General features: G+C 36.8%; 4 protein-coding genes across 4 annotated transcripts; 2 read left to right on the top strand and 2 right to left on the bottom strand.

Annotated features, from left to right (window-relative positions):
• Positions 1-443: 443 nt before the first annotated feature.
• LOC104116325 (kinesin-like protein NACK2) lies at positions 444-7,311 on the bottom strand. Its single transcript, XM_009627152.4, has 15 exons — positions 7,146-7,311; positions 5,898-6,166; positions 5,712-5,801; positions 5,538-5,638; positions 5,328-5,441; positions 5,155-5,236; positions 4,924-4,991; positions 4,229-4,288; positions 4,023-4,147; positions 3,529-3,727; positions 3,147-3,284; positions 2,440-2,529; positions 1,428-2,336; positions 990-1,294; positions 444-906 (listed from the first exon to the last, which is right to left on the bottom strand). Exons 2-15 carry the CDS (start codon positions 6,145-6,147, stop codon positions 576-578), a joined length of 2,862 nt encoding a protein of 953 aa, XP_009625447.1. The 5' UTR covers positions 6,148-6,166; positions 7,146-7,311; the 3' UTR covers positions 444-575.
• Positions 7,312-25,574: 18,263 nt separating this feature from the next.
• LOC104116324 (sucrose synthase) lies at positions 25,575-31,379 on the top strand. The gene is made up of 14 exons (XM_009627151.4): positions 25,575-25,741; positions 27,095-27,235; positions 27,639-27,765; positions 27,880-28,031; positions 28,115-28,307; positions 28,407-28,742; positions 28,830-28,925; positions 29,025-29,198; positions 29,310-29,426; positions 29,537-29,703; positions 29,798-30,022; positions 30,110-30,673; positions 30,891-31,029; positions 31,161-31,379. Exons 2-14 carry the CDS (start codon positions 27,138-27,140, stop codon positions 31,188-31,190), a joined length of 2,418 nt encoding a protein of 805 aa, XP_009625446.1. The 5' UTR covers positions 25,575-25,741; positions 27,095-27,137; the 3' UTR covers positions 31,191-31,379.
• Positions 31,380-42,890: 11,511 nt separating this feature from the next.
• LOC138895197 (kinesin-like protein KIN-14N) lies at positions 42,891-43,741 on the bottom strand. Its single transcript, XM_070179864.1, has 3 exons — positions 43,541-43,741; positions 43,284-43,454; positions 42,891-43,211 (listed from the first exon to the last, which is right to left on the bottom strand). The coding sequence occupies exons 1-3, from the start codon at positions 43,739-43,741 to the stop codon at positions 42,891-42,893; spliced, it is 693 nt and encodes a 230-aa protein (XP_070035965.1).
• A 12,238-nt stretch (positions 43,742-55,979) lies between these two features.
• Positions 55,980-57,604, top strand: LOC138895196 (uncharacterized). Its single transcript, XM_070179863.1, has 2 exons — positions 55,980-56,210; positions 56,747-57,604. Exons 1-2 carry the CDS (start codon positions 55,980-55,982, stop codon positions 57,602-57,604), a joined length of 1,089 nt encoding a protein of 362 aa, XP_070035964.1.
• Positions 57,605-60,808: the final 3,204 nt, after the last annotated feature.

Genomic DNA, 60,808 nt, shown 5'->3' with positions numbered 1-60,808 from the left:
CAATGTAATACATTATATTTCATGCATTTTTTGAGGTACGAGAGAAAATACTTAATTACATTGTATAAAAACTCTATATTATAATTAGGCGTGTGGACTGTGGTTACCATTTTTTGATCATAGATAATACTTACATAATTTACGCGATAATCTCTGTATGATCTTACACCAAATTCAATTTGCAATAAGATACACCTAAGAAGATTAATACATGTATTATATTATTATGTAAAGTATGACTTATTTAGTTTACCATCTTTTTACTTGTATAAGCGCTCGTTAATGTATACTAATAGTATTTGCAGTTTGCTTCTAAAATTCTACTAAAGATGTCAAATAAAAGTTTTCATGTTTTCAATTATACGATTATCAGTCAGTGTGTAACAACGTAATACATTATTTCATGCATTTTTTTCTGTGAACCAAATAGTAACACCTTAGCATATGCTCAAGTAATCTTCCTCTAGGAGAGCTGAATATTATCATGGAGTAGTATTAGCAAGAAGCTGTACAGGCAAATATGATATCATATTCATTTTTCAGTAATGAAAATATTAGCTTGCTATTTGGAACTACTACAAGTGTAGTAAGTTTGATATCAGATTCCAACCTACCCAAGTTTTTTTGTCACAGGGGGAAACAAAATTGAGTTGAAACATCTCCTTAGAAACATGTTCTCCTGTTTCACAGAATCCAACAAGCTTCGCTACAACTTCTGCACTATCGCGTACATTTTGCATGTTAAGAGGATCCGACCAGAGCTTATTCACGAGCTGTAGTCGCCTTCTCTGTTTTCCATCAGGCGGAATGTCCCATTTCACGTAAAGTATTTCCCTCTCTTCTGCGTTTAGCTTTGAACTCACCCTTTTCGCTAGATATTCCCTCTCCTGCTTCAGTGCCTTAATACTGTATTATTCAAAAGCAAAGCAGTGGTTAGATTTCAAGAGTTGGTAATTTTCAACTGAAGACCCTATGAAGTTCAGATATACCTTGATGAGACATAGCCAGCGGCGTCATCACCCAAGAGTGCAGGGCTTGCGTTACCAAGACCTGCTAAGTGCTCGTCTAACCATGTCAACCTCCGAAGCTCAACTTCCATGTATATCTGATCTGACAGATCCCCTTTAAATAACATGTAAAATTGAGTTCGGTGCACTAAAGACACATGACACAAATGCCACAACATTATAATTTGCTGCCTTTGATCCTCAAACACCAAGTGCCATGACAATGGAGATTGATCGCTTATATCAGCTTCATCACTTGCAGCTTCAGTTGCCTCCAACTCCAGCACCTGGTTTTTACACGTTACACAAAAGTTAATCCAAATGATATTTTTGATTTATTCAAAGAAAAAGAAACCCTGTATTGGAGAGGTTGCATATGTTGTCAAAAAAGCGACAAGGAGAGTGAAAATAAATCCTAACCTGGCAAACAAGCAGCTGCTTTTGGTACTGTAACTTAGCCACTCTTTCTTTCAGCTCAGTGACATAAGCTTTGATACTCCGAATATTATCCTCAGCTGCTTTTTTAAACATCGTTTGCATCTTCTTCATATTAACAGAGTTTGACTGCCTTGATCCAGGAGTACAGTTACTGTCCTTACTTTTAACTGGAGTGCTCAGTTGGCTACAGAATGAGTCACCAGCAGATCCAACATTATTGCAGTCCGGCGGCGCCCTGTTCTCAATCTCACCCTCCACAATGTTGCAGGATGAAGGAGACATAGGAGAACATGGTGATCGAATTATATTTGGAATGTTACTGGTGTTACTCAAGTTAAACGGAAGCACCCTTTTCTTTTTAGATGGGGTGGTCCTTGAATCAGCAGATTCATGACAACTTGGAAGATGCATGACTAATTCGTCAATAGATCTCTGAACATTCTCAAGTTTCTGTTCTAGAGATGCAATGTTGCTTTCCTGCGATCTCAGCCGTGCAATCTCTTCTTTCAAGCTAGCTTTATCTTTTATCTCAATTTGTTCAGGAATACAACTTATTTTCTGCAGTTCTTTAATTTCCGAGAACAATTTTGCAATCGTTTCCGTGGCCCCTTGGCTGCCAATTCTGTGAGATGCAAACTCTTTGTGAAGCAACTGAAGTGCATGATTTGCTTCATCACCAAGCTGCCTCTGTCTCATCTCAAGCTTTCGGATCTCTTGCACTAGCATAGATGGATTGGTTGAGTTGGTTGACCTCCTAATGGCAGCTTGCCTCTCGAGTAGACTTTTTCTTCCCAGATTTGTAGAAAGAGATGCACCAGAAACTTCTTCATCTTCAGGTGTAAATGAAAGACATTTTACTACTTGACGAGAAGGTCCATGATGATCTGAACCCTGAAATGAGCATATGCCAACGGTTATACTTTCCAAGACTGAAATCCACCGACAAAGATGGTAAGAGTTAGGAGTTCTGTCTAAATGCATCGATTTTTTGTACCTTGAGCTCTTTCTTTGATCTTCTTTCTAGCTCGAGCTGGGATTGTGCTAGGTCACGCTGACGTTTCAGCTCACTCATCTCCTCCTCCATCTGTGCCTCACAAAATTTTAGGATAAAGATATATTCAACAATTCATATGTAAAATGGTACATTTGCAGCAAACACCACAATTCCACCTCAACTAGCTATTCCTTTCAACTGAGAAAACATGAACTTAACATTACATGTTTCAGATGTGATGCAAGGAAAGGGGCCTATCTGCATGACTACATCCAAATTTAGCAGATTCTTATACATAGTTTTTTGATAGGATCAGAAAAAGCATCTTATTACCATAACTCACCATTTGTTTAAATAAGTAATTCCCATATCTCACCATCTGTTCAGGTGCATCTAGGCAAATGGAGTATTTGGGTGCATAGCTATAATTTGTAAGGCGAGCATGTAAGCTGTAATGAAATGCTACATTGAGCTTCTGTTAACCTAGACTTTTCAATTGCATCGTACGATAAAACGAGCAACTCTTCACACATGAGAAAATGAGAAGCAGTACATGACAAATAGATGCCAGAGGGTACGACAATGTTATGCTTACTAGAAGTGCTTGCATCACCTTACGCCCCCCGCCCCCGCCCACGCCCCCCTCTTTAGCTATAGCTAAAATAATGCTGGACAAAACCTATACTACTGAAAAGCATTAGTGGTACCTGTTGGATTTTCCTCTCCTTCTGGATTAGTAGAGATCTTAAACATGGGGAGGCAGCAGGGTCAGGACTTCGGAGCTCTGCTTCAAGTCTGGAAACTTCCTTTTGTAAATGCCTCAGCAATTGCTTTTCGGCAACAACCTGAGAAAATAAACGAAAACAAGAAAGAAAAAGAAGTCAAACATGAAGGTCTTTGAATTGCAGAATTACTAAGTAGAATAAGTATAGCTTATTACAAACTCCCTGATTTTTTTGTAATACAGGTGTATTTCATTTGCATAAGAAAAAGGAACCTGTATGTACTACAGAAGTTTAAAATTCACTTCTAGATAACTTCACTTTTACAAATCCAATTCACTTTACGAGATAACCACTGATCTCATACCATGTTTACTTGCGCAGTGGTAGTCACTTCTTTTGCACTTGTTGCAAAGCATAGCGTATTGCGTGATTGCTCCACATGACTTAAAGCAGGACTCAAAGTGCATATGATTGCTGTTCTCGAATTTCCACCAAGTGAAGACTGAAGTATCCTCGTCAATTTTGAATCCCTGTAGGGAATATGGCCACTCCTTTTTCCACCGCTGCAGATGAAATTCAACAATTTATGTCCCAAGGATACTAACTGATTTATCATCAAATGGATTGTTCTTACAAGTAACAAGGATGTCAGATTCATGAAAGGTTTATCACCAATAGCAGTGGAAAGCCACTAAAGTAGTACTACCATTTATGCATATAATGCATATGGAAATAATGCACAATAATGAGAACAAAGATGTGGTTGCATAACAGTGAGAAAGGAAACCGATGTGATCACCTTCTTGTAAGTTGCAAAAACTTTCTTAAGTAACTAAATGTCATGTTTTTACTAATTACCTTAGTTTTCTTATTACATTTGTCAGTGTGAGCAAGCTACGGTTGATATGACTTCCTTCTTTCAACCTTGTACCATCTGCACTTGTTTGTGACGCACGCTCACTCCCAGCCAAATCGACAAGGTTCTACAGATATTCAGAGTATTACTTATTGGCATTTCATGCACGAGATTAGAATTATATAGTATCAGGTACGAGAGGTCTTACCAGAGTTGCCAAGAAAGATTTCACGCATCCCGAGTTTTCCCGTATGCTGCTCTCAATCATCTGAAAAGAAAGTTTCAACAAAAAATAAGCACAGGATATCAGCTGTGTGAATAGGATGCTATAACCCATGTAAAAGCATTATGGATGGAAGGAGATAAGATACATAATAATACATCATAACATTACTAATAAGCATGAAGAATATTCCATTTATATAAATCACCAAAATAAGAACTGTTGTGATTCCACCTCAGAAGTCCCAGGTCTCAGCATATAAAGAGTCGCCATGTAAAAGCATTATGGATGGAAGGAGATAAGATACATAATAATACATCATAACATTACAAAAATAACATTACTAATAAGTATGAAGAATATTCCATTTATATAAATCACCAAAATAAGAACTGTTTGTGATGCCACCTCAGAAGTCCCAGGTCTCAGCATATAAAGAGTCGCCAACTAAATACAACAAATTACTAATGTCTTGTTAAATGGTAAGGAGTTTGTCTTCACAGTTATTGGGTTATATTGGTCCAACCAAGTAAATAGCAAGAATTCTAAATGATGATGTAGTCCAACTTTAATTTTCAGGGCAACATCCTATAATCCTTATCTCATGTCAACGTGCAGAAGAAAACTTTACACGGCCAAATACTCGTAAACTTAGTAGAAAAGGGACCGGCATCTTTTACCAGTCTAATTATCTGGTGAGAACGTGAGCTTTTGTCATTTAAGGTTGTTTCACCGACCTGTCTGTGAGCTGCAACAAGCACAAGTATTTGTAGTCACAAGGTCAGCGAAAATTCTCAACTTAAATATATAGAAGACTGAGGTTTCTAAGGCTATATCTTTTACTCCATATAAGATGACGCAATTATGTATAATTAAAGAATATTTTTTCACACAAAAAGTATGTAACTTACCTTCAACAGTACCAATTAAGGTCTTCAGATGCACTTCATCCTTCACAATCTCTTCAACCTGTTTTTCTACGATAACCCCTTTCTGAATTCAAAGGCCAAAATTTCAGGAAAGATTTATTTATAAGGAATTCTAGTTAAAAAACTTGAACTCATAAATTAAGAGACTTGCTTACCTCGGGATCATCCAACAGGCGGAGTGAGACAGACTCACGATTCAAAAGGTCTACTACTGTCTCATTATATATTTCTAAAGCCGAAAATTTCAGCACAAAGTCCCTCTCAGTAGTCTGTAATGCAGAAAAAAGCAAAGCATCCGAATATTAAAACCACTTCTCAATCATACTGATGAACAACAAAAAGATTCTGGGGACAATATGATTTACCAATTTGATGCGCTCATAAATGTCATTAACAGCACTTTCAGTTATTCCCCTCATTGTGAATGTCTTCCCACTACTTGTCTGCCCATATGCGAATATAGTTGCTGCAAAAGAAAATGAGAGATTACTTCAACGAATTAAATCTAAACTTTGGGACTAAAATAAAATGTACAGTACCATTTATCCCATTTAGAGCTGAGAGAGCAACATCTCTAGCCCCTTGTTCATAAACCTTGCTAGTTGAACATGTCGGATCAAAGACATAATCTGGAACGGGAAAAAAAACCATGTAAGTAGGCAAAATTCTAAAATCTAAACCTACAACCAAAGATTATTCAGGAGATTCACATTAAATTAACCTACCAAATGAATAAGGACCAGTGTGTCTTTCATGATTTAGGTTCTTTGAGACAATTGTTTGTTCATCAGGGAAATCCCAGGCAATAAGATCATAGGCTGCTTGTTCTTTTGGGCTTAGAGGCCGCACACGAATAGTGACAAGTATCTTCTCTTCACGGATCTTTGAAGGGGTCGTCCTTCTACTTCCTGGTACACGTGAAGGTGTCCTTACAATCTTTGATAATGGTGTTGTTACTGGCGTTCCTATCACCATCTTTCTCAATTATACCATCCTATTCAACAACCATAACATCATTATAAATCACTAACCAGACCTAGAAAAAACAATTATTGGCCCAATGATTGACAGCATCAAATGAAACACCCATTCTTGACATGAAATTATCAAACCATATAACAAAATCACCAAATAAATTTTAAGAAAATTCGGAAAGGAACATAATTACTTTAATCATACACTAACTTAAGCTCCTTTCACTACTAAAGCAAAGCATTAAAAACCCCAAAATCCCACCATTTTACTGGTGTTCCGATCACCATCTTTGTTAATTATACCATCCTATTCAACAATCATAAAATGTAACATCATTATACATCACTAAACAGACATAACGAAAACAATTATTGGGCTCAGTATTAACAGCATCAAATTAAACAACTCCTATTCTTGACATGAAACTGTCCAACCATATACCAAAATCACCAGCTAAATTCCAAGAAAATACAGAAAAAGAACATAAGTTACTGTAATCATACGCTAACTTAAGATCCTTTCACTACTAAAGTAAAGTACTAAAATAATCCAAAATCCACCATTTTAAACAAGAAAATGTTTCTCTTGAACATACATAAATCAACTATTTGGCCATGATTGATAGCATCAAATTAAACACACATTCTCGACATGAAATTATCTATCCATATACCAAAATCACCAATTAAATTCCAGGAAATACAGAAAAAGAACGTAATTTACAGTAATCATAAACTAACTTAAGCTCCTTAACCCAAAATTTTAAACAAGAAAATATTAACGTTGAACCCAAAACTTAAAACAACAAAAAAGTTTCTTAAAAATAAGCAATCTTGTGAAAGATAATGTATTATCATCCCTTGCATTTCAAGCAAAACAAATAACAGATAAAAAAAAACTAAACCCAGATAAAGTAAATAGTCTTGAGATAACAAACAGGAAATAGAAATGGAAATGGAAATGGAAATGGAAATAGAAATGGAAAGAAGAAGACTTACCCCCAAGAAATGCGAAGAATGTTGAAGTAAACTGAAATCAAATATGGAAAGAAAGATTATTGATAGACAAGATTTTGCAGGGAGAAAACTTGAGAGAATAACGGCTAGTTGAATCTAATATTTATTTTTAACAAATATATTCTTTTTGTTCCGTTTCCGTACGCTTAGCGCACCTGAAAGACGTTAATTTATATCTGGGTCGGAGCCCCTTCGGTGATGATGGGTTATCCGTGAAAGTGTATTTGAAATTGTTTGGTTTGAACTTTGAATATACAGTTTAGTCCCTCAAATTTATGTTCGTGACAATGTAACCCGAAAAACCTTTTTGGTCCAAACGCTAAACAATTATTCAGTCTTGTCGACCATTAATTAGAGGTCTCGAATTCGAGTTCTAAGAACAGAAAAATCTCTTCTTTGATGAGTTCTACACGTTATCAACTTATTCGGATGGTGGATTATTCATGAAGACTTGTGCATTACTCATCGAAAGCTTTTTATGTAAGTTATAGTCTATTTGGCCAAGCTTCTTCGAAGCCAAAAATTAATATTTTTTTCATAATTCAAGTGTTTGGCTAAGCTTTTAGAAGAAAAAAAATAGTTTTGAGTAGAAGCAAGAGCAGTTTTGGAGAAACAGAAAAAAAAAAATAGCTTCTCCTCAGAAGCACTTTTAAGAAAAATACACTTAGAAACAATTTTTAAAAGCTTGGTCAAACACAAATTAATGCTTAGAAGTGCTTTTCAAATTAATTAGTATAACACAAACTGTTTATCACTAAAAATACCTTTGAAAAAATACTTTTAAAAAAAAAAATAATCTCAAAATAAGCTAATTTTTAAAACTTGGACAAGCATGGATAATTATGGCTTTAATTTGATCATTCAATTTTTTTGGTAAAGGGTCAAAATTTGGAAAAGTCAAAAAATAAAAAGTTGCATCGAATGACCAATACACTGGACGTTGATAGAATTTTGGATTAACATTCTGAGCAAACTGAAAATTATATAAAAAAAAATTAGACCTGAGTCTAACGTAGTTTCGGAAAGGATAATATTTCAAGGGTTTTCTTTGAACAACTTTTTAAAATTGGAACAAAATCTAAGCAGCAGCATACAAAAGGACATTTGTGTAAATCATGAGTCGTCTGGATTTGTAAGATACATTTTCATAATATTATAGAGAACTTCATTCTTTCATACTTTTTCAAATTTTATTTTATTTTAATTTTTTCATCGTAAGAATGTAACTAATTCATTTATGACACTAATCTTCTTTAAATTATATCAATTGAAAAAAAATCAAATTGAGAAAAGGCTCTCTATTCTCTTTTACTTTCGTTGTTTTGCAATTTTCATCTTCATTCGTCTTTTCACTTAACTTCTTAATTAAGCAAAAATATGTGAGAATGGAGAATGATATGATAGATTCATCATTCAATGAATATAAGAATATAATTTAACGACATAAAAAAAAAAAAAAATTCAAGTATGATGGGAAAGTTTTACTTTATAAATTATAGGGAAAGGGTCAGATGTGCCATATAACTTTTCAATATAGTCTAATTTATGCGTTAATTATGGAAGTTGAACCTATCCTTGCCGTTATTAAAATTGATTAAATTTACCCTTATTATTAGAGTGAAAATCACTTACATCCCCCAAGTTTACTCTAAAAATCAGACTCATCCTTCAACTTTGAACAATTATCATTTTCACCATTTCATCCTAAGCAATGTCTATTTTACCATTGACATTTTCGACTCCCCATATATGTAATCCCTTTTTATATTATTTAAATATTTTTTAATGCAAGTATTTATTTTATATGTTAAAAATATTATATTTTATTATATATTTAATCTAAATTCACTAACATTATAAATAAAATAATCATAATATAAATTTATTACAAAATGTATTGCTACTTTATTTTTATTATTTTAATGTTATGTATATTAAAATGCATATAATGTATGTCGGTATGTGTGTGATTTTAAGTTTCACTATTTTTTTTATTCTCTAAGTGTGTATAAATTTTTGAGTTCTGATTGTTATTACTAGATTTTTTCTACATTATAATTAAAGTTCATTAAAGTATAAATAGATAATTTTTGCAAATTTATTATAAAATTTACCTCTATTTTCGCCTATTATATTTTTACTACCTACATTGTATAATTTATAAATTTTTCACTCTCTTTTATTCTCAATTTTGTAAATAGATTGAGTTTTGATTGCTATTAATAAAATTACTGATACAAGTAAATTATTTATTGTAATTTTTTTTTTAATTTCATTATTGAACATCATTAACTTATATGCTTGACTACTACTTCTCACTTTTTTGGTTTCAAAAAAGTTTTTTTTTATTTGTCTATAAACTAGAGATAAGTCGATAATATAAATTAAAAAAAAAATAAATCATAATATTAAAGAATTAAAATAAGAGATAAAAATTATAGAGGGTAAAATAGGCATTTTAAGAAGCCACATTTGATATGTGTAGAAGGATGATAATTGTTCAAAGTTGGAGGATGAGTTTGATTTTTAAAAGCAAACTTCGAGAATATAAATGATTTTCACCCAATGACATAAGATTTTTAATACATAGGCTTTTTTGAGAAAAAATGATCAAATTTGCTCTTATACAATGCAAAGTGGTCAAGATTTTCCACGAATTATGCAAATTGGTCCAGATTATTATCAAAATTTGGATTTCATCATAAACAAAGACATTTATTATCAATTATTATATTTAACTTTCAGCGACCTAATATATATATATATATATATATAAAGGAGGAAATGAAAAAGGTGACTTGACACCTCTCTTTGGCCAAGGAACCTATTTATCTTTTTCCTCCTTTTTTTGATATTTCCCTATTTATGTTGTAAAAATTATAAGTTTAACAATTATTACTCCAAACGTTTCATAGGCACCTATTCATCAACTGATACTAGGAACTAAAGCACCTATTCATGAACGAATTCTATTCATATTCCCCACTAATGGTACCTAACACTCTCATTTATGACCCAAAAAAATAATACTCTAGTAAAGAGAGTCTTATATCTTTGGGACATATGAATATTCCTCACTTTAGTTCCGTTTTTTAGTTCTATATTATGAATATGGCAATACGTTATGTCACACCATCCCCTCTTTGTTCAATTTGCTAACTCTATCGTTTGGATAAGAATTTTCTAGGAATCCATACCGTTAGGCTCTTCAAGTTTTCTGAGTAATTTCTTTAAAACAAATTCAAGTTCATTTCACAAATAAGGTTGAATAACAACTTTACTGTAGTAGTATATACAAGAACCAAATTAACACTTATTTATTTTTGAAAATTTATATCATATAAGTCGTGATATCATTTTATTAATAAAATACTATAAGATATCGTCCAATTTTGATGAATGACATTGTTCATTTAATTACCTAATTTTCTTTCCATACATCATAAGTATCAAGTAATGAAAAACAATTACATGCTGCAAATAAATAATATATAAGTTATTGTGCTTGACATGTATATAAAAATAGAGAAAACTAGCACTCGAACATTTTGGAAAGAACAATTAACGTAACCTCGAGAAGGTATGTATTTCTAATATAAATATTTATATTTGTGGTTTGTCTGTATTTCATATTCTTATACATAACTTTTTTAATCTCTTCTATTTCAACTAAACTAATGAAAAAAATAATTTTGTGTATTCATTATTTATTTTTTTGACCGCGCAAAGCGCGGATATATTCTCTAGTTAACACATAAATGCATATGCAGAAACAGTTGCAACTATGTCATATACCCATACCAAATTCGAGCCAAAGGCAAAAGAAAAGCTAAATCCAAAAACCCAACCCTTTTTATCCCTTTTCTTTTAATTTTAAAGTTATCATAATTTTATCCATCCTAATTCATATCTAATATATTAAAATGTACATATAGCTGGATATGCTTGAAGCAGAAGCGAAGTGCTCTATCAACAAACATATTACCGTCAATATTCTGATAAGCACAGTAGTACTAGTGCATACTACATATAGGCCCTCTTTTTGGTCCCATCAATAATAATAATAATAATAACAACAAAGTGAAAATTAATTATTACAACAACAATAATAAATATAATAAAGCTAATTATTATTATTATTATAAATAAATTAAGGCATGAATGAATGAACGAATGAATTGCCAGAATGACGGGAAAATTTAAAGTCGCAAAAAAAAAAAAAAACACTATTCTCTACAATTGTTATGTTAATATGTAGTAGCAATTAGTTACACTATATAGGAAATTAGACTACTTTACAATTTGGTTGATAGTCTGTAACCTTTTTCCGATGTTCCAGTTTGTAATTTTCTCATTGCAGGTATTAAATTTAATATAATGAGAATTAGTAAAATATTAAAACGTGTTTAAAGAATATTTCAAGTGAAATAATGATCTACATTCATAATATATTAACTTTTGATTGAAAATGAAACTCATATCCAGCACAATAGCGTGATCGTTTATAAAAGGAATTTTTATATTCCTATACACTACTTCAATTTTTATTACCCCCTCCCCCTACTCAAGTTTTAATATAATTATATATTATATACCCAATTATCAATTATGTACATTTTTAGGCATTTAATGATAATAATTAGTGTCCTAAAATCACTCAAACGTATCTTCCACTCCCCCCACATTTCTCGTTCCACAATTCCTCCCACCTCCCCCCCCCCCCTCCCACGTATCTTGCACTCACCCATGTTTCTCTCTCCACAAACTTCAGTATCTCTCCATTAACGCCTATTTCCACTCTTCTTCAAAAATCAGTCTATATTTTTTCACTCTTTTTCAAAAATTTCTCTCCATTTTTATAGATTCAAGCTCTAAATACTCTACCACACACCTCCATTAACGTCTGTTGCTTGCTTAACTTTCAATGAAGAAGAAAACACTTTCGAAGACCAGCCCTAATTCCAGTAAGAGAGCAGCAATTCCACCATTGACAACCATTAAAAAGCTTTGAAGCTTTGAATTCGAATTTGGGTTTTCAAAAACCATTATTTGTTTGGATTGAGTGTTATTGCAAATAATTGAGAATATTGTTTGGAGTTTATATCTCATTTTTAGGGTATTTTGGTGAAGATTAGACTTGATTTTGGCCGAATTTCAGATTGAAACTCGAAGAAGAAGAAGAAGAAGAAGAAGAAGAAGAAGAAGAAGAAGAAGACATGACATACATTATACTTACGAAATTGTAGTAAAGTTGTAGAAAAATTATATTTTGTTGTTTATATATATTTTTTTATTTAAATAGTGTATGAAAGTTGAACAATATTGTATAAAAATTATATTTAAGTTGTATGATATTATAGTTGTATATAAGTGGGTAGATATAACGTATGAAGGTTGTAGATAAGTTGTATAATATATAATTAGTTGCATGAAATTTATTTTTACTACGTATAAATTAGATACAAAATATACAAAAGACATATTGTATAAAATTTGTATAAAAAATATATTTTAGTTGTATGATATTATAGTTGTATTTAACTATGTAAAAATAATGTATGAAAGTTGTAGATAAGTTATAGATTAGTTGTGCTTTTAAGCTCTTTGCCTAAACGTGTTAAAACTGTTTAAAATATTACTTAATTTCATGAAATACCTTGCAACTTAATTCAGATCGACTTCTCATAAACTTACCTATCTTCAGCATTACATGCCAGAAGGATTCCATCTTATTTTGCAGGAAAAAGTATAACCATTGTTGAGTATGATTTGTAGAATAATGCCCTCCAGATATATTCTATCCAACTAGGTTTGTCCTATTAATTATTACTCCTACTTAAAGAAAGTGAAAAGCATATGATATAATTTTTTGGAAATGGGTGCCCTTCTGATTTTGTATTTTGAACAACAACTTCAACAAGTTCTTAATTGGATAATAATTAAATAGACTTGATGGACAGGAAATAGAGTCCGATCCCCTTTTAAGGATTTAAATTAGAATTTTAATTTTATCCTAAATCCTGATAAAAAAACTTGTAAAAAGTTGTCCTCAAATATTAACCTAATCTTCCTTAATTATAGAGGAATTCTTACTAAATTCCAATGTAAAACTGAAGGGTTAAAAAGAAGAAGAAGAAAAAGGATTAGAAGAAATAACACAAAATTGTAAGTACTATTAAGACATGGTTACGTGATCAACCAGATGAAAGAGTTGTCCACTGACCCGATCACTAAATTCCTACAAGGGTGAAAGATCTGAAGAGAAAAGAGGAAAGATGAGAGAAAAAAGGAAAAAGGTATAACTAAATCCCTTGATTGAAGACACTAATATTGGATTGAGAGCCTTTTAAGGTGGAATGTATATATTTTATAAACAAAACTTGTTTAGGTTCGGTAATTAACTAAACATGGATATTTTTTATAATAAAGTTTCAAATAGTGTATATAAAGGTAAAATTCCCTTTATAAAATCAAGTATTAATGTTGGGCTTTCAGAATACTCAGCATCCAGCCCAAAAAAAAAAAGCACGAGACGTGGCCCAATTATTTATATCCTTATAACACTTAGCATTAGTAGCTCTTTGTAATAGTTAGCCCATTCATTTTTTCATTTCATCGTGTATATCTCTAACATGAAAGTTCTAGAACCCCTAATCCTCCATTAACAAACCTTCAATTCTGGTCGATTCTTTCACTGTTAACAAGGTATCAGAGCGTTGAATCCGTTTTGTCCTCATCTTCATCTATCGAGTGTTACCCCCCATCCGATTTCGTCAAGTTTCCACTTTTGCTGAAATTTTGTAGGTTTTTTTTCTGATTTCCGGTCAATGATGCATTTTTTTTGGATTCGTCTGTATTTTCTCATCATTGACAGTGCTACAATTCTGGTTTACTCCGAAATTTCTGGTGTTCATCGAAGTTCTTCTCCTAAATGATGGTTCGACCTAGCGTTTTTTTTCGAAACTGTTCGGAGCTTCATCCGAGATATTATCTACATATCCAGGCCTTTACTTCTTCAGGTCCGAAGAAGGCTGGTATTCCTATCTCTTATCCGTATTCTTACATGAGAATTGTCAGTTCGCATTTTGTGGCTTCATCTACTAATAATTGTTGTCAATCGTTCACTGGGTTAAAGTTTCTTCTTTGAATTGCTGTGTGACTATACTGTGCTTGTTATGACTGGTACTACTGATTCATCTACCAGCGTTGGTAGATCTTCCAAGTATACTCCTGACCCTTCTTCCCCTCTATTCCTTCTTTCGTTTAATGTTCCCGGAGTGTCTTTGGTATATGTCCCTTTTTCAGGGACTGGATTTGGAGGTTGGAGACGTAGTATGATAGTATCCCTGTCTACTAGAAATAAGATAGGGTTTATTGATGGGTCATGTGTCAAACCTGATGCAAATTCACCTGAGTATAAACAATGAGATATATGTAATAACATGGTTATATCGTGGCTGATTAGTTCATTATCTCCTGATATGGCTGAAAGCGTCCAACATTCTAAAACATCTGAAAGTATTTGAAAACAATTAAATAGTAGATATGGGAGTGTAAATGGGACCAAAGTATTTAAATTAAAGAGAGAACTTACTTCTACTTACCAAGGTTCTCTAGACATTGCCTCATATTTTAACAAACTTAAGAAGATATGGGATGAACCGGGGATAATGTGCAGCAGCCATGCAAACTCCTGCATTTGTGCAGCTAAAGAGGATCTTCAAAAGGAGAAAGAAGAGGACAAAGTCCACCAATTTCTTATGGGCCTGAATGAGGTATATGTGGGTGTTAGAAGCAATTTGCTAATGATGCAACCGTTACCATCTCTGGATAATGTCTACAATATCCTTCTCCAAGATGAAAAACAGAGGAAAATTAATCCAACTCTTCTATTTGTCTGTGAATCAACCTCTTTTAATGTCAATTCTGGTGCAAACAAACCTGTTCAGCCTCTTCCACCTGTAATAAAGCTGCTATGAATACAACTGATATTGTCTGGCATTATATACTTGCTCATATTCCTTTTGCTAAAATGAAATGCATTCCTGAAATTTCTTCTGTTATCTCATCTACACAATCATTTCCATGCCTCATTTGCCCAATGACTAGGCAAACTAGGCTACCATTTCCTGATAGTTTTATTCATAGTTCTAAACCTTTTCAACTTATACATGTTAATACTTGAGGGCCATACCACACTCCTACTTTCTCTGGTTCTAAATACTTTCTTACCATTGTTGATAGTTTTTCTAAAAGTACATGGACTCATTTAATGGGTTCTAAAAGTAATATTTTTCCTCTTTTGAAAGCTTTTGTCAGAATGGTTCAAACTCAGTTTCATGTCACCATCCAGAAAATAAGATCTGACAATGCCTTAGAATTGGGAGCTAGTAAAGCTGCTACTACTTTTTTCTCTGACCAAGGAATTATTCATCAAACTAGTTGCCCACACACACCTCAACAAAATGGTGTGGTAGAAAGAAAGCATAGAATCCTTTTTGAGACTTCTACAGTATTACTCTTTCAATCAAAAGTTCCAATAAGATTCTGGGGTGATTGTTTACTCACAGCTACATACATTATCAACAGGCTTCCATCTCCCTTACTTCACAACAAATCCTCTTATGAATTGTTGTTCGAAAAAGCACCAAGTTATTCTCATTTAAGAACCTTTGGATGTCTTTGCTCTGCTACTGTACCAATTCCACATAGGGATAAACTAAAACCTAGAGCCATTCCTTGTATGTTTCTTGGTTATCCCTTTGCTAAGAAAGGTTATAAACTGTATAATCTATACTCTAGGCAATACTTTGTTTCTAGAGATGTCATTTTTCATGAGCATCATTTTCCTTTTTCTCTTGATTTTTCCTTTCATGATATCTCTGCATCTTTCCCACCTGCCTCCCCACAACCAATTAATTCTCATGTTTCCTTCTCCTATGATGAGTACCCTCATGTTTCCTCTTCTCTTCCCTTTGAAGATCCTGGCTCTTCCTGCCTCCTTACCAGCTTCCAGCCAAAGTGAACCTCTTCCTTCTCCTTCCAATTCCAATTCTTTTTCTCCACTTGTTCTATCCTCACTTTCTCCTACACTTCCTTCTCCTTTCAACCCTGATTTTCCCCCTACTCCTTCTGCCTCTTCTCCTTCCTTACCCATCAGAAAGTCTATTAGACTTCATACCCAACCTTCCTATCTTAAAGATTATATCTATCAATTTCCCAATTCCTTTTCTGGTTCTATTACTCAGCAAGTAGATTTTGAACCTTATACATATTCTTAAGCTGCTCCTATTCTAGCTTGGAAGGATGCCATGACTAAAGAATTTGAGGCTTTAGAGGCTAATCATACTTGAGATATTATTGAACTACCTAAGAGTAAGAAACCTATTGGATGCAAGTGGGTTTATAAACTTAAATATAAGGCTAATGGTAATGTGGAATGATACAAGGCAAGGCTTATGATTAAGGGAGACACACAGGTTGAAGGGGTTGATTTAATGAGACCTTTTCTCCTGCGGTGAAACTTTTCACTGTTAAATACTTAATTGTAGTTGCTGTTAAAAAAAAATGGCCATTGTTTCAACTTGATGTCAACAATGCATTTCTTCATGGTAATTTAGATGAAGAGGTTTATATGAAATTACCCCCTGGCCTCTTTGTTTCTCCTTCTTATTCTTCTGTTCCTTTAGTTTGCAAGTTAAAAATATCTCTTTATGGTTTGAGACAAGTTTCTAGGCAATGGTATGTCAAGTTGTCTCAAGCCTTTTATTGTAGGAGTTATCATCATTCCCCTAATGACTATTCTCTGTTCATCAAAGGGTCTCCTGGTCATTTGATAATACTGGTAGTATATGTTGATGATATTATTGTTACAGGTGATGATTTGTCTGAAATTTTAGTTCTGAAGCAATTTCTAGACAATGAGTTCAAAATCAAAGATTTAGGTTCTTTGCATTATTTTTTGGGAATTGAAGTTTTTGTTCTTCCTTCTTGTCTTCTTTTAAATCAAAAGAAGTTTGTCATTGATCTTCTAAAGGAGTATGATTGTTTGGAGGTTAATTCTGTTGTCAGCCCCTTGGAGTTGAACCAAAAACTCAAAGCGGATGTTGACACTCTTTTGCTCAATCCTGAGAGATATGTAAGTCTTATTGGGAAGCTATTGTTTCTCACTCACACTCGTCCAGATATTTTCTTTTGAGTTTAACATTTAAGTCAATTCTTACACACTCTTAGAGTTTCACACATACCGGCACCTCTTCATCTTCTCAGGTATCTCAAGGGCACTGTTGATATTGGGCTTTTTTTATTCTAACTCTTCTGATTTCTCTGTGAAGGCCTACTCAGACAGTGATTGGGCTGCATGCCCTAATACTCGCAAATCTGTTACTAGCTTTTGCATTTTCCTGGGTGACAGTCTTATAGGTTGGAAATCCAAGAAGCAACATGTGGTGTCATTGTCTTCAGCTGAAGCTGAATATCGCGCACTAAGCAAGGTCGTGGCAGAGTTATGTTGGTTATCTAGGTTGTTGGCTGATCTTGATGTCTCATCTTCTTCTCCCATTTCTGTCTTCTGTGATAATATGGCGGCTATTCATATTGTCAAGAATCCAGTCTTTCATGAGCGCATTAAACACATCGAGATCGACTGTCATTTCATTCGCACCAAGCTGGCTGAAGGTCTCATTCAACTGTTCCATGTCTCCACTACTAATTAGCTTGCAGTTTTGTTCACTAAGTCACTACCTGGAGCTACTCATCAGTTCTTTTGGGCAAGTTGAAGGTGGTCTCCCCTCCAACTTGAAGGGGGGTGTTGGGCTTTTAGAATACTCAACATCCGGCCCAAAAAAAAAAAGCACGAGACATGGCCTAATTGTTTATATCCTTATAACACTTAGCATTAGTAGCTCTTTGTAATAGTTAGCCTATTTATTTTTTTATTTCATTGTGTAAATCTCTAACAGGAAAGTTCTAGAACCCCTAATCCTCCATTAACAAACCTTCAATTCTGGTTGATTCTTTCACTGTTAACAATTAACACTCTTGAAAAACTTTCAGGGACCTAACATTATTTTAAAAGTTAGAATAAACATAAATTGGAGAATTTATTCTAACTTTTAAAACCTCGTCACTCTGTAAAAAAATCCTTTTTACTGAAAATTGAAATTGAAATTAAAAAATAATAAGTGCTCCTACTAATATCTTTTCTATGTTCGGATAACATGGGAACAAGTACCAAGTAAATTTCATGAAAGAATAACAAGATCCATTTGCTCATATCATTCAGAGTGCAAAGAGAGACCCCTTAGTTGGTGTACATGGGTGTTGATTTTTGTAAAAAACTAAAAATCAGTTGACTTTATGTGCCGAGGCTATTGTACCTATTTTAGGTCCTATATTTTTTAAGAGTCTGTAATTCTATTAAAGATTTTTATGAAAAGAGTCTGTAATTCTATTAAAGATTTTTATGAAAATAGAAAATATAAAGAACTTATAGTATATTTAATTTTATTTGATATAATGTAGGTATAAGATAAATTTAAACGGAGAACCATGAACAATAAAAATTTACCTAGCGTAAATCCCAATTTATCTGGGATTAAGGCGTAAGAATTGATAAGTGCTGATGTGAATATATGCCTATTTTCATCAAAATTCACGTTAATTCACCACCTTCACTTATACCTAAGCATAAAGGTTTTCGCAAAGCAAAAAGTTCAAGTAATGACAAATAGAATAATTTTTTTATGTAATGATGCTGTGAGCATTTATATAATGGCTTTGGTAGAAAAGGTAGAGATAAGTAAAGGAATCTTCTGATAGCAAAAAGAAAATCTTATTTTCCTCATTAGGAGTACTTTAAATTATATTATTCCAGTATACCATGGGAAAGGGAAAAGGAATAAGACTTGAATATAGATACGCATGTTGTTTGGCTAAGAATTAGTCTAGGACGGACAGAGCGACATGAGAAATTATCCAACGAATAAACATTTCAGCCACTTCAATAATTTAATGTTTGAAACTAAACCTTTTTTCTTTAAGATTTATAACATATCTTGCTTTTAAGTTTTTTTCTTTTTTGGCTTCACCTCTTCAAGTATAACGTACTTGTCATGACCTTTAGGGAGCTGGTGTAAAGCGGATCTAGGATTTTTATAACATGAGTGCACTAATAAAAAAAGGAAAAAATAAAAATATTAAGTAAGAATTGATCCTTATTTCTCTAGGTAAATAAATTAGCATTCAACCAAGTGTATCATTTAGCTTTTTTGGAGCATGGATGTCGGTAGGTAATATTTGATCAATTCTAAAATATATTTACATAAAATACTTAGTTTGGCGGAGAGACCATGAGTTCACGTATCCCGTACACTAGGCTATAGATCCGCCCATGATAAAACCCATAGCATGTGACCTGATGCCGTGATACGCATTCAGGATTTAAAGTTTATAGGACCTGATAAACTAGGTTATGAGTTCACGTATCCCGTACACTAGGCTATAGATCCGCCCATGATAAAACCCATAGCATGTAATCTGATGCCGTGATACGCATTCGGGATTTAAAGTTTATAGGACCTGATGAGTTATATATACAATAATAATTGAATTTATAATTAAATATTTATAAATATTTGGCTAAATTTTTAATACAAATAGGAAGTTTAGACACGTAAAAGCAAACATATAAGTTTAAGGCTAGATCAGCCATGTGACATGCAATGAAAGCGAGGCACTATGTGTTCCCTCAATTCTCAAACCCAAAGAAGCAAGCCAATAGATTTGTTGGTTGAAACCGAATCCACATTGCTCAACGTACAATGTATATTCAAATGTGTACTGGATATAATCGTACATCAGACTAGCTCGGGGATGAAGAACATAAAATAAAACTATAAATAAAATAGAAAAGAGAAGTTGAAGTTCTAAAAACTTGTACTACTATCTTTTGTTATTGCATCTTATAAACTTCATTTTTGGGCTAAGAATTATAACATGAAAAAAATAGTGTTTGGAATTTAAACATGAACTGTCGTTATGTCATCCGAAATGCGTACATCTAAATCTATGTGATTTGAAGAGGAAATTCCTACGTCTTTCTTTCAATGGATGCCATTATATGTTGTACATTATTAGGAGTATGCAATAATACATGTTTATAGTAAACAAAAATATAAATAAAAATCATTTAAAGAAATAAAAAAAGAGAGAAGATTTTACACACCCTTTAAAAAATATCAATATACTAGAAATGTTCAACAAATTTAATACTCCCTTAGTTTTATCCCATGTAATTGTCAAGATAAGCTTTTACCCACCCTTTAATAAATATTAATAAGAGAAGTAGTTTGACTATTCTATTATCTGATTAATAAATAAGGAAACGCTATTTACTTGTCTCTTAATTCTAGAACAACTAATGCTAAGGGTAAAGTTGAATTTTTTTCTTAATTTTCTGAAATGACAAATATTATTTGTGAACGACTACATTTAGTAAATATGACAACTAAAATGAAACGAAGACAGTAACAACTTTTCTAAAATATATTTTAGATTACATATTTTTCTCTACTTAGTTCTCATATTTAATCTTGTTTTTAGTTGAAAAAAAAGGTAACATATTTAATGATGAAGTCCCGAGTTTAAAGAAGGAAAAGGGATTTAATTCAATTCCCATTAACTCGTCTTGTCTTGGTAGTTGGTGGATCAGATATGCTTGTACTTAAAATGGAGGAGAGAAACAAAGTAATAGTTCTAATTTCTAAATCCTACTTCTAGAATTTCATGGATCGGATAACACAAAAACACGTTATGGGACTATTAGAATTTAGAACCGTTTTTCTACGTTGAAAACACGGAAGAAGAATAGAATTTTGTTTTTGGTACAAATCGATTTCTCTTTTAATGGACTTTACAACGTACATTTAAATTAATCGAAATTCAAAAATAAATATCAAATATCGGGTAGAAATGCAAGTCGGGGCGAAATAAATGGGTCACTATAAAAAAATTAAAATTAATTATGATCTTCGTTGTTAATCAGTAGCTAAATCGCTCGTATCTAATAATAGCTAAATCGCTCGTATCTAATAATTTTTTTAATAATTCATCTCTAATCTGTGGCTAAATAAAAATATTAATAATTTTTTTATTTAACTATAGCATTTGTTCGTTGTTAATTTTTATTTTTTAGTGGTATGCGTGCTGTAAGTTGTAATTGGTTTAAGGATGATGGAGTCAAAGATAATAGGAACCTTTGAAAATTCAAGAAATCCAGAAACACAGTACAACCAAAACATAAACATATATTATCCTCACATGTACACGTGCATCTCCTCTACACCCTTTGTTCAATTAGCTTTTTCTTTCCCTAATACAAAATTGCCGTTATTATAAACACACTGTATTTCATAAGTGATTTTTTGATTTTTTTTTATGGTTCAAAATAAGTAATTTTTTTTTAGATTTAAAGAATGAATTAATTATTTTTTTTATATTACCCTTGAAATAAATAGTATTGGAGTATATATTAGGAGTATTTATATGAAAAAATAGTAAATGTTAAGATAATCAATTTTATTGCTAATTAATATTAAAATATAAATTTTTTAATTTGCGTTAAAACAACCAAAAAAATTATTTATTATGGACAGAAGAAAGTAACAAATAAAATAGAAAAGGTCAAATACCGAGCACAAATGAAAAAAAAGTAGCTCTAACAAATTGACAGAAAAAGTAAATAACAGTGAATAAGCCATCATTAACGAAAAGGGTCCCACCTATTAAACAAATTATGGGTCCATTGGATTAGTACTAAATACAGAAGCACAAAAGTGGTTTTGGTAAAAACAACTGTGAATGTAAAAAACTGTTTGTGGTTTGTGAAACTACATGCTACCTCCTTCCGTTCAATTTTATTTATCACGTTTTTTTACCGTGAACAGAGAGAGTATTTATGAACTACTATATTTAGTAAACATGATAACTAAAAAGAATGAAGAGTGTAACAAGTAACAACTTCCCTAAAAGATATTTTAGATTACATATCTTACTCTACTTAGTTTTCATATTTAATCTTGTTTTTCAGTTGGACAAAAAAAAAAACATATTTAATGACGAAAAATATGAATTTAAAGGGAAAATGACTTTAATTTAATCCCGTTAACTCATGTCTTATCTTGTCTTGTCTTTTCTTGTTCCTTGGTGGATCAGATATGCTTGTACTTAAAATGGAGGAGAGAAACAAAGTAATAGTTCTAAATTCATGGATCAGATAACACAAAATTAAACATGTTATGGGACGACTAGAACCGTTTTCCTACGTTGAGAAAATGGAAGAAAAGAAAAAATCCTGGTATGGAATAAATTTTTTTAATGGACTTTACATCATACATTCAAATTAATAAAATCTAGAAGCGGATATCAAATACCGGGTTAAAGAACAAGTTGGGGCTAAGGAAATTGCGTCATATAACATGTAATAATTGGTTTAAGGATGATGGAGTCAAAGATAGGGTTGTGCATGATTTGGTAAATACCGAATTATTGTACCGAAATCGAAAATTTTAGTATTTGATATTTGATATTTTGGTACTCGATATGATATTTGGTTTCAGTTTTTAAAAAAAATTAGTACTAGGTATGATATGTGGTATTTTAAAATGAAATACTGATACCGTACCGAAATATATATTATATTACACAATACACATATTATTAATTATAATATAAATATAAAAAATCTAAAATTTTACTTTTCTTTATTCTCCAAGTTCATCAATTAACTCTAAGCAAGTAACACGATATTTATATTGATCAAATTTATTCCTTTATGTTGAGTTTTTTCTCTTTGGGTTGATATTTGCTGGTTTTGGATAAAATTTTTGTGAACAAATATTTTTAATTTTGTACTTTTGAGTACTTTAATTAAGAATATAAAAGTTTATGACTCTATGCATTAGTTAATATTCAAATCGAATAAACCGAAGTTACCGAATCGCACAAATCGAAACCGAAAGGAGAAAAATTAAACCATACCGAATTTAATTAGGTATAGTATTTTAAAAAATAGAATATCGAATAAATAGCGAACCGAAATATTTAAATATCGTACCGTACCGACCGACGAACATCCGTGTTCAAAAAAGAATAGGAACCTTTGAAAATTCAAGAAATCCAGAAACACACTACATACAACCAAAACATAACATATATTATCCTCACACATACACGTACACCTCCTCTGCACCTTTTGTATAATTAACTTTTTCTTTCCCTATGCAGGTAATAGAAAATTGCCATAATTCTAAACACACTAACAAATAAAATAGAAAAGGTCAAATGCTGAGCACAAATGAAAAAAAAGTAGCTCCAACAAATTGACAGAAAAAGTAAATAAAAGTGAATAAGCCATCATTAACGAAAAGGGTCCCACCTATTACACAAATTATGGGTCCATTGGATTAGTACTGAATACGGAAGCACAAAAGTGGTTTTGGTAAAAACAACTCTGAATGTACAAAACTGCTTGTGGTTTGTGAAACTACGTACATTATTGGAGTAATATTTTGCAGACTTGTCCTTTAAATTGTGTCGGATTTTATTTTATTATTAAAATTTATAGAGTCGTTTGGTAAGAGGGACAAGAAATAATTAATTCGGGGATTAAGTTTGAGATGAGTTTGTCCCACGTTTGGTTGAGATAAAATCGCAGTATAATTAATTCCGATCCCGGAATTGTAATATTATTTTTATCTCTATAGGAGGGTAGGATAACAAGGATAACTAATCCCGAAATAATTAATCAGAAATAACTTACTTCTCAGCCAAACGACCCATAGAGTAATAGCAGTTTAATATATTAACGGATGAACCTGTATGTGTTTGGGGAAAGTTTAATGACATATAATGATCATATGAAATATAGGATAAGGAATGGGGATAATTTGTTGACAAATACAGCAACAATCGCCTTAATCCTGAACAAATTTAGAGTCAACTATATACATTTTCACTGATAATATTTTTCATTTAAATTCGTCTTAGATAAGTAAGTTATAAACTATTTATTAAAAAAAAGGTGATTTTAACACAAGGTTTTGAGAATTCTAATTTGTCTTCTTTTTCCAAAGTAGAAAAAGATGGAGAAGAGGCAATTGGTCATTCAATAAGCCCAAAGGACCAAACAAAAACTAGAACAGACAAATAAGAAAATACTAGTACTGATTTGAGAAAAACTAGAACAGAAATAAGTAAATACTAATACTGATTTGCCTTTCTAACACAACTTACTAGTCAAAAATGCATGGCCATCTCAAAAAGATTGAGGCCTAAAGCCAAATTTCAGAGACCCTAAGTAAGAATATCAACGACAAATTTTTAATGAAAAAGTATAAAATAAGATAGAATAATAAAATCGGTTCAAGAATTTGATAAATTGAGATACAACAATAAAATACTCAGTAAAAACCTACAAACTGGGATCAGAAAAGGTAGAGTTTATGCAAATCTTACCTCTATCCTGGGAGGTAGAAAGGTTATTTCCGAAAGAACCTCCGCTCAAGAGAAAGCATGGCAAAAAAAAAGTAAGATAAGGACAATCTATTCAATGCGGTAAGAAAATAAAAGTAACGAAAGCGAATAAGTCATGATAAAGCAGTCTAAAAAAGAACAGTAACTCTCACAGATAAATAAGATAATCGATGTACAAGAAACAATAGATAGTACCAGAAATCAAAGCGTTAAAAACTATAGAGCAAGATAAGTTGATATAATGATATCGAAAAGTGTTGCATTGCTTTAGTATCGAAAGTGTTCTAATGCTTGATATTCTGAAGAAGACAACTTGTAAACCGCGGTAAATTACCGATTGAGAGACTTTTCAATATATTGAGAATAAGAATAGTAAAAGAGAGAATGAAAAAGGTAATATATAAATAATAGTGTGGGCCCATATTAATTGTTAGTATATAAATGAAGCAAAAAAATAGCTACCCTACTCGTGTAAAAGAAACAATTAATTGAAAATTATTCCATTCTCTTATTATTACAACGATACTCACATTAAAGTTATTATACTTTTATTTTAATTTTTTTTAAAATTTAATTGTACACACATTTTTTATAATAATACATACACAATATATCTTTAAGAAAAAAACAGGTCGGGCCCCAAGGGATTGCTTCACTCGTCTTATAGTCGAGCCACCCATGCAGAAAGGTAGTACTATGTATAAAATACCTGCATTCAGGTAGGGTTCAGAGATCTAATTTAATACAAACATTTATAATTGCTCCAAATATAAATGATAGTACTAGTAGCATTTTGTAAGTAGTTAATTAAATCATTTAAAGGACACGTATACAAGTACACTTTTGTTTTGTATAAAAAGGGAGCTCTAGCCATTCCATTCCTCACTCACCATTCATAAACAAACCTCTTTCATTTGCTTCTTTGATTTCCATTCCTTTCGTTCATTTCATTTGCTGCTTATTCTTGTTCTCTTTTTCTTCCATTAGTTTCATTATTCCATTCCTTATTCCTCTCATTTTTGCTCTCTCTTCTTTTTCTTTAAAAGGTAAAGCTGCAACTTCCATTTTGCAATATTACTGTCATTTTCTTCTGTTCTGTCGGTGCGTAAGAATTTGTTTTCCAGTCTTTATCATAAATCTTTTGACGTTGTTCTCATCCCCAGAAAAAGGAATATATCTGGATTTTTAATCTTTTTTTCCACTAGCATTTACTTGAACTACTGTTCTTGATTACTTCATTTTCTGCTTTTTTTGTCATTTCTGCTTTTTTGTTAGATGATCGTCCAGATTTAGCTGCAAAAAGAACCCATATGATCAGTTTCAAAATCTTAACCATTTTTTTTTCTGTTGACTGAAAAGACGATCAGATTGTGAGAAATTTCTTGGTCGAAAAGTCTGTTTTTCAGCTAGTCAAAACATTAAAAAAAAAAGGTCTGCAAATTCAACTTTTTTTAGTGATAGAAAAATTAGATAACTAAATTTTATTGGTAGAAAAGTCTGTTCATAACCGTCACCGCTAGAATATTACGGATTATTCATTAAAAATAGCACATAAGTTTGACTTGGCTGGTGAAGGTTGACTAGAAGACAAATCAAAATTTTCTATCTACTATTCTTTTCTCCTTAAGAAATTACTCCATATTTGTGTTACACGTGTCTTTGTTTTATCAAGTAGTTTTGAGGATGTGGTCCTTTCGTTTTGACCAAGGTTTCGAGTTGGATCACTGAAATAAATAATTTTTTTGACAGAAAACATTTTACGGTTTAGTTGGACTTAACCGTAAGTTTCAGAATATTGGAAGATTAAAGAAAATGTAGTTCCTATTCAAGACATATCTATCTTCAAGAAAAATATTTTAGTATTTGATTTCGTCACAAGTTTTTCCTCTTTTTGTTTCCGAGTGAGATGTCTACTAAATTCTAGATGGCATATTCTTTTAACTTTATTCCTTTTAAAATATGACGAAAGGTGTTGCTCATATATACGTGTTTTTATTTAATTATTTATTGGTTTTCAATTGTGGTTCAACTAAAGGTGAAAAAGAATACAACATATTTTATAATAGGAAGATCGCTGTAGCTTCTCTCTGTTGTGTTTTTATTGGGGCAGATTAATTTATTTATTAACTCTCATAGTCATATTGGTTGTCACGCATAGCATAGTATTTTTTCCACATAATTATTCAATTAAGTACAGTAATAAATGTTACTATACTATTTTGGTAGGTGTACTAGTTTTACTATATAGTACTAGGTGAGGTTTGAAATTTGTTGTAGTATATTCCAGATCATTGAAAATTTGGGTGATTAGATGACTTTCTTTGACAATCTCAACTTTTTTTAATAGTACTATGTTAATTTTTTTAAAAGTTAACAGTGATATATTTGGTTTGTTACAGTTGAAAGTCATCTGAGAATTTCCAGCTGCTGAATTCAACTGCAATGGCCGAACGTGTGCTAACTCGTGTTCACAGCCTTCGCGAACGTCTTGATGCTACTTTGGCTGCTCATCGCAATGAGATTTTGCTGTTTCTTTCAAGGTATAGTCTTAGCAGATTGTTCTTTGATTTAGTTGGTGTTATTTGCCAGTTCTAATGTATGGACTAATATATGAACAAAGTGCGACCATTTCAACTGACAACTTAAAATGTTTGAGAGAACACACGTTTATTTACTTAATTATGGCTTGAGCATAGGAAGTGTATCTTGGCGTAACTCGTAAAGTTGACCTCATGTGACAAGGAGGTCACGGTTTCGAGCCGTGGAAACAGCCTCTTGCAGAAATGCAGGTAAGGCTGCGTGCAATAGATCGCCCTTCCACGGACCCGCGCATAGCGGGAACTTAGTGCACCGGTTGGGCTGTCCTTTTTTATGTCTTCAGCACAAAAATTTAGTTTAAACATGTGTATCATGGATTATTCATGCTGGTTTTGCCGGTTGCAGGATTGAAAGCCACGGAAAAGGGATATTGAAACCTCACCAGTTGCTGGCTGAGTTTGAATCAATTCACAAAGAAGACAAAAACAAACTGAATGATCATGCTTTTGAAGAAGTCCTGAAATCTACTCAGGTAATTTGTGGTTTTAGTGTTAGGTGATGGATAGCATTTATTGTCTTACTAAGATCATATATGTGTCAGTTTGTGGCTAGTATTTGAAAAGTCTGGTGTGGTTTGTCATACTAGGAAGCAATTGTCTTGTCCCCTTGGGTTGCGCTTGCCATTCGTCTGCGGCCTGGTGTGTGGGAATATGTTCGTGTGAATGTCAATGCACTTATTGTCGAGGAGCTGACTGTGCCTGAATATTTGCAATTCAAGGAAGAACTTGTTAATGGAACGTAAGTTTTAGGTTCGAAATGATGATTTGTTAAATAATATGTTCTGAACTTTTTGATTAATGTTGTGTTTTCCCCTGATGCAGCTCGAACGATAACTTTGTTCTTGAGCTGGATTTTGAGCCCTTCACTGCATCATTTCCCAAACCAACCCTCACCAAATCAATTGGAAATGGAGTTGAATTCCTCAACCGACACCTCTCTGCCAAAATGTTCCATGACAAGGAAAGCATGACCCCTCTTCTCGAGTTTCTTCGAGTTCATCACTACAAGGGCAAGGTAAACTTGTTTTTCCTGTTTGTCTATGAATTTAGTTTCTGAAAGTTGCTTTGCTTCGTGAATTTTTTAGTGGCAACTGATTTATGATTTTCTGTGCAGACAATGATGCTGAATGACAGAGTTCAGGACTTAAACACTCTCCAAAATGTCCTAAGGAAGGCTGAGGAATATCTCACTACCCTTTCCCCTGAAACTTCATACTCGGTATTTGAGCACAAGTTCCAAGAAATTGGCCTAGAGAGGGGCTGGGGTGACAATGCTGAGCGTGTTCTAGAGATGATCTGCATGCTCCTGGATCTCCTCGAGGCTCCAGACTCATGCACTCTTGAGAAGTTCCTTGGTAGAATTCCTATGGTTTTTAATGTGGTCATTCTTTCACCTCACGGATATTTCGCCCAGGAAAATGTCTTGGGTTACCCCGATACTGGAGGCCAGGTGCACTGCTTATTTGTAACACCTTACGCTTTTCCCTCTGAAACTTATTTGCGGCAAGTTCTAAGGTCCTCCTTCCTTAATTTGCAGGTTGTCTATATTTTGGATCAAGTTCCGGCCTTGGAGCGTGAGATGCTCAAGCGCATAAAGGAGCAAGGACTTGATATCAAACCGCGTATTCTTATTGTTCGTATCTCCAATAATTGCGTTTAAACTTATGATTGTGCAGGATTTGATCTGTTCAAATCTAATGACTGATTTTCCTTTTTTTTTTTTTTCCCTCAGGTTACTCGGCTGCTGCCTGATGCGGTTGGTACCACTTGTGGTCAGCGGCTTGAGAAAGTGTTTGGAACAGAGCATTCACATATTCTTAGGGTCCCCTTTAGGACCGAGAAGGGCATCGTTCGCAAATGGATCTCTCGCTTTGAAGTCTGGCCTTACATGGAGACATTCACTGAGGTGAAGCAAGCTTTCTCTATTCATTTTTCAATCTTCCAATCTGTTTTGGCAGCAATTTTTCACTTACTAACACTTTGGCTTTCGCTAAAACTTCGGATTTTATTACATTAGGATGTGGCAAAAGAAATTGCTGCAGAACTGCAGGCAAAGCCAGATCTTATAATCGGCAACTACAGCGAGGGCAACCTTGCTGCCTCCTTGTTGGCTCACAAGTTAGGTGTAACTCAGGTCTGTAATGTTTGTCACCTGTTATTTCAACTTTGCATTTCCTTTCATTTGCAACTAGAAGTTAAGAGTTCTCTCTCTTTTATCTTTTCCGTCTATTTTGCCTTCTGCAGTGCACCATAGCTCATGCGTTGGAGAAAACAAAATATCCTGATTCTGATATCTACTTGAAGAAATTTGATGAAAAATACCATTTCTCAGCCCAGTTTACTGCCGATCTTATTGCAATGAATCACACCGATTTCATAATCACCAGCACTTTCCAGGAGATAGCGGGAAGGTATTACATCACAATGGATTTCCGATATGATTAAATTAGTTAATTTAATCCTACTTCATTGTGTTTGATCCTAAAACTTTTCTAAATTTCCCAGCAAGGACACTGTTGGACAGTACGAGAGCCACATGGCTTTCACGATGCCTGGATTGTATAGAGTTGTTCACGGCATTGATGTGTTCGATCCCAAATTCAACATTGTGTCACCAGGAGCTGATATGAATCTCTATTTCCCCTACTTCGAGAAGGAAAAGCGATTGACAGCATATCACCCTGAAATTGAGGAGCTGCTGTTTAGCGATGTTGAGAATGACGAACACATGTATGTTACTAAACTAGCAATCCTGCTGCAAAATTGTGGCTAATTATGTAAAAAAGTTTTTACTGAATAGATTTGTGCTTCTATCAGGTGTGTGCTGAAGGACAGGAATAAGCCAATTATATTCACCATGGCTAGATTGGATCGAGTGAAGAACTTAACTGGACTTGTGGAGTTGTACGCCAAGAACCCACGGCTAAGGGAGTTGGTTAACCTTGTCGTGGTTGGTGGAGACCGAAGGAAGGAATCCAAAGATTTGGAAGAACAGGCAGAGATGAAGAAGATGTATGAACTTATAAAGACGCACAATTTGAACGGCCAATTCCGATGGATTTCTTCCCAGATGAACCGCGTGAGGAATGGCGAACTCTACAGGTACATTGCCGATACTAGGGGAGCTTTCGTGCAGCCTGCATTTTACGAGGCTTTTGGTTTGACTGTTGTTGAGGCCATGACCTGTGGTTTGCCTACGTTTGCAACTAATCACGGTGGTCCAGCTGAGATCATCGTTCACGGGAAGTCTGGTTTTCACATTGATCCATACCACGGCGAGCAGGCAGCTGAACTTCTAGCTGATTTCTTTGAGAGATGTAAGAAAGAACCTTCACACTGGGAAGCCATTTCCGAGGGCGGCCTTAAGCGTATACAGGAGAAGTAAGCAAGCTGCTACTCTTTTCATTTTTGCAAAACCTACCATGATCATTATTAAGCTCATTTTTGCAAAACCTACTTGTTATTCTTTGTTGCTTCCTTTTCCCTGTTTTTTGAGCCGACGTTTTATCGAAAACATGCTTTCTACCTTCACAAGGTAGGGGTAAGGTCTGCGTTTGTTATTATTGTTGTTGTTGATTCTCTGCGAATTAATTAAAAGGTACACATGGCAAATCTACTCGGATCGGTTGTTGACACTGGCTGCTGTTTATGGATTCTGGAAGCATGTTTCCAAACTTGATCGTCTTGAAATTCGTCGTTATCTTGAAATGTTCTATGCTCTAAAATTCCGCAAACTGGTGAGTTTCACTGCTTTCTGCACTCTTCCAATTGTTAGTTGAGTGCACTCATTTAAACTGTAGCTAAAGCTGTTGTAAATCTTCAGTTAAGCAGCTGCTAATGAAGTTTTTATCTTTTGTTTTTGGTTCAGGCTGAAGCTGTCCCGTTGGCTGTTGAGTAAATTGATCTGGTTGTTATCCACATTGTCTTAGAATATGTTGTCTAGTTCTCCTTATTTCTCATTTGTATCTTTTTGCTTTTCTACTTGTCTTTTTATTTGCATTTTGTTCTGTCTGTAGTTATCAAGAGGATTGCAAATTTGACATTCTGTAGCTTAAGTGCGAATAAAAATATCAAATTTCAATCTGTTTATCCTGCTTTCTTAAGACTTTACATTCTGTTATTGGAATTGACTCAAAAAGATAGCATTATTTCCTAGTTATTCCAGTTGGAAACATATTCACTCTAGAGTCTAGAGAATGACTTTTGTTACCCTATGTTATTATAAGGTCAATTTTGCCAACCACACTGGAGACAACTATATTGGATAATGTTGAATTTCCTGCCCTATATTGACAAAGGTCAAAATAAGAATCAAAGGCAAACTTTATAACTTTGACAACCTTGAGTCCTTGACGAGAAACCTTATTAATTTGGTATATTTTCTAATAGAGAAATAATTTTGTCGTTAGAAGAGAAAAATGTGGATGAGGAGAAAAAGAATGGATATAAAAACTTGGGATTATTAGTCTAACTAGTTTTTGGACTGTGTTCCAAACTCATGTCTTACAATACAAATAAATGACTTAAATAAAGGGGATAAATGCCACGTGAAAAATGATTTGGGTAAGCGATATGGTTTTAAATTCAAAATAATTGAATATGTAGATATGATTTTGTTCTTTACTGTTATTCCTACCCAACTTGGACACCATCCCGAATCGAGGTCGAAAGCACTGCTAAAACACTATCGCGAATCGATGTCGAAAGCACTGCTAGAACACTGGTTTGATTTATTTTACTATTCAGATTATCTATTCAATTCCTGGTTTATCAATTGGTATTGGATTAAATCACGTATCCTTAAAAGTTAAAACCACTAAATAAGTTTAATTGTTACTCGAATTTTAGGGTAAACAGTTTGGCGCCCACCGTGGGGTTAAGAATAATAGTGATCCAACGATAAAAAAGTGGAGACATACAATTCTTGAGTTGATCAGATACCGGGGGCACCGCCAATCTTGAAAGGGACGGATTCACTGAAAAACATATACAAAAACGCTGCTCTCTATTTCACATACTATCTATTACTGTTCATCATTGTTTATTTTGTGTTCTTTACTGTTCTTCTTACCCAACCTCGAGACCATCCCGAATCGAGGTCGAAAGCACTGCTAGAACACTAGTTTGATTTATTTTACTATTTAAATTATCCATTCAATTCCTTGTTTATCAATTAGTATTGAATTAAATAATGTATCCTTAAAACCACTAAATAAATTTAATTGTTACTCGAATTTTAGGGTAAACAGTTTGGCGCCCATCGCGGGGCTAAGGATAATAGTGATTTTTCAGTACTGATTTTGGTGAAACACACTATTTTACGCTTGTTCTTGTCAAGTATATTTGCTTTCACGTTAAAACATGTCAAACTCACAAAACGCATTCACACACGGTGACAATGGCCTCGGATTCCATGGTGAAAACGAAAATGTGATTGCTCTAGGAATCAAAGTGCCACAGGCTAATCACGGGGGAGCACCGGTTGCCAACCCCATCGATGTCAGTTCACATGTTGCTCTAAATGCGGACTTAGGCGTAGATCTCAATGGGAGTGTACGCAGAGAAGGCCGATCTAGTGGCCAAGGAACACAGGGCAGAGGAGACGAGGGAGTCAGTCTCAAAGTAATATTCGAGATGCTTCAGGCTCAGCAAGCCGCTATTGCTCAGTTACAAAATCAACATAGAGCTACGAATAGGGTCGAGTCGAAAATTACTTGCCTTACCGAGCTAGTGCCGGAGAGGCTGAATGGTAACGAATCGGGGACTGATCCTGCGATAATTAAAATGCTGGAGGAGCTCACCAAAAGAATTGAATCAGGGGAGAAGAGAATCGAAGCCAACGATAAAAAAATGGAGACATACAACTCTCGAGTTGATGAGATACCGGGGGCACCGCCAATCTTGAAAGGGATGGATTTACTGAAAACATATACAAAACCGCTACTCTCTATTTCACTTACTATCTATTACTGTTCATCATTGTTTATTTTCTGTTCTTTACTGTTCTTCTTACCCAACCTCGAGACTATCCCGAATCGAGGTCGAAAGTACTACTAGAATACTAGTTTGATTTATTTTACTATTTAGATTATCTATTCAATTCCTTGTTTATCAATTAGTATTGGATTAAATCACGTATCCTTAAAATCACTAAATAAGTTCAATTGTTACTCAAATTTTAGGGTAAACCATCCCCGAAAGCACATTTCTCGGGGTTGAGCTTCGTGTTGTATTTTCTTAAAATCTCGAACGTTTCATGGAAATAAGCCAAATGGTCCTCTGCGCGCAGGGACTTAACTAGCATGTCATTAATATAAACCTCCATTGATTTACCTATTTGATTCACTGAAAAACATATACAAAAATGCTGCTCTCTATTTCACTTACTATCTATTACTGTTTATCATTGTTTATTTTCTATTCTTTACTGTTCTTCTTACCCAACCTCGAGACCATCCCGAATCAATGTCGAAAGTACTGCTAGAACTCTGGTTTGATTTATTTTACTATTCAGATTATCTATTCAATTCTTTGTTTATCAATTGGTATTGGATTAAATTACGTATCCTTAAAATCACTAAATAAGTTTAATTGGTACTCGAATTTTAGGGTAAACAGTTTGGTGCCCACCGTGGGGCTAAGGATAATAGTAATTTTTCAGTACTGATTCTGGTGAAACACACTATTTTACACTTGTTCTTGTCAAGTATCTTTGCTTTCACATTAAAATATGTCAAACTCACAAAACGCATCCACACACGGTGACAATGGCCTCAGATTCCATGGTGAAAACGAAAATGTGATTGCTCTAGGAATCGAAGTGCCACAGGCTAATCACGGGGGAGCACCGGTTGCCAACCCCATCGATGTCAGTTCGCACGTTGCTCTAAATACGGACCTAGGCGCAGATCTCGATGGGAGTGTACGCAGAAAAGGCCGATCTAGTGGCCAAGGAACACATGGCAGAGGAGACGAGGGAGTCGGTCTCCAAGTAATATTCGAGATTCTTCAAGCTCAGCAAGCCGCTATTGCTCAGTTACAAAATCAGCATAGAGCTCCGAATAGGGTCGAATCGGATATTACTCGCCGTACCGAGCCAGTACCGGAGAGGCCGAATGGTAACGAATCGGGGACTGATCCTGCGATAATTAAAATGCTGGAGGAGCTCACCAAAAGAATTGAATCATGGGAGAAGAGAATCGAAGCCAACAATAAAAAAATAGAGACATACAACCCTCGAGTTGATCAGATACCAGGGGCACCGCCAATCTTGAAAGGGATGGATTCACTGAAAAACATATACAAAAGCGCTGCTCTCTATTTCACTTACTATCTATTACTGTTCATCATTGTTTATTTTCTGTTCTTTACTGTTCTTCTTACCCAACCTCGAGACCATCCCGAATCGAGGTCGAAAGTACTACTAGAATACTAGTTTGATTTATTTTACTATTCAGATTATCTATTCAATTCCTTGTTTATCAATTGGTATTGGATTAAATCACGTATCCTTAAAATCACTAAATAAGTTCAATTGTTACTCGAATTTTAGGGTAAACCATCCCCGAAAGCACATTTCTCGGGGTTGAGCTTCGTGTTGTATTTTCTTAAAATCTCGAACGTTTCATGGAAATAAGCCAAATGGTCCTCTGCGCGCAGGGACTTAACTAGCATGTCATTAATATAAACCTCCATTAATTTACCTATTTGATTCACTGAAAAACATATACAAAGATGTTTCTCTCTATTGCACTTACTATCTATTATTGTTCATCATTGTTTATTTTTTTTTCTTTACTGTTCTTCTTACCCAACCTCGATACCATCGCGAATCGATGTCGAAAGCACTGCTAGAACACTGGTTTGATTTATTTTACTATTCAGATTATCTATTCAATTCCTTGTTTATCAATTAGTATTGGATTAAATCACGTATCCTTAAAACCACTAAATAAGTTTAACTGTTACTCGAATTTTAGGGTAAACAGTTTGGCGCCCATCGTGGGCTAAGGATAATAGTGATTTTTCGGTACTGATTCTGGTGAAATACACTATTTTACGCTCGTTCTTGTCAAGTATCTTTGCTTTCAGGTTAAAACATGTCAAACTCACAAAACACATCCACACACGGTGACAATGGCCTCGGATTCCATGGTGAAAATGAAAATGTGATTGCTCTAGGAATCGAAGTGCCACAGGCTAATCACGGGGGAGCACCGGTTTCCAACCCCATCGATGTCAGTTCGTACGTTGCTCTAAATGCGGACCTAGGCGTAGATCTCGATGGGAGTGTACGCAGAGAAGGCCGATCTAGTGGCCAAGGAACACAGGGCAGAGGAGATGAGGGAGTTAGTGTACAAGTAATATTCGAGATGCTTCAGGCTCAGCAAGCCGCTATTTCTCAATTACCAAATTAGCATAGAGCTCCGAATAGGGTCGAATCGGAAATTACTCGCCGTACCGAGCCAGTACCGGAGAGGCCGAATGGTAACGAATCGGGGACTGATCCTACGATAATTAAAATGCTGGAGGAGCTCACCAAAAGAATTGAATCAGGGGAGAAGAGAATCGAAGCCAACAATAAAAAAAATGGAGACATACAACCCTCGAGTTGATCAGATACCAGGGGCACCGCCAATCTTGAAAGGGATGGATTCAAAGAAGTTTGTACAAAAACCCTTTCCTCCAAGTGCGACTCTGAAGCCTATTCCAAAGAAGTTTCGTATGCCAGACATACCCAAATATAATGGTACCATAGATCCCAACGAGCATGTTACTTCATATACATGCGCTATCAAGGGTAACGATTTAGAGGATGATGAAATCGAATCTGTGCTGTTGAAAAAATTCGGAGAGACCCTTTCGAAGGGAGGAATGATTTGGTATCACAACCTGCCACCAAATTCAATTGACTCATTTGCCATGTTAGCATATTCTTTCGTAAAGGCACATGCCGGGGCCATAAAGGTCGCAACGAGGAAATCATACCTTTTCAATGTATGACAAAGGGATAATGAAATGCTAAGGGAGTTCGTGTCCCAATTTCAAATGGAACGCATGGAGTTGCCACCGGTCACAGATGATTGGGCCGTTCAAGATTTCACCCAAGGGTTGAATGAGTGGAGTTCGGTAGCATCACGTCAGTTGAAACAAAATTTGATCGAATATCCAGCTGTAACTTGGGCAGATGTGCACAATCGATACCAATCGAAGATCAGGGTCGAGGATGATCAATTGGGAGCTCCTTCTGGTTTAGCACATCCTAACATGTCAGCAGTTAAAAATCAGAGGGACATCGACAGGGAGCCAAGGTCGAACAAAGACCGATATCAACCATATACCGCAGATCGAAGGAACAATAAGGATAATGATTTAGGACGTAATTCCGCTCGGAACGATCGGAGAAGTGATCGAGGACAGAATTCTCGGGGAATTATGAGCAAGAGTGGTTTTGACAAGTACGCCGATCCCACAGAAGCACCTCGGTTATCGGAATATAACTTCAGCATTAATGCATCAAGCATTGTATCGGCAATCGGAAGGATCAAAGATACTAGGTGGCCCAGACCCATACAAACTGATCCTTCTCAAAGAAACCCAAATTTGATATGCAAGTATCATGGCATGCATGGTTACAAAACCGAGGATTGCAGGCAATTAAGGGATGAGGTAGCCCGTCCATTAAATGAGGGCCACCTTCGAGAGTTCCTCAGCAATCGAGCCAAGAATTATTTCAGAGAAAGAGACGCCAACAGGAAAAGTGAACAGGAGGAACCCCAACATGTCATTCATATGATCGTCGGTGGGGTCGAGATTCCACAGGGACCCATATTCAAACGCACTAAGGTATCAATCACTAGAGAAAACGAACCCGAGATTATGTGCCCGAAATTACTTTATCATTCAACGACGAAGAAGCAGAAGGCGTTTCTCATCCCCACAACGACGCTCTGGTAATTTCTATCTTATTAAATAAAGTTCAAGTTCAACATGTTTTAGTGGATCCAGGTAGCTCGGCGAATATCATCCGATCGAGGGTCGTGGAGCAGCTCTGCCTACAAAATCAAATCGTGCTCGCAGCTCGGGTCCTAAACGGCTTCAATATGGCCAGTGAAACAACTAAAGGGGATATTATTCTACAGGTGAACGTGGCTGGAACCATTCAAGATACTAAGTTCCACGTGATCGAGGGTGACATGAGGTGCAATGCCCTACTCGGAAGGCCTTGGATCCACAATATGAGATCAGTCCCTTCGACTCTCCACTAAATGATAAAATTTCCGACATCAGACGGTGTAAAAACAGTATACGGGGAGCAGCATGCTGCAAAAGAAATATTTGCGGTCGATGAAGTAACACCGATATTGACACTATCAGCCTCGGAAAGGTCAAATATCAAATATAAATAGGAAGTTAAATAACAATCACAGCCACCAGCCTCGACCGAATTGAGGAAGCGGGAGATAGAAGAAGAGGAGGATTTTCTGACCCCTCGAACTTTTGTTTTTCCCGAAGATACTGACGCCACCAAATTAACAATCGAAAAGCTGGAACGGGTTGTATTGATCGAGTACCTGCCCGAGCGAAAGGTATACCTGGGAACGGGATTAACCCCCGAACTCAGGAAAAAACTTATTCAATTTCTTGTTGATAACATAGATTATTTTGCATGGTCCCATTTAGACATGACAGGGATTCCACCAGAGGTAACGACACATCAGCTAAGCCTGGACCCTAGATTCAAACCGGTGAAGCAAAAGAGAAAACCCCAGTCCGAAGTAAAGCATGCATTCATAAAGGACGAGGTAACTAAACTTCTCAAAATAGGATCCATTCGGGAGGTGAAATATCCCGAATGGTTAGCCAATGTAGTTGTAGTCCCTAAAAAAAGGGATAAACTTAGAATGTGTGTAGATTATAAGGATTTAAACAAGGCGTGCCCCAAAGATTCTTTTCCACTGCCTAACATCGATCGCATGATCGATGCCATAGCCAGCCACGAGATCCTTACTTTTGTCGATGCCTATTCCGGGTACAATCAAATCCAAATGAACCCGGAAGACCAAGCAAAAACTTCATTTATCACCAAGTATGGAACATATTCTTATAATGTAATGCCCTTCGGGCTAAAAACTGCAGGAACTACTTACCAACGCCTAGTGAATAAAATGTTCGAAGAACAAATAGGTAAATCAATGGAGGTTTATATTGATGACATGCTAGTTAAGTCCCTGCGCGTATAGGACCATTTGGCTCATTTGCAGGAAACGTTCGAGATTTTAAGCTCAACCCCGAGAAATGTGCTTTCGGGGTTGGTTCGGGCAAGTTCCTTGGCTTCATGGTATCGATTCGGGGAATCGAGATCAACCCCGATAAAATCAAGGCCATCGAAGACATCACCATTGTGGATAGTGTAAAAGTCGTACAGAGGCTAACTGGGCGAATAGCTGCCTTAGGCCGATTCATTTCGAGGTCATCGGATCGAAGCCACAGATTTTTCTCTTTACTCAAAAAGAAGAACAATTTCGCCTGGACCCCAGAATGCCAAAAGGCATTGGAAGAGTTGAAGTGATACCTATCGAGCCCACCACTGCTTCACACTCCAAAGGCATATGAGAAGCTTTACTTGTACTTGGCAGTATCGAAAATTGCGGTAAGTGGTGTCCTAGTTCGAGAAGAGCAAGGTATGCAATTTATTATGTAAGTCGAACCTTAGGAGAAGCATAAACTAGATATCCACACTTAGAAAAATTAACACTTGCACTGATAAGCGCCTCTAGAAAGTTAAGACCATACTTTCAATGTCACCCAATATGTGTATTAACCACTTATCCACTTCATAATATTTTGCACAAGCCCGAACTATCGGGCCGATTGGCCAAATGGGCCGTCGAACTCAGTGGGTACGACATTGAATATCAACCTCGGATGGCCATCAAGTCTCAAATTTTAGCGAACTTCGTGGACGATTTCGCACCAACCCTCGTACCCGAAGTTGAAAAGAAACTCTTGTTAAAACCGGGTACGTCATCGGGGGTATGGACCCTTTTCACAGACGGTGCTTCAAATGTGAAGGGGTCCAGGCTAGGCATCGTTTTGAAGCCGCCCACGGGTATCACTATTAGGAAATCTATCAAAACTTCTAGGTTGACTAACAATGAGGCCGAGTACGAGGCCATGATTGCAGGTCTCGAGCTAGCTAAAAGCTTGGGGGCAGAAGTCATTGAAGCCAAGTGTGACTCTTTACTGGTGGTGAACCAAGTAAACAAAACCTTCAAAGTTTTAGAGGATAAAATGCAAAGGTATTTGGACAAGCTGCAGGTAACTTTGTACCGTTTCAAGGAATGGACTTTACAGCATGTATCTCGAGAACAAACAGTGAGGCTGATGCACTTGCAAACTTGGGGTTATCGGTCGAGGAAGATGAGATCAGCTCGGGGACTGTCGTTCAACTCTCGAGATCTGTGATCGAGGAAGGTCATGTCGAGATAAACTCTACAAGCTTAACCTGGGATTGGAGTAATAAGTATATTGAATACTTGAAGAATGGAAAGCTCCCATCGGACCCTAAAGAGTCGAGAACCCTACGAACCAAAGCTGCTCGATTCACATTGGCTGAAGATGGAACATTATACAGAAGAACATTCGATGGACCATTGGCAGTGTGCTTAGGACCAGGAGGCACCAATTATGTTTTATGAGAGGTCCATGAAGGCACTTGTGGGAACCACTCCGGTGCCGAATCACTGATTCACAAAATCATTAGAGAAGGATACTACTGGGATAGCATGGAAAAAGATACTAAGGAGTTTGTTCGAAAATGCGATAAATGTCAAAGGTTTGCACCGATGATCCATCAGCCCGGAGAACAACTTCATTCAGTCCTATCCTCATGGCCATTCAAGAAATGAGGGATGGATATCGCCGGCCCTCTTCCATCGGCCCCAGGTAAAGCTAAATTTATTTTATTTATGACTGACTATTTTTCTAAATGGGTTGAAGCACAGGCGTTCGAGAAAGTGAGAGAAAAAGAGATTATAGACTTCATCTAGGATCACATTATGTGTCGATTTGGGATACCCGCAGAAATAGTATGCGGCAATGGTAAACAATTTATCGGCATTAAAGTGACGAAATTTCTCGAAGACCATAAAATAAAAAGGATATTGTTAACACCGTATCACCTAAGTGGGAACGGACAAGCCGAATCGACGAACAAGACTATCATCTAAAACCTGAAGAAAAGGTTGAACGAAGCTAAAGGGAAGTGGAGAGAAATTCTACCCGAAGTCCTTTGGGCATATCGAACAACATCGAAGTCCAGTACAGGGGCAACTCCAATTTCCTTAGTATATGGCTCCGAAGCTTTGATTCCAGTCGAAGTCGAAGAACCCAGTGCCAGGTTTTGACATGCAACGGAGGAATCAAACCATGAGGCTATGAATACTAGCCTCGAATTATTAGATGAAAAACAAGAAGCGGCACTCGTTCGAATGGCTGTACAAAAGCAACGAATCGAAAGGTACTACAATAGAAGAACCAACCTTCGCCACTTCAGGGTCGGGGACTTAGACCTAAGGAAGGTCACCATCAACACTCGAGATCCTAATAAAGAGAAGCTCGGCCCGAATTGGGAAGGATCCTATCAAGTCCTCGATATAGTCAAAAAAAGGGTCTTATAAACTCGTTACGATAGACGGCGAACCACTGTCAAGCAACTGGAACATATCACTTCTCAAACGATATTATTGTTAAGGTATGACTTTCTCCCTTCTTTCGTTTATATATATTCGACACTAACTCATTGCAGGAGTTCGACCAAAGACATCGAGACCTCGGGTTTTAAAGTACGCGTTGCACTCTTTTTTCCTTAGATCGGTTTTTATCCCAAATGGGTTTTTCCGGCGAGGTTTTTAATGAGGCAACAATTATGTGCTACCTGAGGACAATTCAACAGTATCCAAGGCTTCTTTGCAATCAACCTCGAATACTGGAGGTCATCACCCTCGGATGTTGTATTCTCGAGAATAGTACTTCATGTCAAAGGACCTCGATAGGGAAGCTTTGTAATGGGCCAAACGGTCAAGTGAACCGTGTCCATATAAATTAGTCGAGCCTCGATGGCAAAACATGTGCGCATGTATAAACTATTCAAAGAAGCATTCTCTCTTCATTTAAACATTTTGTGTCTCGAAAAAAATCCTCTACTATACAAACCTCATGTTTATGATATTGTGAGAAATGGCTCAAGAGCCAAAATGCAAATATACACTTGGGGACTACCATCGACGATAGGCATATTCGAGTTATCTAAACTCAAATTCATAAGACCTCAAAGAGGCACTCCTCGATCTATAGGCTAAGGTAACCATTCTCGGGGACTTACATTTCAAACTAGTTCGAAATGTTATTGGGAAATAAGCCCAAGAGGCATACCCGAAGGCTACAGCCAAAATACATACCCGAAGGCCACAACCAAACTAAAGGCTACGACCTAAATAACGTGGATCAGAGACTTCCGAATTTCGCAATAACGATAGGCCTTCAAATTCTCTGAAAAACCGGTTAAAAAAGGTTACCCTCGACAAATAATCAAAAGGGCTTCGATAAAATCAGCCCTCGAAAAACCTTAAGAGGTATCAAATTATCTTTAACACAAATGTGCTAAGGCACAAAAAGCAAAAGGGTTTCAACCGACATCAGATCCTCAAACAACCCAATGGGTAAAAAAAAGAAATACATGCTAAGGCATAACAAAATTTTTACTAAGTCTTTTAAGACGAAAGGGGAAAATAATAGCCGTCTTTTAGAGGCCATATGGGCCCAACCTAAAAGGTCCTAAGGGCCAATACATTTAGAGTTCGAGAATTTGTTCTCACTCAACTCGGACCTAAGGGTTCCACTATTCCGAGTTCAAATAAAGTTGACTTGAATTTAGCTCAAGGATCCGCCATAAAACCTTAAGGGGTATGTTACTATAAGTTCGAAAATTACCCATTATTTGATAAAAAACCTAAGGGTTTGCTCTATTCTAAGTTCGAAACATACTCGAACTTAGTTATAAAAACAGTGCAGTCATGGTATCGATCAAGCCATCCGAACGCTCGAGCATATTATTGAGCTCGGGGACTCGCCCTTGCGCATCTAAAAAACCTAAGGGTTTATTCTAAAGTTCGAATTAGTGTTCACTCGATTACAGAGACTACAACAACAAAATTTTCACAAGGCAAAAGCACAAAACACGTTTGAACATAAAACCGAGAAGACATTCAAAAGAAGTTTTTCTATTATATATTGGTAAAAAAGGTTATGTACAAAAGACCGATCAAGGTCTTACAAAACGAGAAATTAAGCCCTAACTACGATCAGTTTTGACCTCTTCTCCGGGAGCAACTTCCCCTTCAGGCCCCTCATCGGATCCGCCTCGACTGCCTTCTTCATCATCGCCTTCGTCATCGAAGGAGGCAAGCTGCTTGGCTTCAGCTTCAAGCACCTTGGCTTGGGCTATCTCCTCGGAGAGGTCAAAACCTCGAGTATGGATTTTCTCGAGGGTTTCCTTATGGGATTGACACTTTGCCGAGTCAATGATCCATTGCTCTCAGTCAGAAGCCTCCCTTAGCTGTATTTGAGCAGCCTCAACATCGGCCCGGTACATGGCAATGGACTTGGCCGCCATGACCATTGTCTTCTCGATATCCGCCTTGGCCTCAACAAGCCCGATTTCAAGATCCTCGATCCTCTTGGCTTGGGTCGAACTTTTCTCTTTGACGCCCCGAAGTTGAACCTCGGCCGATGACCGTTTGGCCAAGGTAGTTTCTTTTTCCACAGCCAGGCGGTCCATATTATCCTTCCACCGATCACAATCGGCCTTTACCTGATCGACTTCTCCCAGAAGCAGCTCGATCCTTTCAACCTTTTGCTACAACTAAGATAATGAAGTATTAGCCTCCACAGTTGGGTCGAGTCCGTACTTTATCAAAAGGATGCTCACTTGCTTATCTAGTTCGGCCTCTTCCTCACGAGCCTTGGCCAAATTCGCTTGAAGGTCCTTTATAGTTTCGTCTTTTTGGCCGCAAAGAAGCTTCAGAGCGTTCCTCTCCTCCGACACCTTTTGGAGCTCGGTTTCACACTGGCTGAGGTCAGCTCGAAACTTGGCGAAGGCCTATACAAAAAAGGAAAACACAAGTCAGATTTAGAGAAAAAGAAAAAAAAGAGTAAAGAAAAGAAGTGCAGTAAACTAATTCTTACCCGAGATAAGAGACGTTGGGCCACTTCTAAAAGATTAGAAGCGTCACTGATCTCAGAGGCATCATCGACTCCAGTAAAGCAATCCCAAAAGGGATCCCCTACACTAGAGCCTCCGCCTATATCAGGGGTCTTCAACTCTAGAGCTTCCCTTAGTTCCTCCTCAGAAAAAGTCGGAAGAGAAGGCAAGTGACCTGCTTTCATGGTCCCGAGCAAGTCGCTCGGGACGCTCTGATCGATCTTCGGGGTCTCAGAACTGGCCCTGTCTAGTGTAGTTGCAGATGGCCGAGAAACACTCTCGACCTCTGGTAATTCGGGATCCTCACCCGATTTCTTTTTGGAAGCCTCCTCGACACGAGGCTTGATTTTAGCAGCCACCGTCGTCTCAGAAGGTTTGGTGACCTCGACGGCTTTCCTAGGTCAAACTGTCAGTGCCGGGGCATTTTCCTCTTCTTCCTCTACTTCATCTCTCAGTTTTTGAACCGAGTGAGAGCGATTACTTTCCTCCTCACCCTTTGAGGTTTGGGCTTGGGGTCCTCGGACTGCGAGGCAGTTTTCCTCTTCTTGTCTTCCCCCGGCTTTGGAATCGGGGACTTGGTTTCTTCCTCGCCAATTGAAGGCCTAAAATTGGCATCCTTGGTCAGGCTTGCATGAAATAAAATTAGTGACGAATGAAGTATAAAAAGTGTTTCAGAACATGAAAAAGGAGATCCTTACCGTGGTTCTTGGCCTCCCATCTGCCCTTTGCCAAATTATGCCATGCGCGTTCGGCATAAATAGAAGTTGAGGCTAATTTTCGAACCCAATCTTCGAGGCAGGTACCGCTTGAGGCATCCAAGGAATAGCTGCATGTTGAAAGGGTATATCAGGCGAAGTCGAAGAAGGTACGAAGAACAAAGTTTAAAAGATCACTTACGGTCGAAGTTCCACTCCTCAGGGAACGATATCTTCTCTTCCAGGATAATGTCGCGGGTCCTCATCCGTATAAAATGGCTCATCCAACCCTGATCCTTGTCCACGTCGATGCTCGAGATCAAGGCCTTCGTTGCCCGACGTTGGAGCCTGATTAGTCCTCGATAAATTCGAGGCCGGTACAACCGCATGAGGTGAATTAGAGTAAACTCTAGCCCCTCGGCCTTGCTAGAGAAGAAGCGCAACATGATTACTATGCGCCATAGAAAGGGGTGAATTTAGCCGAGGGTGACCTGATATCTTTTATAGAGATCAATAATCACTGGGTCGAGGGGACCCAATGTGAAGGGGTAAGTGTAAACACTTAGAAACCCCTCCACATAAGCAGTGATGCTCTCTTCGGGAGCAGGAATTTGCACCATGACCTCGGGACCCCAGTTGCAGTCCCTCTTCACGGCCTCGAGGTGGCTCTTCGATATCGAGCACATGTACATCGACACATTCTCACATCGGCCCAGGATCAATGAAGGGTTTTCGACCTTGAAGTCGTATTTTAGAGTACACGGGCCGGGAACATATTCGTGGGGAAGCGGCTCCACCGGCGCCTTGCCGCCGGATAGCCGGGAAGAGGAGCAAGAAGCTTTCTCCTTCTGCGGTACGGTCCTTGAGGTTTTCGCCATTTGTATAAGTAAAGAAGAGCGAAGGAAAATGAAAAACTGGTGGTTTCGGTGCTAACGAAGGTGGCTCTACAAACGGCGAAAAGTAGGGGACGAAAAGACTGAGAATACTTAGACGTTTGATTAGAGCAAAAGTAAAGTTGGATTCAATGAAGGAGCGGGTATTTATAGGTTCACAGCGATGGTTCGGTGGCGTTAGTGGACGACCGCTAACTGACATGCATTAATGATTTGGGAAACTGAACTGAACTGGCGGGATGTTTCGATCACATCCGTCACTTACGTCATAAGGACGGCGTCATGATCAAGGTTTCGAAAAATCAAGGCTCAAACCGTTTCTTATCATTTTATTTCAAGAAACGCGAGGACTATCTGTATACGGTCAAAATCGGGCATGTCAGATTTCATAGGCACGAAGAGCTGCCTCGAGAGTAAGCTCGTAATAGACCAGGCTCGAGCTCAATGGCAGAGTATGGAGCATGAAGATCGAAGTGCTCGCTGAAGATCGAGACCGAGCATGACCGACTTCGAATAAGGCATAATGACGGAATGGCGAAATATTAGCAACCGACCGAAGATCTCGATGAAAATCCCGGAACGGATCGAATCAAGCGGTTATTGACGCCAATTATGGGATTTATTTCCGTTATTAGAATTGTACCTTATTTAGGTATCACGACCCAAAATTCAACTAGTCGTGATGGAACCTAACCCAGCCCGTTAGGTAAGCCAATTATTATCTGTCCAATTCCAATAATAATTATTAAAGCAATCTAAGTAAATAAAGCTCTTAATCTTATACAATTCCCAAGAACTGGTAGTACAAATCATGAGCTTCTAAGAATAGAATATACAAAGCGGAAATAAAATAAATACATAGTCTGTTTGAATAATACTTAAACAGAGCTTTTATAAATCTAAGGCTACCCTGAACAAGAGGCAGCTATAACAGGAACACAGGAGCACATGTACATCTTCAAATTTCGCAACCATCGAGCACAACAACAATAACAGCCAACATCTGCACGCAATATGCAGAAGTGTAGTATCAGTACAACCGACCCCATGTACTGAGTAAGCAACAAACCTAGCCGTAGGTTGAAAGTACTGACGAGCTTCTACCAAGGTCAGGTCCACAACTAATAGTCCACAATAATCCATAACAACATAAAACAAATAATACTAGAAGTAACTCAGAGATAAAATGTTCAGTCAAATCATGATTTCAAAAATAATAGTTCTTCCTTTCAAATACATCAGTGAAAACCCAAATCGTTTGCCGGAGTTGCCAAAAATATGAATAGTTTGAAAATAATAATTTCTCCCAAAATATTTTCAATAATAAATAAGATATTTCATTTTCCTTCCGGATAACCCGTGTAAAACAAATGTATCACTATGCCCATCTGTAAAAAAAAAAAGTGTAAGAAATCATGAATGATGTAATGTTGTACAGCATGAGAAAAATACATCTCTATGCCTGTATGTCATGTGTACATGCTAATACGATGCAACTCAGTGATAAAATCATAAACAACTCCTCGGGCAGAATATCACTCATATACAGCCCCTCGGGCAAACCTCATAGTCACTCATGCCTCTCGGGCATACCTCACAGTCACTCTTGCCACTCGGGCATACCTCACAATCACTCTTGCCACTCGGGCATACCTCACAATCACTCATGCCTCACAGTCACTCAGCACTCGGCACTCGCACTCATTAGGTACCTGCGCTCACTGGGAGTGTGTACAGACTCCGGAGGGGCTCCTACAGCCCAAGCGCTATAATCTGCACGGACAACTCACGTACTGCACGGACAACTCACGTGCTATAAAATCATATCAGAATCCGCACGGACATCTCACGTGCCATAATAAGCCAATAAGGCCTGCTGCAGGCGGGCAACCCCGGTCCATATAATAGTAATAATATACATAAAGCCAACATGGTATGCTGCGGCGTGCAGCCCGATCCCAAAATATCCTCATAATCAGGCCCTCGACCTCCCTCAGTCATCAATCTCTCCAGTATCTCTCTCATGGGCTCACCATGTCATGAGAATAGCCCAAAAATGATGATATGATGCATAAATAAATAACAACAGAGACTGAGATAAGATATGCAATGAAGTGAATATGACAGAGTATGAATTTTCAATTTAAACAAATAATTCACAGCAATATGACCCCAGTGAGTCCCAATAATACTGGCACATAGCCTCAACATAATTTTTAATATACTTTTCAGCTCAATTTCTTTAACTCATAAAATCGCATGGAAAATGCCAAGATCATTTAACTACAAAATTCTACAGAAATAATTATGTCACAATTTTTATAGTGCACGCTCACACGCCCGTCACCTAACATGTGCGTCACCTCCCAACAATTCACGAAATACATATATTCAGGGTTCATACCCTCAACTCCAAGATTAGAAGAGTTACTTATCTCAAACAAGCCAAATCCAATGCCGAGCAAGCTAAACAATGCTCCAGAAATTCCATTATGCACGTATCCACTCTCGAACGGCTCGAATCTAGCCACAATTAATTTGATTCAGTTCACAAAATTTATAGAAATTAATTCCATATCAAAATGCCAATATTTTCCACAAAAATCCAAAATTACGCCCCCAAAAATCACCCCTGGGACCCATGTCTCGACATCCGACGAAACTCTCAAAATACAACAACCCATCCAATTACAAGTTCAACCATACTAATTTCACTCAAATCCGACTCCAAATCGGTATTCAAACTTGAAAAATTCGTTTTGTGACATTATAGAAATTTTCTTCTATTTCTCTTGAAGATTCAATAATCTTACACAAAAAATGAAGATTAATTCATGGAATATAATCACAAGGGAGTTAAGAGCACTTACCCCATGTTGTGTGAAAAATTTCCTCTCCAAAATTGCCTAAAACGAGCTCCAAAATCCGAAAATGGGTGAAATGTCGAACCCTCGAATTTAAGGTTCTGTCCCAGCGATTTCCGCATCCGCGGATAAGAGGTCGCATCTGTGACCTTCGCTTCTGCGGGAAAAATTTCGCTTCTGCGAGAACAGCTTGGTCAGCCATAATCGCTTCTGCGATGCCAAGGACCGCACCTGCGGTAGCGCTTCTGCGCTAAAAGGTTTACACCTGCGAACTTGCCTCTCCCTCAACTCCGCATCTGTGGAGCCTCACTCGCACCTACGGGCTTGCAGATGCGGTTAACTCCTTCGCACCTGCGCCCTACCCAGGCTAGCCCAGCTCCGCTTCTGCCTAAAAATGGCCGCATCTGCGGCACCGCACCTGCGGCCAATTCCTCGCAGGTGCGATCATACCAGAAGACAGAAATTTTTCAGATTTCTTCTAAGTTCGAATTTGATCCATTAACCATCCGAAACTCACCCGAGCCCCCTCGGGACCTTAACTAATTATACCAACAAGTCCTAAAACACCATACGAACTTAGTTGAATCCTCAAATCACCTCAAACAACATCAAAACGACGAATCGCACCTCAAATCAAAATCTATGAACTTTAAACTTTCAAATTCTATATTTTGTGCCGAAACATATCAAATCAATCCGGAATGACTTCAAATTTTGCACACAAGTCATAATTGACATAACAGACCTATTAAAATTTCCAGAATCAGATTCCGACCTCGATATCAAAAATTCAACCCCCGGTCAAACTTCCCAAAAATTTATCTTTCGGCATTTCAAGCCTAATTCCACTACGGACCTCCAAATAATTTTTCGGACACGCTCTTAAGTCCAAAATCACCATACGGAGCTATTGGAATCATCAGAACTCCATTCCGGGGTCGTTTACACATAAGCCAACATCCGGTCACTATTTTAACTTAAGCTTTAAACCTTGGAACTAAGTGTTCCAATTCATTCCAAAACCTCACCGGACCCGAACCAATTACCCCGGCAATTCACACAACAACTGTAAAGTACATTTTGAGCAGTAAATGGGAAAACAAGGTTGTAATACTCAAAATGACCGGTCGGGTCGTTATATTAGGATTCCTCTACTATATAAATAGGGACCTTATTCATTTGTAGGGGGATTTGATTCACTGAAAAATATATACAAAAATGCTGCTCTCTATTTTACTTACTATCTATTACTATTCATCATTGTTTATTTTTTATTTTTTATTTTTTATTGTTCTTCTTACCCAATCTCGAGACCATCCCGAATCGAGGTCGAAAGCACTGCTAGAACACCGGTTTGATTAATTTTACTATTCAAATTATCTATTCAATTCCTTGTTTATCAATTGGTATTGAATTAAATCACGTATCCTTAAAATCACTAAATAAGTTTAACTGTTACTCGAATTTTAGGGTAAACAGTTTTATAATTAAATTATTTGAGACACAAATATGTAATATGATTATAGAAAACCTAAGTTTTCTTTATAGATGTAATATTATTTGATGTAGTATAAAACTATTTAGATAGCCTCAACTCACGCTGGCATGTTCTGAATGGAGTAATAAATAGCTTGCCAAGCTTATATTTTGACTACATCCTGCAAAAAGAAAAATTATGTTCCATTTTCTAACTATAACCTGGAGTAGTAGTTCACTATTAATATCATTTATAAATTAGTACAACTTTTCTTTGTTTTTTTTCTTTTCAAAAAAGGAACTTGTTTAACATTTTGTTATAACTTATATTTGCTTCACATATTGATGCAATCACAACTTGAGATTAATTTATGAGCAATATCCCAAGTTGAACCTTATTATTATTGTGTAATTAGTATGCAAAATAAAATAAAAACTCGATTATGATATTATATTTTTCTGGAAGAATTTAAGCAACAGATTGTAATAGAAATTTTGTCAATTAAAATCAAAGCAATTGAAATTAAAGCAAAATAGCATGCATAGCAAAATAGAAACTAAAAGTCGTGCATATTACATTTTTCTGGAAGAATTCAAAAAAGACAAAAGTAGAACAACATGCAAGACAAAATAGAAATTAAAACTTGTTCCTGCATATTATATTTTTCTAAAAGAATGTAATAATCAAATTGTTATTTGTTTATTAAGTACAAAGCAATAGATTATTATAAAAATAAACAGAAAAAAATGCGAACACAGCTATGTAAAATGATAAAAGAATCAGTACTTTAAAAATATATATGTTGCATAGCTAACTGGCCCGAATGTACCTTGACCCCAAAGTACGAAAAAGAAAAATGAACATAGGGAGTATAATTTAACTTTCTCAAGGTAACAGTGCATTTGTTTTATTCTAATAAAAGGAGAATTAATTAGTGAAATGAATTACTAAAAAATAAATAAATTGACCCCATTTGACTGATATAGGTTGGCTCCTTTGTTGCAAGAGCTCTTCTCTTCTTCTTCTTCTTCTTCTGAAGAACTTCAACACTGGTCCATTAAGTGTTGATAACGGTTTTTCAATTATAATTGTCATGTAATTATACTTTGAGAGGTTTATGATTTAACTTTCTATCTTTTTTTTTTTGTGTCTTCATTATAGTATATATTTACCTCTTTGCGCACTAATATTGTCATAATAGTATTTTCTTGTAAGGTTAAAATCTTCATTTAGTTTTTTATGGGTAAATTAACAAATTAACTTGACTTAAAAGTGTTTCCACTTTTAGTATAAAATATGATTACACTGAGGGTGTAGAGGGGTTATTGAGTCCTTCCGTCTTTACTATGTTTTATTGAACACAAAATCATTCATGCACCAATTTATTTTTAGTGTAATTCAACATATTATATTAGGTTATTTATAATTTATTTTAAATATCTCGCCAATGAGTGTTACTTAATTATGAACTGCAATTAATATTTAAATTAATCAGAAGGTGTAAATATTATTGACACTATTATTATCTCCCTCCTCTTAAATCATGTTTTGCGTATATAATATTATTAACAAATATATTACTTAAATAGCTGTATTGCAGTATGATGTTCACATGCTTTTACTGGTTTCTTAATAATATATAGATTTATTTAAGAAGAAATTAACCACCGAAATATTATTTTTAAGAAAAAGGAGAAACTATTTTATTTACAGTGGGCCAAAAAGCATGATTCTCTGTGGGCCCAGAATCATTTCGGCTACGACCCATTAAGTACTGAAGCCCATTAAATAAATCAAATAGGGTCTACATATATCTTGGTAAAATAGTTCCATGTCGTGCGGTGAGTAATTGGAAAAGATGAATAATACTATACTATATACAGTCATATCGAGAAAAATGAAAACCAATTATTTCCAGTCATTAGTGGTCTATGTTTGACATGATTAATCAGGAGAGAAGACTTAATATTTTATGAAAAAAATAATTTAGATTAGGTCAAATAGCCAAATAAACGCTCGTACTTATACCGATTTGATATTCCGATCCTCTTATATATTCCGTGGGATTTCATCTCGACACCTCAGCTAAGTAAAAACAAGTGTTTTAAACACTCACACTGCCTAATTCTCACTCGCCCTAAAAGGGTGTCTACTAGGATATATTGACACTGTAAAATTTTGTATACCTTTTAACAGAATTGATGAAGCCGGAAACTTGTTTAAGAAAGGAAAAAAAAAAGATTTAATTATATATGTCGACAGTGTAATTTTTTTTTTATTACACTATCGTTATAATTAAACCTATTACAATAGGTTATCCTTTTTGCTAGGTTACCAATTAATACTTATCATTAAAATTCATGTAATAACCTTATAAGTGACTTGATCGTGTTAGGGGCGGCTCAACGAAGCTCGTGGCCTAAAGCGAAACTATATTGAGAGACCCTCAAATTTATTTTATAAAACACTAACAAAAAAATTTGCTTTCTAAACACCAAATTAATCATTTAAGACACAAAATAGCGAATTAAAAAAATTAGGAAGAAGAGCATAAAGAATAAAGTGATTGATTATCAAATATTGAGGTCCAGAACTCAAAGCAAAAATTTTAATTTAGCTATCATCACAAACAAGAAAAAGAAATGAACGTACATAGCGTAATAGTTTAAGTTTTGAGCATTAATAGTGTCAAAAATATTTACACCTTCTGATTAATTTAAATATTAATTGCAGTTCATAATTAAGTAGCACTCATTAGCGAGATATTTAAAATAAATTATAAATAACCTAATATAATATGTTGAATTACACTAAAAACAAATTGGTGCATGAATGCTTTTGTGTTCATACGGTTTCAGAGAAGATTGTAAAAGAAATTCATTATATTGTCGATGTATAACTTAATTTCTATATAAAAGGATAAATTTAAAATTGAAGAGTGAAGCAAATATACTAATAATGAGTGAAGAAAATATCGTAATTTATAACTTATTGGTATAAAATAACCTCAATCAAATAGTAACCAAAACAAATACCGTGACACTTTTATTTATAATAATTATTTATATAAATTATATAATATAATACTACTAATAATAATAATAATTTGGGGCCTTCAAATTTTGGGGCCTAAGGCGACGGCCTCACTGACCTAGCCTTAGAGCCGCCCCTGGATCGTGTAGATATATTTTACACTGCTAATGCATGGGATTAAGCTAAAAAAATCAAGGAGATTTTAGTTTCTGTTAAGCTAGAATAGACGGTAAAAAAAAAATTTAATTCTTGGTTGTTATGCTGGTGGAAATTAGAAAACTTGAATCAATACTATGAGGAGCTAGGCAAAGAAATTAATGAGTTATTGAAAATAGTACTTACTAACTATTAGTTTCCGAAGAAACTAGCATATATAACCAACATAAATAAAAATGGAAATGAAGCTCTTTATTTTTACATTGGATTATTTGACAAGAATTTGATGCAAATGCACGGGAAACTATATATTATTTCCCAAAGGAGTAACTAAATATTTTCTTTCTAGAACTTCATACTTTTGAAAGATTAGAAGTATTAATAATTTAATTGATAGCACATACTTCATTTTATTAATCCGTTTTAAAAAAATCTTCTTTACATTTATTTTTGTTACTTTTGCCGACTTCATCTTATTCTTCTTTGTCTTTGTAATTTTTCTATATAGTTGTTTACCCGAAAAATGGATAGAGTTGAATTTATTCGTAGTTCTAAGGATACGTGGTGTAACTCGGTACAAATCAAAAAAGTAAGTAGAAATATATATCGAATATTGACTGTAAAAAAGGAATGAAATACAAATCAAATTGAGTAGAGAATGATTTATAAACAAGCAAGATGAATCAATGTCAAAGCACAAAAAGGATAATCCTTGCTATATATCAGTGTAATAATCTTTGAAATATGAGTGTATCAATGTTTGCTCCACTAGATGTTCCATCCTTTTACAGAAATGATCCGTATTCTTAATATAGTAGAAAAATTCTACTTTGGATATAATAAAAAATACATAGTGGAGATCCAATGATAGATTAATTAATTAGCTTTTCCTTAATTTCCGTCGAGATTCTCTCCCTAAGTGCGGTTGCAACGGCTCTTTGTCTCTAAGCTCGATCTTGGTCGGTCCTGGTATTGGTCGATCTCTGGATCTCGAGCTCGATATTGATTCGAGCTTGATACTAATTGGGCTCGGTACTGATCTGTCTCTGGCTCTTGAGCTCGATAACACTACTTCATATCACAACTCGATATTGATTCGAGCTCGATATTGACTCGAACTCGATATTGATGGATCCCTGAACCTTGAGCTCGATAACCTGACTTTGCTTCTTATTCCGATGTTACAATGACGACTCTCGGTTTATCATGTTCCAATCTCGACCAACTTACACGTAGGGCAAACTCGGATTTGACCGTATATTATAAGTTGATTTAACAAAAATAAAAATTCTCTTTCCTTCTTTATTTTCCCCCCTTTGCTCACGTGGCAAGATTACTTAGTACGTACTGCTAGTTAGGAGTATATGTCGTGCATGCTTGCATGCATTTTCGAAAGTATATACGTCCTATTGTCTTTGGCCCTTATTATTCTTTTTTCAATTTTCCATTTTGCGCTTGGCTATGGTATAATAGTGGTAAAAAAACACAAAAAGTAAAAGGGCCACGACTATTTTGCGCTTTCCATTTTTATTATTGGATATAATAAAAAATACATAATGGAGATCCCATAATAGATTAATTAATTAGTTTTTTCTTAATTCCTGCCGAGATTCTCTCCCTAAGTACGGCTGCAAAGACTCTTTGTCTCTAAGCTCGATCTTGGTCGGTCCTGGTATTGGTCGATCTCTGGATCTCGAGCTCGATATTGATTCGAGCTTGATACTGACTGGGTTCGGTAATGATCTGTGTCTGGTTCTTGAGCTCGATAACACTTTCATATCACAACTCGATATTGATTCAAGCTTGATATTGATGGGTCCCTGAACCTTGAGCTCGATAACCTGACTTTGCTTCTTATCCCAATGTTACAATGACAAACCTCAGTTTATCATGTTCCAATCTCGATCAATTTACACGGAGGGCAAACTCGGATTTGACCGTATACAAATAGTCCCCTCGTTTCTCGGAAATAATATGGTGAGAAACGATATGACTTTCCAACGATATGAGTAGATATACACTGACGTCCGCATCGGGCCCGACCATGACGTACTTGATAAATGTCCCGTCAGTTCAGTTACCAAGGCATTAAATATGTGTCAGTCGATGTCGGCCACTGCCAGTTTTGAACTGTCATTGTGCAACCTATAAATAGCCTCCTTCTTTCGTCATCTCAAACTTTTACTTTCAACTCTTCTCATTCTAAACTTTTACAGTTCTTCGTCTTCTGCAAAGTTACCTATTTTTAAGTTCCGAAAATTTCCTTGCTTGTTCTTCACCAACTACCAAAATATTTCAATTTTTCGTCTTCTTTGCTCTTTGAAAATTTAGATGGCCAAGATATCTAAAATCCTTCCTCAAAAAGAGGCTGCTTCCCCATCTCGGCCGGCCGGTGAGAAACTGGTGCTGGAACCACGCCTTGAAGAACTCGTTTCCGGGAGATGTGTTATTGATTCTGATTTTAAAGTTGATAAACCCTCTTCGGTTGCTGGTCGATGCGATCTGGTATCGAGATACATATGCTCGATACCAGTAAGTTTCCTTGATGTAGTGAAGAAAGATTGTAATTGGGTAAATAAAGAGGTCATGATACCGACACCGGAGGAATCGATCACTACTTACGTGAAAGGGTACCTGAGTGTTTATACTTATCCTTTCACGCTGGGTCCCCTCGATCCGGTCATCATTAATTTTTGCAAGAAATATCAGGTGACCCTTGGCCAAATTCATCCTTCTTTCTGGAGGATCGTGATCTTAATTCATTTCTTTGTGAGTAAGATCGATGAGCTCCCCTTCACCCTCGACCACCTTATAAGATTGTATAGTCCTCGACTTTACCGAGGTGGACTGATAAAGCTTCAACGTCGTACCACCAAGGTGTTCACGTCGAGCATAGATGAAGATAAGGATGGGGATTGGATGTGCCGATTTGTTCGAGTGAAGACCTAGGACCTAATCCCGGCAGAGAGCATGCCGTTTCTTGAGAAATGAAATATGAAACGTAAGTACGATCCCATTTTAAATTTCTGTTTGTCTTACTTCTTCACCCTTTCTTATTAGTGTCTTTCTCGATGTAGCCGTTACTTGCATGCCGGGTGCGATTCCACACCTTGAGAATTGGGTCAAAAACCTGGTCTTAACGTCATCTTTTGTCGAGCGCTCATGGCGTGATTTATCGAAGGGTCGATGGGAGGCTCGTACCTATGGTAAGCTTTTATTTCGGCTCACTGATCTGTTCTAGTATTTTTCCGGGCATAACTTTTTCTCACTTTCCTTTCTTTGTAAGTCTTGGAAAAGAAGCGGTTATGAGACCCCCATCAGGTGATGAAAAAATTCTACCGCCTATCTCAAAACCCGAGAAGGCGTTTAAGAGAAAAAGGGCCTCGGACTCCGAGGGTCAGAAACCCAAAAAGAGAGTGGCTCGAAAACCCAAGGTGAACATAATCCCTTTGACTATGGAGTCAGTCCTAAGTCTAAGGGATGAAGAAGAAGAAGAAGAAGAAGAAAATGATTTCGGGCTTGTAGCTCGTGCTCGGGCAAGCACCGATACTCAGAATACTTCGGTATCGGTGGGAGTTGATACCGCTCCGACTAGGCTTAAGGAGGTCGGGGAGGGGACTACGACCCAAGTTCCCGAGCCTTTGGAGACCGAGGATCTTTTACCTTGAGGTAAAAAGACCGTCGAAGAGGCGGTGGATGGCAGTGCGCAAACTGAGCTTTGGGCTCCCGAAGACGGAGGCGGTGCCTCAAAAGTTCTACTCGGGGCGATAGAGATCGGGGATTCCCCCTCTTTTCCTTCTTTCTCCCAATCGATGATACGTGATGCTCAAGCTGTCGGAACTTGTCACGGGGAAAGAGCTCATGGAGGGGAGGATCCTTTCCATGGTTATTTTATCGGTGTAGAAGATATCATCGTTTCGGGTGACTCGGAGGCCCCGAAAAAAAGCTCTAGCGAGGTGCGAGTGCCTTGCCTTTTTAACGAGGCACAACAAGCCCTGAACCGGGTAAGTTCATATTTCCCTTTCATACTTGTGTTTTCCTTTCCTTGCATAATCCTTTCTTATTTTCGTAGGCTTCTGCGCTTCATCATGAGGCATTTCTTCAATCCCGAGGGGAGCTGAGCCGGTACAAGGCCGAAGTTCGAAGGCTTACCGAGGAGAGAGATGCCTTAAATCTTCTCGGTAGGCAGAGAGAAGGAGAAGTAAAAAGACTTCAGGTCGAGCTGGAAGTATCACAGAAAGAACAAACTGAGCTGGCCGAGCAGGTACAAAGAATCTTTGGTTTTAATGATATCGACTCGGAATTGATGGCTAATAACTCGGTCCCGCAGGTTGAGCAAAAGTTTGAAGTGATTAGGCAGCTTCGTGCTGAAGTGGATGTAGTGAAATCGGAGGCCGAGGAGTGGAAGAAGAACATGGACCGCCTCCCCTCAGAGAAAGAGACCGCCCGAACACAACTGACTTCGGCTGAGGTCCAACTCCGAAACTTAAAAGAGAAAACCTTGGTGCAAGCCAAGAATATTGAGGAATTCCAGTCTCGGTTGGGCTCAATGACTTCCGATCGAGAGAGACTGGCCTCAGAACTGGCAGCGGCCAAATCAGAGGCCGAAATAGCTATGGCTAATGCCGATGCAATGGTGGCTGTTTATCGGTACGATGTTGAAGCTGCCCAGGTTCGAGCAAAAGATGTTGCCGAGGCTGCTCAAGCTCGAGCAAATTGGGTTGCTGAGCATGCTAAATTCCAATCTCGGAGGGAGACTCTAGAGGAGATTCACGCTCGTGGCTTCGCTCTTTCAGTCGAGATCGAGAATGCAAAAGAGCTTGAGGCCGAAGCCAAAGTGTTGGCCTTTCCCGATGATGATGATATCGGGAGTATGAGCGGTTCTGAGAGCGAAGGAGGCCTCGGGGGTGAAGATGCTGCTCCTGTATAGGACTAAGTCCCTTTAGCATTTTTCTTCTTTCTTTTAAGACCGTTTTGGTCTTTTGCAAAAAAAAACTTGGTCGGGTCATGGTGCCTTTGTAAATAATTTCTGGTATATATAAAATTCTTTCTTTTAAGGCCTCTGAATCTTTTGCCTTTCTTGTTATTTTTTCCAAAGGCCAAAAACTGTCTTAGCACGGGATAATTACTTGAAGGTCCGAGCGAATGTTCGAACTCGACCTTTCTTTGTAGGTAGTCCCCTAGCGAATGTTCGAACTCAAACTGAGATAACTTTTAGACTCGACGAATAGAGTTCAAGTGAAATGATTTGCTCGAATTTGAGCTAAGGTAGTCTTTAGGCTTTTCAGTCGAGTGAGTGTTTGCTCAAACTCGAAATGAGGTAGCCCTTGCGCATTGTAGTCGAGTGAGTGTTTTCTCGAATTCGAATTAATGTCAGCCCTTGGGTTCGATAGATAGTCCCCGAGTGAGAATGATTGCTCAAACTCAAGTTAGGGTAGCCCTTAGGCTTTATAGTCGAGCGAGGATTTGCTCGAACTCGAAATAAAAATAGCTGAGTGAGTGTTTGCTCGAACTCGAATTAAGGTAGCCCTTATGCTTTTCAGTCGATTGAGTGTTTGCTCGAACTGGAATTAATGGCAGCCCTTGGGCTCGATAGATAGTCCCTGAGTGAGAATGGTTGCTCGAACTCGAGTTAGGGTAGCCCTTAGGCTTTGTAGTCGAGTGAGGATTTGCTCAAACTCAAAATAAGAATAGCCCTTAGGCTTAGTGGTGGAGTGAGGACTTGCTCGAACTCGAAATAAGGTAGCCCTTGGGCTTTGTAGTCGAGTGAGTGTTTGCTCGAACTCGAATTAATGGCAGCCTTTAGGCTCGATAGATAGTCCCCGAGTGAGAATGGTTGCTCGAACTCGAGTTAGGGTATCCCTTAGGCTTTATAGTCGAGTGAGGATCTTCTCGAACTCGAAATAAGAATAGCCCTTAGGCTTTATAGTCGAGTGAGGATTTGCTCGAACTCGAAATAAGAATAGCCGTTAGGCTTAGTGGTCGAGTGAGGACTTGCTCGAACTCGAAATAAGGTAGTCCTTGGGCTTTGTAGTCGAGTGAGTGTTTTCTCGAACTCGAATTAAGGTAGCCCTTAGGCTCGATAGATAGTCCCCGAGTGAGAATGGTTGCTCGAACTCGATTAGTGTAGCCCTTAGGCTTTATAGTTGAGTGAGGATTTACTCGAACTCGAAATAAGAGTAGCCCTTAGGCTTAGTGGTCGAGTGAGGACTTGCTCGAACTCGAAATAAGGTAGCCCTTGGGCTTTGTAGTCGAGTGAGTGTTTGCTCGTACTCGAATTAAGGTAGACCTTAGGCTCGATAGATAGTCCCCGAGTGAGAGTGGTTGCTCGAACTCGATTAGTGTAGCCCTTAGGATTTATAGTCGAGTGAGGATTTGCTCGAACTCGAAATAAGAATAGCCCTTAGGCTTAGTGGTCGAGTGAGGACTTGCTCGAACTCAAAATAAGGTAGCCCTTGGGCTTTGTAGTCGTGTGAGTGTTTACTCGAACTTGAATTAAGGTAGCCCTTAGGGTTGTTTGCATAATATATCACGAAATATAGGAATATTTCTGGGATCTAAAATATCGGTAAAGAAGAAATTTCTCCTTATAAGTTATTATACACGCGTTCATGTTTTGTGCCAGGGCTCGGGAAAACTACGTGGGTAACACCCGAGATCCCTAGCCTCGATCACTTCTTTTATTGCTTTGTACGAGGTTACATCTTGGTTCGTTACCCCTATAATCTCCACTATACGGCCGATATCGGTCCTTGATCGGCCTTTGTTTTCCGTTGATGTCCCTTTTAATAACGGACCCAGAACTCAACTAGTCGTCTTCGATTGATACCGATTGTGAACATCGGCCCAGGTAATAGCTGGGTACTCGATCAGGTTCTATTTCAACTGTCGTGAAGCTATCGAGCTTCATTCGTTCAGACTTTGAGTGAAATCTTGAACAATCCAATCGTCTGTGACTGGTGGTAGGTCCATTAGTTCCATTTGGAAACGAGATATGAATTCTCTTAACATCTCGTTATCTTTTTATCTTACCTTGAAAAGGTCCGACTTCCTGGTTTTGACCTTTATGGCTCCAGCGTGTGCTTTTACGAAAGAATCTGCAAGCATAGCAAAAGAGTCGATAGAGTTAGATGGTAAATTATGATACCATATCATTGCTCCCTTTGACGGGGTTTCACTGAATATTTTCAATAATATAGATTCGATCTCGTCGTCCTCTAGATCATTCCCTTTAATGGCACATGTGTAAGAGGTAACGTGTTTGTTGGGGTCATCGTTCCATTATATTTAGGAATTTCGGGCACGCAGAACTTCTTGGCGATCGGTTTCGGAGCTGCGCTCGGGGGGAAAGGCTTTCGTACGAATTTTTTGGAATCCAAGCCTTTCAATATCGGTGGTGCCCCCAGGATTTGATCAACCCTGGAGTTATACGTTTTTACTTTTTTGTCATTTTCTTCAATCCTCCTTTCTCGTGACTCTATTCGTTTTGTCAGTTCCTCGAACATCTTAACAATTTCGGGATTAGTCCCCGATTTTTGCTCATTTGACCTCACTACAGTTGGCCCCATTTTATGGGTGACTTCTTAGGGTGGACCGGGCTCGAGCCTGGTTGGTGCCTGGGTTTGGCTCTGCAACTGGGCTATTGCTACTTGTTGAGCTTGCAATATTTCGAAAATCATACGCAAGCGGATTCCGTTTTTCTCAGCATTTTGGGTATTTCGAGCTGCAGATCGAGTTCCACCATGAATGTTATTTTCAGGGTCGGAACGTTGGTTTGCCTCGATAGCCACATGTGAATTAACATCTATTGGCTCTTCGACCCGAATTCTAACGGGATCGACAAATGGCCTTTCATCCCCGGGCGTTAAGTTGTTGTTCTCATCTTGAAGGCTAGCTTCGTTGTCGATAGGTAAGGCCATTAATTGTGAATTCGTTGTTTTCAGCCTGAAATCAAAGATACTTCCAAGAGAAAGTGTAAAATAGTGTGTTTCACAAAGATTCGCACCAAATAACCACTATTATCTTTAGCCCCACAGTGGGCCCCAAACTGTTTACCCGAAAAATGGATAGAGTTAAATTTATACGTAGTTCTAAGGATACGTGGTGTAACTCGGTACAAATCAAAAAAGTAAGT

This window comes from Nicotiana tomentosiformis, chromosome 7, assembly GCF_000390325.3.
Source record: "Nicotiana tomentosiformis chromosome 7, ASM39032v3, whole genome shotgun sequence".
NCBI lineage: Eukaryota > Viridiplantae > Streptophyta > Magnoliopsida > Solanales > Solanaceae > Nicotiana > Nicotiana tomentosiformis.
Note: the sequence above shows the minus strand (reverse complement) of the source record. Positions and strands in the feature narration are given on the sequence as shown.

Coding starts and splice junctions, on each gene's coding strand:
- LOC138895197 (XM_070179864.1), bottom strand. CDS start 43,741: ATGAAAGCAGGTCACTTGCCTTCTCTTCCGACTTTTTCTGAGGAGGAA. Junction 43,455..43,540: donor CCCAACGTCTCTTATCTCGG/GTAAGAATTAGT, acceptor TTTTTTGTATAG/GCCTTCGCCAAGTTTCGAGC. Junction 43,212..43,283: donor AGGCCGAACTAGATAAGCAA/GTGAGCATCCTT, acceptor TCTTAGTTGTAG/CAAAAGGTTGAAAGGATCGA.
- LOC104116325 (XM_009627152.4), bottom strand. CDS start 6,147: ATGGTGATAGGAACGCCAGTAACAACACCATTATCAAAGATTGTAAGG. Junction 5,802..5,897: donor CACTGGTCCTTATTCATTTG/GTAGGTTAATTT, acceptor TTCCCGTTCCAG/ATTATGTCTTTGATCCGACA. Junction 4,992..5,154: donor CTTAATTGGTACTGTTGAAG/GTAAGTTACATA, acceptor TGCTTGTTGCAG/CTCACAGACAGGTCGGTGAA.
- LOC138895196 (XM_070179863.1), top strand. CDS start 55,980: ATGAGACCCCCATCAGGTGATGAAAAAATTCTACCGCCTATCTCAAAA. Junction 56,211..56,746: donor GGCTTGTAGCTCGTGCTCGG/GCAAGCACCGAT, acceptor TTATTTTCGTAG/GCTTCTGCGCTTCATCATGA.
- LOC104116324 (XM_009627151.4), top strand. CDS start 27,138: ATGGCCGAACGTGTGCTAACTCGTGTTCACAGCCTTCGCGAACGTCTT. Junction 27,236..27,638: donor ATTTTGCTGTTTCTTTCAAG/GTATAGTCTTAG, acceptor TGCCGGTTGCAG/GATTGAAAGCCACGGAAAAG. Junction 28,926..29,024: donor TCAAACCGCGTATTCTTATT/GTTCGTATCTCC, acceptor TTTTTCCCTCAG/GTTACTCGGCTGCTGCCTGA.